Source organism: Silene latifolia, chromosome 1 (assembly GCF_048544455.1).
Source record: "Silene latifolia isolate original U9 population chromosome 1, ASM4854445v1, whole genome shotgun sequence".
Lineage (NCBI taxonomy): Eukaryota > Viridiplantae > Streptophyta > Magnoliopsida > Caryophyllales > Caryophyllaceae > Silene > Silene latifolia.
The window spans coordinates 92166924-92239012 of NC_133526.1; the positions used below are offsets into that span (position 1 = coordinate 92166924).

A 72089-nucleotide genomic window follows, 5' to 3' on the forward strand; every position below is an offset into this window, starting at 1 on the left:
TAGATGAGTTGAATGAATAATAATAATACACTAACAATTAGTAGTGTATAAGGTAAAAAGATGAGAAAACCCCATGGTTTTTCTCCTCTTAAAACCGGGTGGAATGGGAAAGGGAAGGGAGCCAATGCATGCACAAGGTGGTCTTCACAATGACCACTAGGTTTGCATGGCTAGTATATTAGGGAAACGATTATGTTTACCACTAACATAATCAACACAATATCTTCCTAATACTCCCCTTAATTTCGGTTTACATGGATAAAATGGACTCCATTTTATCTTTGTCAAAATGTCAATTTGTCATATGTCACATGTCACATAAAATTGTTATGTATTTTTATCATATTAAAAATCAACGCATTAATAAAAATACGTCATACACAAAATCGACTTAGTAATTCACAATTACTTGTACCAAAATAATTTACCAATTATAAATCACAACATCTTGTATTTATAATAATTTATTCATTCAAATGTAATTGTTTCCTTAAACAATAATTTCATCTAAGTAATAAAACAATTCGATTACTTAGACCGTATCAAATTACAATGAGACACGTAAATATTACTTCCAAAATCGTCCGTCAATTTTAAGTAATTTAATTGACCCGTATCGTCATACGATCAATTAAATGATCAATTAAGTGTGTTACCCTTTAGGTATGACCTAAGGGTATCAACTGATCACCACCGTCGCACGACAGTAATGTCAAACTCTAGTCAGCCAATCATTACCGATATGTGTGGACCAGTTGACAGTAAAATATTACTTCCCAATTGCATTCTTTAAAATGAGACTTAAACATGTGATCATCATGATCAACAGTTGTGATCGCATTATTGTCGGAGGACACATATTCCAACATTTATAATAGGTGGTAATGGTGGTTTCTTGTTGTCATATAGTTTTATGCGGTGTTGTTGCTGATTGCTAAAGGTATGTTTTTCCTACTCAGTACTGTTGATTGTTTGGTAAGTTGGTTGTGTTGTTAGTTGGTTTTGGTTTTGGTTTTTGTTTTGTTTACATTGGTATTGTGGTTGGTTGTTGTTGATTGTCTGTGTTTTGCGAGGTGCATCCTCGGCTGAGTGGAGTCATCTTAGGAATGTCTCCACGCCCTCGATTCGCCTCTTGTGGTTCCCGCTACAAGGGGGGATGTGCACATTAATGGACATGGGTTATGCGCTCGATGGAGATGAGCGGGGCTTAGGTGGGAAAGACTGCGGTCTCCCATTGGCGGTGCGGAATATCTATTGCGATGGATATTCTGGCAGAACTTTACCTTCGGGTAGTCAGATGATTGATGGGCGATTGGAGGTGGAGTTGGGTTTGTGTATGCCGTACTTTGTGTTTTATATTTCTTCAGTTACTGACCTTGTTGTTGGAATATGTGTCCTCCGACAATAATGCGATCACAACTGTTGATCATGATGATCACATGTTTAAATCTCATTTTTAGAATACATGTGGGATGTAATATTTTTACAGTCAACTGGTCCACACATATCGGTAATGATTGGCTGACTAGAGTTTGACATTACTGTCGTGCGACGATGGTGATCAGTTGATCCCCTTAGGTCATACCTATAGGGAAATACTCTTAATTGATTATTTAATTAATCGTATGCCGATACGAGTTAATTAAATTGCTTAAAATTGACGGATGATTTTGTGAGTAAAATTAACGTGTCTCATTGTAATTCGATTATATTAGATACGGTCTAAGTAATTGAATTGTTTTATTACTTAGATAAAATTATTGTTTACGAAACAATTTGGAATTGAAATTGAATGAATAATTTATTATAAATACAAGACGTTGTAATTTATAATTTGATAAACTGTTTTGGTACAAGTAATTAAGAATTACTAGTCGATTTTGTAAATGACATATTTTATGAGTATGTTGATTTTTAATATGTTAAAAATACATTACAAATTCACATGTCAAGTAACATGTCACATTTGTCACAATTTGACAAATGACAAAAATAAAATGGATTCTCCATTTTATGCATGTACCGAAAATAAGGGTGGGAGTATATAGTTTATATTGTGTTGTTTATATTTAAATGGAGACACAATTATAACCTTAGGTTGTAGGCATGCAAGACTAGACATATTGAGAAGAACAAACCTATAACTAGGGTTGCATGCCTAGTCTCTTGTGAAGAGCAAAAATGAAAAATATTGGGCAACCTACCCAAGCCCCTTTTTCGGCCAAAACAAAAGAAAAAAAGAAGGAGTTTTCTCTTTAATTAATTATTCATTCAAAATCTATAATTTCTAGAGTAAGAAAGAATAAGATAAAAACACTCTACTATTTGTGAAAATCCTAGAGAAATAAAACTCACTAATCTCTTCTCCTCTTATCCAAAATAGAGGACAACAAATTAATATTTTTGTGTCAAAATTTTAAGTAAGACTAATCTTAATACTATATCATATTATTTTAGTCTTTAAGAGGTTTCCTTGGGTATATGCTTTTGGGAGAGATTCTAAACTTGAATCTTGTTCATCCATTATTGGAAAGCTCAAGAACTAACAAAAAGAAGATCTTGTTGGTGCCCACAAATGACCGAATTTTAGATGGTGAGAAATCGATTTTCTTATCTCTTCTTATTTAGTTTGCATGCATAAGATCAACAATTTATTTTATGACTAAATAAATTGATTCATATATGAATATGTAAATTAATGAGATTAATCATTTCTAACAAGAGAATTCAAGAGCATTAGGTTGTTTACATGCAAATCGGTTATTGTTTTTCCGAGTTATACGATTAACAAATAAAACTTATAAATTTGTGTTTATTATGATATATCACGAAATTTAGTATGCATGTTAAAGTTTCTGATCCTAAAATGTATTTAGGATATTTTAGTTAATTTATGGATTTTTATTGTTCATTTTATATAATAATGGCATTAAAATGTGATTTTATGATAAAAAAGTAATTTATGGACTAAAAATAGCTAAACTTCTATTTTTCCAGTGGTTTTTGGATATGTTTTCACATATATTATATATTGATGACCTGTAAAGTTTCATAATTTTATGAGTTTTTATGCTCGAAATATGGATTTTTCAAGATAAAATCGAATTTAAAGGGAAAAATAGGTTAATATGAGTTATATTTCGAATCTGGTCATAGAAATTTAGTATATTATCACATGCAATTTTACAAGATGTGCGTAAAATAATTGGCTATAATGAAGTCTTTATGCATGATTTATGAATTTTTGATGAAAAATCACATAAATTGTGACTTTAATTAGTAAAAATTGCTAAAACATACTTCATGACTAAGGAAAAACGTCACATGTTGCATTTTATCACATATTTCAGATCTAAAATTGAAAAGTTGATAAAGATAATTTTTCTCATATTTTTATGGTTATAATTGATAAATCCGATAAACCGCAACATTGTTTTTCTCGATAAATTTTGAAATTTTTAACCTAAGTTTTGAACATTATGAGTGTCATGATATTTTTCCAGAATGTTCATGAGTTTAAAATTTCAAATTTCAAATTTATTTGAAATTTTTTATGATTTATTTGAAGTTTATGGCATTATATTGTAATTTTAAGTCCTTTTATGAACAATATTAAGAAATATAAGTTAATTATTGTCAATATGTTAGTGGAGACTAATTTTAAGTCCTAAGATGGTTAGGGTAATTAACTAGTACATAAATATGATTTTATGTAATTATTGTGATTATAAAAGGTTAAATCACGCAAATCCGTAAAAACCGATTAATATACGATATTGGCTCCTTAAAGGCGATTTAGCATAAAATTGGGCATGTTCATACATATTATAATGCTGCATTTTATTTATGATTGTCATATTTTAAGTTTATGTAATTTTTGAATTATGTAATTTTACTTAGTATGGCCTTAGTTTAATTGGTATTACCTGAAATGTATGGGAATATCGATTTGGTTGTAATTTATTGTGATCTCGTATCACCGTTTTATAATTTAATAGATTTATTTTATTTTAATTACAAATGTATAATAGGAAATTATGTAATTTGTTATGTAATTTATTTATTCCGGAGTTCCTTGAAAACGGTGCCACTCGAGAAGGCGGTCCATTAAAGAATCTGTTGCCTTGAAATGCGTGCCAAGACCAAGTTCAAGGGACCAAAGGAGTTGGTTTCCGAATATGTAATAGTTAATTAGATTTACTATTTTAGGAAGGCCATACTAGAATTTTTATGCTTTGCATTTTATTTATATGTTGCATGCATCGCTAAATCGCAGTAACTAAAACATGCATCATCATTTTATCGAGTTTATCGACCATGTCAATTACAATTATCGTAGTTCACCGCTTTAGTTCACTTAAAACGTGATAGATAATAAATTGACATGACCTCTCGCTAAAAATAAACAATTGAGACTTAGCCTTACCAAAAAGTAGAAACCATGAAAACCTATTTCGTGAGGGAGTGCACTCGGCCACACCGGGGTACAAACCTTGTTACGTAGGAGAAGTGGGTGATAAATGTCTATCCACCGAATTCATGTTGATGAGGGATTTATCGGCCACGCCGTGCCCAAGTTAATGTGGGTTTGGATCATGGACACATTTATTCGAAATTTGGATTGAGCTCAACGGAAGTATTCGTGACCGTAGTCGCATGTGTTCCGGGCTAAAGATAAATATTAATGTAATTTTATCGACCAAGAGTTCTAAAAGTACAATCGATTAAAGAGTTAATCCACCGAGTTATATTGATAAGGGATTCATCGGCCACTCCGTGCCCAAGTTAATATGAATTTGTATCTTGGAATCATTTGTCATAGTTGGGTAGAGGTCACTATGTAAATGCTTTACTTGTTATTTACAAGTATTAATAAAACGATAGATGTTGAATTTTCCACTATTCCGTCATCATATTGTTCTATTTCTTTACCACAATTCATATACGATATCATTTCGATTTTTGATTCAAATCTCCATTAAAACATCGTAACTAAAGACAAAATATGAATTTTTCTTCTAAAACCTCGTATTATCCATTGGAAGGATCTCTTGTGAAGAGTATAGATAAAAGTTATTCAGGAGCAAACTGGTTTTTGATTCTTGACTAACATATCTACTTACAATGAATTGTTTCTCATATGCTTAATTGAGTTAAGTACTTTGAAACGTTAAATCATTTTGGTAACTAGATTTGTTGGAAATTAAAATTGACCAAAATACCGCAACCACTTCAATGAAAGTTTTAAGACTAAACGAACGAATGAAGAGTAGTCTTCATGAAATTAAATTTTGCTTCTCTAAGCAAAGACTCATTGAAATGAGTGGGAGCATTCTCTTAAACCGTTAAGAAAACGATAAGGTTCTAAGAAGTAAAATTAGAATGGAATTGATACAAGGTAATGTTAAAAGTAACGTTATTGAGAATAGCAATGCTAAACCTATCAATCCCGACCGATAAAATTTCCATTGTCTTAATTGTTGGACGCTAGAAAGGAAACTACCCCAAATTATTGAAGAATCAACAAGTTAGTTGTGGGACATCTAATGGGACCTTCTTCTTTAAATGTTTATTTGATTGACAAAAATTTTGCTAATACTACTTCGTCAATATTAGAAACCGATGGCGGTTTTCATCATTGTATTTGATACATAGAATGATTAAAATATGACGACTAGCAACAATGATGTCGAGAGATAGAGTAATTGTGTACTCAATCTAGTTTTTGGATTTAAAGTTGTACTTAATTGTGACTATTAAGTGCATAAACTCTAAATAAGAATATAAACTTGTTAAGATACAAAAGAGGTTTCACTTTTGTGACCCTATACACCATAATTTAATGTATGGCTAGCCCATTATCAAGGTGATTATATTCTAAATCAAACTAGAATGACACATCATGTAGATGATGTAAGACTCAAATTGGTAACCCAGGATTAAACCTTAAATTCTGGAATGATGAACGCAAAGAGTTATCAAGTACTCTTGAAACCATTAGATTGTTAATCTTATGGTATATGCGTATCTTGTATTCAAAACAAGATGTCTCGTGCCTTTTGGTTGAAAAGGAGATCGAGGTTGTAAATCATTGATCCAAAATAGGTTGATCATTTTCTTTTACCAACGATTTAAGTTGACGCTAATATGTTCACTTAATAAGGTAAATAGAGAAATCTTTGAAGAAGTTCAAAGAGTTCAAAGAATCACGATCTAGTCGTGATGGGATTATCAAAGTGAAGACTTTGATACAAGTCAAATGAAATGTGATATAGTATCACAAGTTAATCTCTCTTAGCACGCATTATGGGATAATGTGTGATTGGATAAAGAAATCAAACGCTATTCGATATGGTTTGGACTTCAATCAAGTTACTTTGAGTTACTTGATCCTTTTGGGGATTTATTATTTTTGTCTAAATTATTTTTTCACTAAATCTAAAACAAATCATATGAGATATAAAATGGAAACGTACCATGTTTGTAAGTTTTCAAAAGAAACAAATGCTCATTTTTCCTTATTATAATCACGAGTACAACGAGTTTGTGGCTCGTGAAGCTGTCTTTCTAAAATACAAGTTTATTTCTAGAAGACAGAGTGGGAGAAATTATTCAAAGAGCCACAAAGAATGTTATGTCACAAGAAAGACTCTACATGAGACGTTTTGCGTAAGACGTTGTTTCTTCAAAACCTAGGAGGTTAAAGTCGTCACTTGTTGAAGATGATGAATTCCTGTTAATTTTAAGAAAGAAAAGAGCTTACAACTTACAAAGAAATTGTTCGATTCAAGTTGATTACTTCTGAAAAGTAATGAACATATGACTTACATGAGAGTGTTTAAGTCACAACTCAATACAAGGCTTAGAGCCATGAAAATCCGAAATAAATTCCAAGTGAATTGTTAGATATCAAAGCTTGGTTGGTGGCAAAGGGTTTTACACTAGTTGAAATGCTTAAGTCTATTTAGATCTTCTTAGGGATTGTGTTTCATTATGATGATATACATATAGCAAGTGAATCTAAAACCCACTTCTTCAATTAGAAGGAATGTATTCAATACATGTCTTGAGTTTTGTAGATTCTTGCAATCCTAAGATAATGTGAAACTTAAGAGAGGGTCTTAAGTAGCACATCAATGAGTTGGAATCAATGTTTTGATCATGTTATAAAACTTTTCTCGATAAGTCGAGAAGTTGTGTTTATACATGGAGTTTAGTGGGAGTTACGGAAATTTTAATTAGTCTTATATGTGGATGACATATTGATCATTGGGAATGATTTAAGACTTGGAGAAATATAATACATCTTTAATATCCAGATTTATGGAGATAAATCCACATGATATTAGCGTCAAATAAGAAGTCTTATGTTGATAAGATTCATGACTAGTTCAATCAAGTTGAACATATTTGATTGATTCCATTTGCTTCCGCTGCCAAATTAATTAAATAGGAGATGATGTATAACACTTCATATACTTTGAGTATGATGAATTGTTTCAAAATCGAATTTAAGTAATAGTTACCAAGTAGCCATATTGATTACCCTTAAGTGCTTGTAGAAGCATTAAGGATGTAATGCAAAGTGTTTTTGATGCAATTTTGTGTAAGGGTGTTACACAAGTGACAAATGACAATTGAGATTGCGCATGGTTTCCGACAAAACCATAATCAAAACACATTAGGATGGTTAAGATACCATTGTGGCTATGTTATTTAAGAAATAGATTTTCTAGAATCATTCTAGGCAACTAAGAACAATGATAAATATTTACAACGGAAATTGAGTACACTTGCAATCATGGGATGTGCAAGAAGGATGAGTCCCGTACACTGTGAAAACAGTGGGAGCTATTCTAAGGCTAGAGGGCCTATGTCTTGATTGGATCTCGACACGTACTCAGAAAGTTTTGTAATGCAAATATATACATTACAAAGAAAAACGAATATGTAGTAAGGTTGAGTAAGGTACAAGAAGTTGATAAAACCTACTAACCAAAACCTTCTCATAAGCTTAACATGATGAGTCATGTCATTTCAATTGAATTGAGATGAACAACTACACACAAGATCTAAATTGGATATGAAGTAGTAATCAAGTATTGACTACTCATATGATAATCACATTTGTCGTTCGAGTTTTTGAAAATCTGAAAACTCCTTTTATACTTTGTTACATCCAAACGGGTTGTAGAGACAATATTGAACCCCGTTAAAGTGAACCCGGATTAACATGGTATTCACCCATAGTCACTTGTATGAGGTGACGTCTCGAAGTGACTAGAGTGTGATGCGATTGATGGCAATTTCAAATGTCATAGAGTCATATGAGATGACTAGTCGATCACATAGGCAGACTGTTAGGAACACTTTGTCGGGCCTTATGACCGCTTATAGAGTTCTGGCAAATTTATATAGCCTGGTCGTGGCAAGAGCTACTATAGTATTCTAATGAGTCGATTCTTTTGACTAAAGACTGTTCGCCTAAGGTGGCACAGTTTCAGATTAACTTTGATTTGTGTTACTATGACCTTCGTAAATGGGGTCAAATGGGCATATTTTGGTTTATGATGGTTGTGGCTAATCGAAGGGAATAAGTGCGATAGGAATTGTCCACCCCCTTGTCAGGGTTAAAACAATATCTCAAGGCCACTCGAGGAGTAATGAACTGGAAATCCGTGGCCATGCTCGGAAGGTATCCATGGTGGATAATTCCGGTCAATCAGTTATTCTCCAGATCGAGGAAACCACTCTCGATATGATCACTTGCAAGTACGACCTGAAAGACACCTTGCATTGAGTGGGAGATAGTAATAGGACAAGAGAATTGGAGACGCACACTTGTCGAGGACAAGTGGGAGATTGTTGCAATATGTGTCCTCCGACAATAATGCGATCACAACTGTTGATCATGATAATCACATGTTTAAATCTCATTTTTAGAATACATGTGGGATGTAATATTTTTACAGTCAACTGGTCCACACATATCGGTAATGATTGGCTGACTAGAGTTTGACATTACTGTCGTGCGACGGTGGTGATCAGTTGATCCCCTTAGGTCATACCTATAGGGAAATACTCTTAATTAATTATTTAATTAATCGTATGCCGATACGAGTTAATTAAATTGCTTAAAATTGACGGATGATTTTGTGAGTAAAATTAACGTGTCTCATTGTAATTCGATTATATTAGATACGGTCTAAGTAATTGAATTGTTTTATTACTTAGATAAAATTATTGTTTACGAAATAATTTGGAATTGAAATTGAATGAATAATTTATTATAAATACAAGACGTTGTAATTTATAATTTGATAAACTGTTTTGGTACAAGTAATTACGAATTACTAGTCGATTTTGTAAATGACATATTTTATGAGTATGTTGATTTTTAATATGTTAAAAATACATTACAAATTCACATGTCAAGTAACATGTCACATTTGTCACAATTTGACAAATGACAAAAATAAAATGGATTCTCCATTTTATGCATGTACCGAAAATAAGGGTGAGAGTATATAGTTTATATTGTGTTGTTTATATTTAAATGGAGACACAATCATAACCCTAGGTTGTAGGCATGCAAGACTAGACATATTGAGAAGAACAAACCTATAACTAGGGTTGCATGCCTAGTCTCTTGTGAAGAGCAAAAATGAAAAATATTGGGCAACCTACCCAAGCCCCTTTTTCGGCCAAAACAAAAGAAAAAAAGGAGTTTTCTCTTTAATTAATTATTCATTCAAAATCAATAATTTCTAGAGTAAGAAGAATAAGATAAAAACTCTCTACTATTTGTGAAAATCCTAGAGAAATAAAACTCACTAATCTCTTCTCCTCTTAACCAAAATAGAGGACAACAAATTAATATTTTTGTGTCAAAATTTTAAGTAAGACTAATCCTAATACTAGATCATATTATTTTAGTCTTTAAGAGGTTTCCTTGGGTATATGCTTTTGGGAGAGATTCTAAACTTGAATCTTGTTCATCCATTGTTGGAAAGCTCAAGAACTAACAAAAAGGAGATCTTGTTGGTGCCCACAAATGACCGAATTTTAGATGGTGAGAAATCGATTTTCTTATCTCTTCTTATTTAGTTTGCATGCATAAGATCAACAATTTATTTTATGACTAAATAAATTGATTCATATATGAATATGTAAATTAATGAGATTAATCATTTCTAACACTTGTGTGGTGTTGTCTGTGTTTCTTCTTGTGTTATGTCTGTCGTGATCCATTATGGTGAGCAGTCAGTCTTAGCAGGTATAAATATGTGGAGCTTAGCTGGGTGCTTTGGAGGGACGATTCTATCATTGAGTCATGGCATGGATAGTGTCACCGTAATTGATAGTTGCTGTTATCAGTTGTACCTTTTATTTTATTGAGTTAAATTTGTAATAAACTTAATTATTCTTTTATTGACGTTATGATATTTACTATTCCTCGGGCAACCGAGATGGTAATTCCCTTATCTGCTAGGGAAGGTCTTGCTAAGGCTCCTTGGTAGACGGGGGTGTTACAAAGTGGTATCAGAGCGACAATTTTGGAACCTTTAACAAATGAGCCTAATAAATGTAGTGAGTCTAATAAAATGAACCTGGTGTATGTGTATTGGGAGCCCCTCGAAATTTGCTTGATTTTGGGTGAGAAGGCGCCCTCATTCCAAAATCCTGGCCCCATTATGCTTAAGTCAGCCACTTCGAACGAAAATACCGAATCGGGAATGGTGTGTTGGTGTGTGTGTGTGTGTGTGTGTGTGTGTGTGTGTGTGTGTGTGTGTGTGTGTGTGTGTGTGTGTGTGTGTGTGTGTGTGTGTGTGTGTGTGTGTGTGTGTGTGTGTGTGTGTGTGTGTGTGTGTGTGTGTGTGTGTGTGTGTGTGTGTGTGTGTGTGTAGTGTATGAAATAGATATATGTATATAGATGAGTACGAGATGATGTATGGTCTGTGCAAGTGATAGAATAGGAATGTGCAATTTGCTTGTATAGTTGTGTATGCGTAAGTGTGTGTTGATGAATGGTGAGGTGTGTGGGAAGTATACATGAGGATATGTGGTGACGTAAAAGTTGGTAATGGTTTTCAAGTTTGCCTTATTGATAGATTACATGAACATGCAAGGTAGTGTTGTAAAATTTGATATATGGATAAGTGGAATGCCGTAACTGATATGAACGCATATGTGAATTTAAGAGCTTGTTGTGTGTAGAATTGAAATGAAAAAGTGAGTAGAAAATTGTTATTGTTATAAGTAGATATGTGAGTTAATGTATGTCATGGCCGGATTGAATCTTATGTTGTTTGGAATGTAGTAGAATAGGGGTAGTAGTGTTTGATTGCGGTAATCGTGTTATATGCAAGGTAATGTTAATCGATAGTAATCGTATGGAAATAATTAGTGACGAGTTCTAAGTATACCTTAGACTCCGAACGATTTGTTGCTTTTCAGGAACGGCCAATCAAATTCGTTATATTTTGTTGCTTGTTTTAATCTTACTCGACCGAGTACGAGTGAGTACTCGACCGAGTAGGCCTTACTCGACCTAGTAGGAGTGGCACTTGATCGAATTCGCTGGAAAACGGAATCGTTGTCTATTCTGCCCAGCGGAAACTCGATCTAGTATCCCTAACTCGATCGAGTAGAGGCTACTCGATCGAGTACATCGCTACAGTAAACGGGTTCCGTAAAAGCTTTTCGAGTTATAACTTCCTTTCTCCCTATTCTTTCTTCTCATTACCTCATTCAAAAACATAAAAACCTTCATAAGATTTATCTCCCTATAAAACTTTGGTGAATTTGTGTTTGATTTCCTCCTAAATCCCTCTAGTTCATTCATTCAATCCATTTGCAAACTTATTCAAGGTAAATTTCTACTTCTCTTCTTTGATTTTAAATCAATTTGAGGCATGTTAGTGTTGGAATTTTCTGGAATTTCGGTTTTATACCCAAAGTTTTGCATTATAATTGTTGGATTTTGATAGAAATCACCTTGAATCATTGTTATTGATGTTAGAAATTGCAAAATTGAACCGATTTGTGACTATATGTGAACCTAATTTTCTAGAGTTTACTCTTAAAATTCAATTTTTGTTCATCTTTTGCATCTTTAAAGGTCGAAATAAAGTAGAGAACGCTACTAATATCATGTTTAGTGCTTGATTTTGGTTAATCTCATCCAAAATTTTGTCTTAAAACTCCGTCTTAAAAGTGCCCAAAACTGAAACTTTACCTCAATTTTTGTGATAATAATCAATTTGTGAAGTTTATTTTGAAAGATTAGGGTCCAAGTACTTCTACCACTTGTGAAAACTTGATGTTTTGGAGATTTGAAACCATCCTTTATAAAAATTATAAGAGTAAAGGGGAGTGGAAAATTCCTGTTTTGTTTCAAAAAAAAATAATTACTTGTTTCGGTGAATAAATTCACTTTAATTGTTGTTTTTCCTCCATATGAGTTCTTCGGAAAGTTTACTTTGATAATGTAAAACCCGATGTGTAGCTAAACCATGTTGAAACAGATGCCGAGAGCTGCAGCTGCAACCCACCAAAGCAAGAGGTCACGCGCCACTAAGCCAGAGGTAGGGGAAGGAAGTCATGGGCCTACTGTTCCACCAGTTCCTGACTACCCTACGGTAATTAATGAGTCATAATTATATGCATATTTATGTCTCCCCTTAATTACTTTTGATACGGTTTTCGTGCTAATTTATATTAATTACATGCCTTTTATGCTAGAATGCTGTTACTTCGGCTATTTGATATTTAATGCAGGAATGATGCATTTGAGGAGCAAAGGAATGAAATGGGCATCGCGGAGTGGGCGTGAAAGAATACACGAAGCATGGTACGGAAATCTAGAAGAATAAAGGAAGAGAAGTTAAGAAGACAACACGAAGAAAAGAGCTGAAGCGGAGTGGTTCCTCGACCAATCCCACCTAGGCTCGATCGAGGAAGTAGTGTACTCGATCGAGGATCCTATATGCTCGGGGATTTTCCTCAATTTCCATAAGTCGGTTGTGTTTTACTATAAATACCCAATTCGTACCCTATGTTTATGTACGTCTTATTTTTACCTAGTTACGCATAGCTTCTCTAAAAACTCTCTTAGAATACTCTTAGATTAGTTTACATTAGTATTGCTTCGGATCTATCGCTCTTTAATTAAGGTACCTTGTTAATCTTTCTTTAGTTATTATTAATTCAAGTTCTAATTTATACAATCGCTTTATTAGTATTCATCTTATCATATTCTTAATTATGCTTTCTTATATCGTTATTGTTGTTATTATTATTAGTATAAGTAGCTAATTTCATAATCTAGGGTGAAAGGAGATCTAGGTTGTTTGAAAAGGGTTAACTAATGAATTGATTGATAAATTGCTTTTGATTGTTGTTCAATTGTTGTCTTACATCTAGTTAATTAATTATTGATCAAAATTGGTTAATTAATCTTGCAAACTAGGATTTTCACCGACCGGGTTACGACTAGTGTAGGCCACGATAATTGAATTAGACCGACTTAATAATAGCAATCGCATGTTAAGTATAGATCTAAAAAGACATATTAGAATCGACCGATCGTATGACTTTCAACAATATAAATTGCTCAATCAATGAATTAAACCTTACCCTTGGATGACAACCTAGTGAACCTGGAGTAAAACATCTAAGACTCGAAATTTGAACGATTAAGACTCGAATTTTAACAGTGTAACGGACTGTTTGATTGTGATTAAAATGACTAAAACAAACATAAATAACAATGATTTTTGACAAAAACTCTAAGGACTTAACCTGGACATTTGAATGGACTGTTTTAAGGACCAACAAACAACACAAGGACAGATTTTAAAGCTAACAAAAGACTCAACCCCAACAAGGCACGAAACAGCCTGTTTGGACGAAAATAAGACCTTAAATAACTTGATTAATTTGAATGAAAGCAATGAAAATAAGATTGTAATTTAAATGCTTATGAACTAAACATTCAAATAACAATTTCCACAATTACTTAAAGCAACGAAAACAGAATCTTTGGGACTATTTTGACACGAAAACAAGAATAAGTAACCGGGATATGACTTAAACTAGATCACGAAGCAGGTTTAAACCTTCGAATTAAACTCAAGATCACAAAGCAACAGCTAATTCCGCCTCAAACACTAAGTAATGAGGGGTTTTCTGCACTAAGCAAGAAGAAAGTTGATTGAAAACTTCAGTTTCAAACTCATATTTTTTTCACTCAAATCTGAAGTTATCATGTGCCTAGCTTGGTATATATAGACCAAGGCTTACAATCTTGACCCTTGATTACAAGTTACATCTAAGGGCTACAAAATGTGCAGCTAAAGGACATAAAAACGGCAGCCAAGGTACTTACACAATGCTGAAACAGAAAATGACATAAAGTAAAGAAAAGCTAAAGTAAACTAATAGTCCAATCTTCCTTGTTTGTTAGCTCAACTTCTTATTTATGATCATATGGACTGATTGGAGGCCTTGGAAAACCGTGTAAGGCTCTTTTGCAGCTCCTAAAAGTCTCTTGAGCTTTGTTGGATCAAAAGAGGAAAGATTGATAGCGACATTTTGCTCATTGTTCAAAACCGGGTCCCCTTGTACCTTCGCAAAGATTCTTCAAATAATTTCTGAATGGTAGCTCTAGGAGATAAAAGATCCGACACAAAAACGTCCCAAACTCACCCAAGATAAGAATTAGGACGGTTGGAGCCATGACTTCTTAGACGGTTTTGGAGTTAGACCTCAAATTATGACGAGGTCCAAAACCGTGGAAAATGGATCTTGGTGTTGTTTCCAATTTCACTTCAATCCCTCCCTCTTCAAAAGGACTTGTCCTCAAGTCCTTGAAATCATTATCCTCAATTTCCTCATAGCTTGGACTCAAGTCCCCAACATCAAATGTGACATGAATTCCCAAGAGATCAATCTTGTACTTGTTGAACCCAATTTGCTTGATGACTTTGAAAGGACCTTCTTCACTTGCCATGGACTATTTTTTCCTTTGCTTGGTGACCTTACTCTTGCTCATATTCACCCATACAAGGTCTCCCGGCTTGAATACTTGTGTTTGCTTAAGAACCATGGATATTTCTTTGCATTTGGTGGCCTTAGCATGGATGGGAGGTTCCTTTTCAATTCGTTTCTTGACTCCTTTCCACTCCTCAACAATTGGCTCGAAAATTTATATTTGGGCAGCCTCATTGCCGTGGCCATTGCCACTAGCCTTGCACTCAAATTCAAATGAACTAGTTAAACTTGGAATAGAGAATGTAGTAGGCTCACATTGCAAGCCTTTAAAGAAACCCTCGGTTTGATCTTTCCATTTGAGTAACGCTTGAACCCTTGGCTCCTTAAAGTCATCTTTGGCATGGACAACTTGGACAGTCTCCACGCCATCCTTGTAACACCCCCATACTCCAAGTGCCTTACCAGGACCACTCAGGTATAAGGATACTACCATCTCGGTTGCCCGAGGCAATGAATATCATAAGACAATAAAGAAACGTACTTTAAAAGTAATTATAGTTTAAGTGATTACATGTTCAAAACCAAAACTGATAAAAGGAAATACAAGTTCTCAAAACTATCTACTATCAAAATACTATCAAGCGTCAGACACAGCGGAAGACTTCTAAACTGCAACGTGGTGACTCATCCCAGCTATCCCATACGCATCGTCTCATACCTGCTCAATAACTGCTCACCACCCCCGAATGGATCACCACAGTTTTTAAAACATTTAAACGGGGTCAGTACTAATCACACAACTCAATATACATCAACAATAAGATAAACAGACAGCTGAACTGTCACACACACACACACACCACCAACCAATTCCCATCATCTCAATCTTGATCGTCCACTTTGGACCCCGCCCGATGGGGGACCGCAGCCGTTCCCACCTAAGCCCCGCTCATCGTACGAGCGATAACCCTGTCCCATTAATGTGCACATCCCCTTCCGTGGCGGGTTCCACGAAGGGCGAAACTAGGGCGTGAAGTCACTCCCGCAAGTGACCCCACTCAGCCGAGAACGCATCTCGAGAGCCATAGACAACCAAACACAATCACAATCACAATCACAATCATCATATCAAACAACTAACTACAGCACATCACCAACATCCCATTATGGGACTAATACTGAGTAGGAAATCCTACCTGGAAAGCACAACACGCAGACGGTATCTACAGCTGTATCGAAACGGCTCCTCTACGAATTCTCCTCCTATCATGCAGCACATAAAGACTACACATCACAAACTACACACCAAAACCCCCAATTCCTAAATTAGGGTTTAACCAATCTTAACAAAACATTATGAAAACTATGTTAAAAGCTTACCCTCGACGCAAGGAATCCAACGACACGAAAAACAACAAGAACCGACCGTCTGAACTCCGGGAATTGTTAAGGATGCGATTAGGAAGAAGAACTGACTGCTTTCTCTCTTAAACAGGTTTTAGGTTTTGGTAAAAGTGTTTTAAAACAACGACGATTATGTTTAAATACCTTAATCGCATAATTAACAAAACCCGCGAAAAACACCCCGTAAACCGGACACTCGATCGAGTACCCAAGGCACTCGATCGAGTACCCCCTTACTCGATCGAGTACCCCAGCTACTCGATCGAGTACCCAACAGGTCAGAAACTATTTTACTTCGTAACTTGCCCTTACTCGACAGAGTAAGGGCTACTCGATAGAGTACCCCAAGACTTATAAATACGGAGTATTACAATCCTCACCTTGAGTCACCTTGTCTTAATTGATTAATAATACTTTCTTGGGTGGTTCAAACATGGACTCGGGTGGTAGGGGTGCTAGCACAACTTTCTTTGAACCAAGCATGAAAGTATAGGTGTTGGCTTGACCATTGAGCATTGAATCTTTATCAAACTCCCATGGCCTACCAAGTAGAATATGGCAAGCATCCATAGGTAGAACACCACAAAGGACCTCATCAACATAGCTCTTGCCAATGAAGAAAGACACTAGGCATTGCTTATCCACCTTAATTTCAGCCCCTTTGTTGAGCCACCTCAACTTATAAGGATTAGGATGATCTTGTGTAGGAAAATAGAGCTTCTCAATGAGAGTATTAGAAGCCACATTGGTACAACTTCCTCCATCAATGATAAGGTTACAAACTTTCCCTTGAATGGTGCAGCTAGACCTAAAGAGTTGTTGTCTTTTGTTTACTTCCATAGGTTGGGTACTCAATGCTCTCCAAATGACCAAACTCATTCCCTCATCCGGTTCTACAACCATGGCAGCCTCCTCTTGCTTCTTAGACTCCTCACCATCATCATAAACAAGTATTTCATCCTCACCCCAATGCACTACCTCAAAGCTACTAAGTGCTCTCTTGTTTGGACATTAGTTAGCAAAGTGACCAAAGCCTTGACATTGATAACATTTCTTCAAAGATGTGGTGTTTTTGTGTGAGCTCATGGGTGCTTTGTCTTTGTCAAGAGTGGGGAGTTTATTTTGAGGGGTTGGTTCATCAACCTTGGCCTCCGTTTGGGTATGGTAGGGGGCTGTTTTTGTGGCAGTAGCTCTCCTCTTCCCAATTTTTCAACCCTCAAAGATAGGTTCAGGGCCTCCTTCTAAGGACAATACTTGATGCATTCTTACCTTACTAGAAATCTTAAAATCCAAACACTTAATAAACCTAGCAATCTTTTGTTCGGGTTGTTCATTGACTTCACATTGCAAGGTTAATTGTTCAAAGTCTCTAAGGTAAGACTCAATGGGTTGTTGGTCTTGTTTAAGTTGAGTAAGCCTAATAAACATGTCTTGAGTGTAGTCTCTAGGCACAAACTTATCCTTAAATTTCTTTTTCGACTTAGACCATGACTTAATAGCCTCTTTACCATCTCTTCTTCTCTGATTTTTCAAGTTTTCATACCAAAGAGAAACATAGCCTTTGAGTTTCAAGATTGCAACTTTGAAAGATTTGCTATCCGAATAATCTTTAAACTCAAAAACTCTTTAAACGGTCCTAAGCCAATCTAACAAATCCTCGAGGTTTAGACTACCATAAAAATCAGGGATTTCTACCTTTACATCCTTGTTGTGCTCTTGTTGAAAAACCTCGGCCATGGAGTCCTCCGAATCTGAAAATGGCTCCTCTTCTTGGACACCTCGGCCTCCTCTTGCACCCATGTAAGCACGACCTCTACCTCTGGCCCGTGCTGGTTGTCCTCTTCCTCTTGGTGGTGTTGGAATGTTAGTCATGATAACATTGAAGGAATCTAACAACAAGTCACATTTTTCAGAAAGTTGAGTGACTTGTGTTTCAATTCCGGTAAGCCTCTCTTCACTCATGGTTTTTTTTTTTGTGTTTTTGAAGGTGGTTAAGGTATGTAATGAACTCAAAACCCAAGACCAACACAAGATGGAATTGTGTTATAACCTTGCTCTGATTACCACTTTGGAGTAAAACATCTAAGACTCGAAATTTGAACGATTAAGACTCGAATATTAACAGTGTAGCGGACTGTTTGATTGTGATTAAAATGACTAAAACAAACATAAATAACAATGATTTTTGACAGAAACTCTAAGGACTTAACCTGGACACTTGAATGGACTATTTTAAGGACCAACAAACAACACAAGGACAGATTTTAAAGCTAACAAAAGACTCAGCCCAAACAAGGCACGAAACAACCTGTTTGTACGAAAATAGACCTTAAATAACTTGATTAATTTGAATGAAAGGAATGGAAATAAGATTGTAATTTAAATGCTTATGATCTAAACATTAAAATAACAATTTCTACAATTACTTAAAGCAACGAAAACAGAAACTTTGGGACTGTTTTGACACGAAAACAAGAACAAGTAACCGGGATATGACTTAAACTAGGTCATGAAGCAGGTTTAAACCTTGGAATTAAACTCAAGATCACGAAGCAACAGCTAATTCCGCCTCAAACACTAAGTAATGAGGGGTTTTCTGCACTAAGCAAGAAGAACGTTGATTGAAAACTTCAGTTTCAAACTCATATTTTTTTTCACTCAAATCTGACGTTCTCATGTGCCTAGCTTGGTTTATATAGACCAAGGTTTACAATCTTGACCCTTGATTACAAGTTACATCTAAGGGCTACAAAATGAGCAGCTAAAGGACATAAAAACGGCAGCCAAGGTACTTACACAATGCTGAAACAGAAAATGACATAAAGCAAAGAAAAGCTAAAGTATACTAATAGTCCAATCTTCCTTGTTTGTTAGCTCAACTTCTTATTTATGATTATATAGACTGACTGGAGGCCTTGGAGAACCGTGTAAGGTTCTTTTGCAGCTCCTAAAAGTCTCTTGAGCTTTGTTGGATCAAAAGAGGAAAGATTGATAGCGACATTTTGCTCATTGTTTAAAACCGGGTCCCCTTGTACCTTTGCAAAGATTCTTCAAATAATTTCTGAATGGTAGCTCTAGGAGATAAAAGATACTACACAAAAACGTCCCAAACTCACCCAAGATAAGAATTAGGACGGTTGGAGCCATGACTTCTTAGATGGTTTTGGAGTTAGACTTCAAATTATGACGAGGTCCAAAACCGTGGAAAATGGAGCTTGATGTTGTTTCCAATTTCACTTCAGAACCCGATCCTTAGACTCTTTATTATTATTATTGAATTTGTCTTTATTTACAACACAATTAGTTTAGAAATCAAACAAACAAAACCCCACAAAATTTTTATCTTTAAAGACGAACTTAAATATAAATAAACTAGATTAATTAACTCGCCTCCCTGTGGATTCGGCCCTTTCCTACCACTAGCTACCAGTTAGTAGTAATTTAGGATTTATTTTGATAGGCCAACGACTGAAAATAACCTTATCAAATTTGGCGCCGTTGCCGGGGAGGCAACAATTTTTCTATTTGTTTTTGATTATTTTTGTCTTTTGTCTCAGGGTGCATCAGTTCCTTGAGACAGTTTCATATTTTCTTGTTGTTTTCGTGTATGCCCAGGTCTGACCGGTCGGAGATTGTACCTTTTGATCCCCGAGCCAGAGAAGACTTTTCGTTATAGACAAAAATTTCAAAGAGAAGTAAGTCAGGTGGAAGACTTGTGTACACTTGACTACGAGCGGTTTACTTTCGCAGAACATTCGTCCTTTGAAAAGGACACACTTATTTCTGCGCCCGTTGTTTCTACGACATTGAAGATGCCGACCGTAGCAACTCATTCCGAACCCACCGTTGATTATATTCCTAAAGGATTCAAGCTCCCTACCACTGATAAAGGGACCTTTGAGATCAAAGCATCCTATATAAGCCTGGTTGAACGAAATTTATTTGGAGGAAAAGCTGGAGAGGACCCTGCCAAGTACATGGAGAAATTTGTTACATATTATTGTTATATTCCTTTGACTGCAGAGATGACTCAAGATTAATTCAAACAGACTCTTTTTCCTTTCTCTCTAAGAGATGATGCAGCAGAATGGCTACGTGACTTGGATATGGAGACCGACGCAATCACTAACTGGACTTCATTAGCTCTTGCATTCTACAAGAGGTATTTACCACCACAGAAGACTAATGCTCTTAGAAGCCAGATCACGAGTTTTAAACAAGGTCCTACCGAAGACTTTAATGAGGCCTGGGTTCGTTTCAAAAGGCTAGTTCGATCCGTCCCTCATCATGGCTTCCAGATTTGGTTCCTTTGCAACCAGTTTTACAACGGGTTGTATGACGATCACGGAGCTTTTCTTGATTCCGCTACCAATGGGAGATTCTAGGATAATACTAATGACAGTAATGCTTGGAAGTTGATTGATCAGATAGCTACTCATACTGCTGAGTATGGTAACCCCAGAGGTAGTAAGAGAGGAAGTGGTTCAGACAATGTTATTATGGCACAGTTGGAGGCCTTAACGGCTCAAATAGCTGAATTGAAGACTATCCAATCTTTGGGTAATAAGCAAGAAATGGTTCATATGGTTCAACAAGATGTGTTCATTGAGAGACGTGGGATAGATGGCCATACTGCGGCTAAGTGTATGAGTACCATTGAACAAGTTCATGCTTTCCAGTCTTTCAAGCAAGGTACTCCTTATTCTAACTTCTTCCCTGAAAGGAGTCAGAATGTATTTGCTCAAGCCCCGCCGCTGAATGCTTATATCATCCCTCAAAATCGTGGTAACCAACCACAAGGGAATTTTGTTCTGTAAAATGAAGGAGGTTTTCAACAGATGCAACCTCCTCCTCAAGATCCAAGTAATGAGATGGCATAAATGAAGGCTCTATTGCAACAAAGTTTGATGATTCAACAAAAGCAAACGGCTCAGATTTCCGAACTAATAGCTCACAACAAGATATTGGATACTCAAGTTGCTCAAATGGCGGCTCGAAATCCTTCAAAAAAGTCCGGCAATCTTCCTCCTCAAGGTAAACAAGCACATGAACAAGTTAATGCTATTTCTTTGAGGAGCGGTACCACTTATCAAAGTCCGGACGTGACCATTGATGAAGAGGAAGTCCCTTATATGCATCCTAAGGGATTGTGTAATCTTGAGTGGAGTGATGATGAGAAAGAATTTTGCAAAGATCAAACACGGGATAAGCAAAAAGACGAAAAACACAGAAACGACGTGAGTACTCGATCGAGCCCCAACAGGATTGATCGAGGAACCACATTACTCGATCGAGTACATCACGGGCTCTATCATGGCACCCCCCCCCCTCCCCAGAGCGTGATTTTTCTCGTGTTTCAGCTACGGCATTGGAAGAAAATAGGATCTTTGATCGAGTGACCACTGGACTCGATCGAGTACACCCTGTAACTGACGATGATGCTTCCAAAAGTACTTCTAAAGCAAAATAAGCCGAGCCAATTAAAATTCAACTACCTTTTCCACAACGGTTACAAAATTCTAAGCTCGAACAACAGTTTGGGAGGTTCATGGACGTAGTGAAGAATCTTCAAGTGAGTGTGCCATTTACTGAATAACTCAAGTGCCGGCATATGCTAAGTTTTTGAAAGAGATCTTATCAAAGAAGCGGTCTTTTGAAGAAGTTGAGACGGTGCATTCACTCAGGAGTGCGCGGCCGCATTACAAGCTAACTCACCACCAAAGTTAAAGGATCCAGGGAGTTTTTCTATTCCTTGTCATATTGGTAGTATAGCTATTGATAAAGCCCTTTGTGATTTAGGGGCTAGTGTTAGTGTCATGCCGTATTCCATTTGCAAAAAGTTAAATATGGGTCACTTACGTGTCACTAATAGGACCTTGCAAATGGATGATGGATCTTTAAAGAGGTCTATGGGTGTCTTAGAGGATATGCCAGTTAGAGTAGGGAAGTATTTCATTCCAGTTGACTTTATTGTTATGGATATGGCTGAGGACTCCCAAGTCCCTATTATTTTAGGAAGACCATTCCTACACACAGCGGGGGTGGTCATAGATGTTAGAGATGGCAGTCTTACACTACGAGTTGTGGATGATAAAATTACTTTTATTCTTGATAAACCATTAAAAATCCCAATTTAGAAGCTACTTGTCATACGATTTATGCTCTTGCTCCTACTATTGATTATTCCCTTGCTTATTGTTTGGACAGGAATCCGTCTGACTCCCCTGCAGCTGCATCAGGACCATGGAGCAAGGAGGTGGATGAGATAGAGAAGTTGATTTATGGAGATGAGCCTCATCCTGAGCCAGTTTATAGCTTTGATGACAATGTTGATATAGAAGCTGAATTGGATGCCTTGGAGGCCGAGATTTTCAAAGAGGAGCCCGTCAAAGTTTTTGATGAAGCTCCTATGATGGATGACATGCCCTATCTCCTTCCAAATGATGATGACTTGAAGAGCGATGAACATACTTGCTCATATTTCACATTAGACTTTGAGTTTGATGAGCCAGAACTTTATTCATTGCTTATTTTCTTTGCTTGAACTTTTTATTTGTGCTACTTATTTTTGTGTGTGGCACATGCGCTACTTTTTTATTTACTATTGCGTGCTTTAATTTGTATTGATTGTTACTTGGATGGGCATTTGTTTTAACGTGCACGAAATTGGTCCGTCCACTGGATACTCGATCGAGTGTAGCCAGGCTCGATCGAGTATCTCTGCTTTTTGGGTTTAAAACGTACCCAGATGATTATGTAATTACGCGGTTGGGTATTTTCCTCTATTTTTGCAGCTGGTTTGGGGGAACTCCTACACTCTTACCCGGTATTCTTTTCCCTTATATCTACTTTTATTATATGATCTCTATTTCTTTTCCATTCCTTTTGTTAGATGTGTCCTTTAGGTTGCTGGACATTTTTTTTTTTGTGTGTGATTGCTATGCTGTAGGCGTCACAATGAGGACACTGTGACATTTAGGTTTAGGGGAGGAGTCTTTATTTATGTTGTGTGATTTACTTATTGTTGTGTGCAATTATATCAAAAATCCATAAAAATTAAAAAATTTCAAAATCCAAAAACAGGGTTTTCATTCCTTTTAGGACGAGTCTTGGTGAATTAAATAACAATGATGTTAAATTGCATTGTTTTTGCATTTGAATCCAAATTTAGTTGTCGATGTAAATTGTTTTGACCCGTTATTCATGATAACAAAGTGATGTGAACATTATTTGCGAACATTTAGTCCCCTAATTGAGCCTATTTTGCATACTATTATAACATTTTATGGCCATTTTATCCGTCAAAACCTTCCTATTTGCTTTTCTATCGCATTTCATATGTTTTGTAGAAAAGGAGAGAATAAGGCGGAAATTCCCGTCTTTCGTGCATATTTGGAAGCTTATTGATGATATTATATGGACTAGTATGAAGAGGAGGCAAGAATGATGACCAATGATGTAGGAATAAAGAGTATATAGAAGGGTCATAAGGTTTAAAGCAAGGAGGAAAAGCAAGGAAGCCATTCATGAAGAAAATTGCTCGGAACGCAAACCAAGAGTTGCTCCTTTGGCTCTGAAAATATGCTATATAGAACGGCGTCAAAAAAACAAGCGATCTAGGCTTTTGAATCACTCCAATAGGAGTCCAGATGAGAAAATGACGTCCGTTTTACAATCCGAGCTCAAACAAAGAAGCTGTACAGGAATCCGCGCGTCCCGCGCTGAAGACGCTCGGATTGTCCCAAATCCGCTCGGATTGCTCCAAATCCGCTCGGATTCCTCCCTTGCTACAATCCGAGCGTCTTGCTCCAAATCCGCTCGGATTCCCTTGCTACAATCCTCCCGTCCCGACACCAATCCGCCCGGATTCCTGTCCAGCGCAAATTCGTTCTTCAAGCTTTCAAGAAAGACTCCCTTCCTCCGAAAAATACCGGCTCCTCCCTGCTCTAAACTCAAAAGTGTAATTACTAGTTTATCCCTTAGTTAACCCTAATGCATCCACCTAATTTCCACTATAAATACCCCATTTGTAATAATCAAAAGAAGCAAGTTTTATTAGACAAGCTTTTAGAGTAAAAAATCCTTCTTTAGATTAGATTAGGAGTAGATTAGAATAGATTACTCTTTAATCTTTCCACAAATTACACATTAATCTCTCTTTAATTATTGTTCAAGTTTATTATTCAAGTTTATTATTGGGTAATTGAAGATTATTGGGTTATTATTGGGAGATTGACAACCTTCCATCAATCATCAAGTTCCTTCTATTATTCTTTGCATTATTATTTTGGAATCTCCATAGGTATAATTCTCTTAATCCTTGTTTAATTATTGTTAATCTTTCTTACTTGTTCATCATGTTTGGCTTTGTTAGTATCATTGACAACCTTATTAACATGTTAAACTTGATCATGAGTGAGTAGTTACTTAGCTAGGATTAATGGGTAATTAGGGGAAACCAACATGGGGATTGATTCATGCTTAAATTAATATGCTTCCATGGTTTATTTGCTTGCTTGTTTTGATCTCAACTCATGCACATGTTATGTTTGATGAAATGTTAAGCCTATGAATCCTTGCATTTACTACCATCTCTTATCTTTTCAATGAGACTTGTAAGACATAAACCAACTCGAGTCTCATTAGACCATGCATGTTGTTGAGTAGGGAAGATTAAGTCGACTTGTAGGTGTTGTACAATCTAATCGATTCGGCTCCGGGACCCAAACTTTCCTAGGATTGTAAGATATAACCCAACTCAATCCATCACAACAATAATTGCTTGCTTATAATTTGAGAACATGTTTGTATGATCAATTCCCATGATTCCCCTATGACCCCATGATATCCTAGCATTTTTTTAATTAATTGTTTACATCTTTCCTTTTGTTGCTTGTTTATTGCCTTTATTAGATTAGAATCATCAACCCATTATAATTGTGACAACCCCAAGCACAACCATAATTAGATTGAATAATTTGAGTAACCACCGTCCCATGGATCGACCTCGACTTACCACTAACTAGTTGTTTGTTGAGTATTATAAATGTGTTTGATTGGATGTGACCCGACGACATCACCCACATCAAAATGGCGCCGTTGCCGGGGACGGTGTTGTTTATTTGAATTGTTCTTTTGTCTAGTTTTAGTTGTGCTTCTTCTTGAGGAATTTTGGTTCCTTGGAAATTTATTTCTTGTACTTGTTCTTTTTCACATGCTCAACATGTCTACATTCACTTTTTGGCAATATGAAAATGAATCATTTGATAAATATGTTGCAAGATTTGAAGATTATATGACTCATGCTTGGCATCATGGTTTTACTCTTTCGAATTATGAAGCATGTTGTGTTGTTTATAATGGCATGAACCTTGAAACCCGCAACTTGGCATTTCACTTGAGTGGTGGTAGGATATGTGAGATGAGTTGTGAGAAATTTTGGGAATTTGTTGAGTTCATGACCACCCATTGTCTTAAGCAAACTATACATGACATCTTTGAGAATGCCAAGGAAGGTATGGAAGTGATAAAAGCCACATTTCAAAAATTCATTGAGGAAAACTATGATGAAAATGAGATCTGTGAGGATGAGAAACCTTCCTATAACCTTGAGTCAACCCACTTTGTCCACAAAATTACCCCACCTTGGGAAGATGGAGTGCTAGATGAGGAGAGTGATGATGAGGAGGAGTACATTCTTGATTGTGAAACTAATGCTTGGATGCCGTCATCCTACTCTTCTTGTGTTTCAATGAAATCAACCTCCATGGAATTTGATGTTAATGGGCAAAGTGAGAATGATATGGATGTAAACTTGAGTGAAAACTCACCCTTTGAGGATGATATATTTGAGGGAGACAATTGTGTTGAACTTGGTGAGCCTTGTTACGACAACCCCTTTGATAATGGACCTTGTTGGGATGAGGAATATGATGAGGACATTTGGGAACCTCAATTAGACACTCTTGAAATCACCTTGGATGATAATGAGAGCACTTGCATTGAATGTGGTGATTTTGACTATTTGGAGGATGAGTTGAGTGAATTGCCAACCAACTACCCATTTCATGTTCCTTCCGTCCATTTTTCTTATGATTTTTGTCATAATATTCTTGACATGCTTGTTCGGTCTTTTACTTGGGCATTATTTCATTGCATAATCTTGTGTTGCTATGCATGCCTATTCATGTCTCACTCCCAAGAATTTGACCGACTTCTACGTGCTTTGAGTGCTAGTGATGATTTTCCATGAAATTGTTAATTGATAATCTTTGGTTTGATGGAGTCCCTTAAAAACCATTAATTTGTATATATGCATTTAGTGTAGTTTGAATTGTATTATATCTCACATGATTCATGTAGATAGTTGCATATAGACTAGAATTCATGCATAGGCACTAATGACCAATCCTATTCTTTTCTACACTAAAGATAGTGTTTAAATCGGTTTGGGGAGGTTTGATCATAGGTGACCATAATTTACTAGAAATCATGCATCATATAGTATAGTTTAGATTGCATTCATTTGTTATATATGTCATATAGAATTGCATTTAGTTAGAGCATGCATTCATTCATACCCTATCATTGCATTTGTACTTTATTTCAAAAAAATCAAAAACCCAAAAACATGTATTTTCCTTTTATCCCTACTCCTACATGTACATTGAGGACAATGTCCAAAATAAAGTGGGGGATGGGAATTTATATTCCAAAAATGCATAAAAATTGAAAAATTTCGAAAAATCACAAAAATATGTCTTTTAATTTCATAAAAACAAAACCCATAAAAATTGAAAAATCCAAAAACAAGTTCATTTCCTTTGTAGTGTAGACTTGTATATATTGTTTTGTATATATTGTGTTTGTTCATCCTTTTTCACATTGATTGACTACGCCACATCCGAGACATGAGGATATTGAAGACCGCATGGTATGATCTTTCCAATCTCCTTTTTCCTCTTTATGTTAATGACTATGTGGCTTTATTTTGATTGATGCGGTAAAAACAATGTGAACTTAGGACTTGCATTTAGTTTATATGGCATATTAGTTGGTAGAATCATTTGCATTAGGATGTATATATGTTAGTTGCATCATGGCATGTAGTTTGCATGTTAGAAAAAATTTTGCGAAACCGTCTACTTGGGAAGCTTGACTAGTGTATATAAGGCCCTAGTATATGCTTTTTGTTCTTAAGACTTTGCTTGTTAGAATACTTGTAAAACACCCTAGGATGTGTCATGCTAGTATCCTTTGACCCATGGATTAAGGCCTAGTCAAGAGTACCTTGTGGTGTGATAACTCCTTGGCTACCGTTTATTCCAAGGTGACCCTTGAAACTATGCATCCATCCATCATTCATCCATGTTCTACCACACATTTTGTCATCAAAGGGAATGGGCACAAAAAGAAATCAATTTGAGTTCAATGAAATGAAAAGTGAAAGAAAGTTTGCAAAAATGCATCAAATGAAAAGAGGAGCAAAAATAGAACTCCTAAAGCTTCAAATATAAGCCACCCTCACTACATATGGGGTGACTTTGAAAATGTTCAAAAAGAAATGCAAAGAAAAGTTGAAAGTTGTCAAGTGTTGAAATGCCAAAAATCAAAAAGAAATGGCAAAAAGAAAGTGTTCTCAAATGTTATATGCCACAAGAAATTGAGGGAAAAAAACAACAATGAAAGCAAACTCCCAAAATGAAACTCAAATACTATCGATCCCTTTTCCGTCTTATCCATTTTTGTGCATGGTAGAGAGGGGACGACCCTTCTTCTTGTCTAGGCAAGAGGGGGAATTCCGCGATCCTCCAGTGTTTCTAACGCCATAGGGAGTCTACTTTTGACAAAAGCATTTAACGATTGAGGACAAAGGTACCCTAGCTTGACACAACTTGGAGGTGATTTATTGGTATCCTTCTAGGCTTAGTAGTTTGAAGAAATTGTATCTATGAAGGAGTGTGTACCCTTGAATTTCTTCCCTTGTAGATAATTTCCGCCACTTAGATGAGGAAAGTGGCTATTCTTTTGTAGATGCATCCATTATGTGATTTTGTGTGCTTAATGTTTGAATGTGTCGCCATTTTGGCAAGACCCACCTTGCCTTGCAAGAAGGCATCCTACCTCATGGTTGTCTTGTTGTGAGTTGAAGGGGCGGAGTGAGACCCGCTAATTGTCTCATATCGGTTATATTAGTAGGTTAGTTTAAATAAAGGTCTAGTTTTAGTCACCTCTTTACTCGGGACGAGTAAAAGTTCGGTTTGGGGATATTTGATGTGAACATTATTAGCGCACATTTAGTCCCCTAATTGAGCCTATTTTGCATACTATTATAACATTTTATGGCCATTTTATCCGTCAAAACCTTCCTATTTGCTTTTCTATCGCATTTCATATGTTTTGTAGAAAAGGAGAGAATAAGGCGGAAATTCCCGTCTTTCGTGCATATTTGGAAGCTTATTGATGATATTATACGGACTAGTATGAAGAGGAGGCAAGAATGATGACCAATGATGTAGGAATAAAGAGTATATAGAAGGGTCATAAGGTTTAAAGCAAGGAGGAAAAGCAAGGAAGCCATTCATGAAGAAAATTGCTCGGAACGCAAACCAAGAGTTGCTCCTTTGGCTCTGAAAATATGCTATATGGAACGGCGTTGAAAAAACAAGCGATCTAGGCTTTTGAATCACTCCAATAGGAGTCCGGATGAGAAAATGACGTCCGTTTTACAATCCGAGCTCAAACAAAGAAGCTGTACAGGAATCCGCGCGTCCCGCGCTGAAGACGCTCGGATTGTCCCAAATCCGCTCGGATTGCTCCAAATCCGCTCGGATTCCTCCCTTGCTACAATCCGAGCGTCTTTCTCCAAATCCGCTCGGATTCCCTTGCTACAATCCGCCCGTCCCGACACCAATCCGCCCGGATTCTGTCGTCCCCGCAAATTGTTCTTCAAGCTTTCAAGAAAGACTCCCTTCCTCCGAAAAATACCGGCTCCTCCCTGCTCTAAACTCAAAAGTGTAATTACTAGTTTATCCCTTAGTTAACCCTAATGCATCCACCTAATTTTCACTATAAATACCCCATTTGTAATAATCAAAAGAAGCAAGTTTTATTAGACAAGCTTTTAGAGTAAAAAATCCTTCTTTAGATTAGATTAGGAGTAGATTAGAATAGATTACTCTTTAATCTTTCCACAAATTACACATTAATCTCTCTTTAATTATTGTTCAAGTTTATTATTCAAGTTTATTATTGGGTAATTGAAGATTATTGGGTTATTATTGGGAGATTGACAACCTTCCATCAATCATCAAGTTCCTTCTATTATTCTTTGCATTATTATTTTGGAATCTCCATAGGTATAATTCTCTTAATCCTTGTTTAATTATTGTTAATCTTTCTTACTTGTTCATCATGTTTGGCTTTGTTAGTATGATTGACAACCTTATTAACATGTTAAACTTGATCATGAGTGAGTAGTTACTTAGCTAGGATTAATGGGTAATTAGGGGAAACCAACATGGGGATTGATTCATGCTTAAATTAATATGCTTCCATGGTTTATTTGCTTGCTTGTTTTGATCTCAACTCATACACATGTTATGTTTGATGAAATGCTAAGCCTATGAATCCTTGCATTTACTACCATCTCTTATCTTTTCAATGAGACTTGTAAGACATAAACCAACTCGAGTCTCATTAGACCATGCATGTTGTTGAGTAGGGAAGATTAAGTCGACTTGTAGGTGTTGTACAATCTAATCGATTCGGCTCCGGGACCCAAACTTTCCTAGGATTGTAAGATATAACCCAACTCAATCCATCACAACAATAATTGCTTGCTTATAATTTGAGAACATGTTTGTATGATCAATTCCCATGATTCCCCTATGACCCCATGATATCCTAGCATTTTTTTAATTAATTGTTTACATCTTTCCTTTTGTTGCTTGTTTATTGCCTTTATTAGATTAGAATCATCAACCCATTATAATTGTGACAACCCCAAGCACAACCATAATTAGATTGAATAATTTGAGTAACCACCGTCCCATGGATCGACCTCGACTTACCACTAACTAGTTGTTTGTTGAGTATTATAAATGTGTTTGATTGGATGTGACCCGACGACATCACCCACATCACAAAGCTCAGAACTCGAGTCTTGACCGTATTGACATTCCTTATGCTAATTAGATTTGACAAATTTATGTTGGTAAACTACTTAAATTCTGAGGTCTATAGAGCTTCCTAGGCCAGGAACATCAATAAACTGGTCTCTTTGTCAATTAGGCTTGAGCGTGGTTTCTCCTTGTGGAATATGTAATATCAAACTGCATAAGTGTGACATTGATTTCTTGATACTTTTATTGCTTTCATTTGACTAAGTACATGTGGATAGGCGATTCTTACCGTTCAAATAAGCCATATATTATTCTTTTTTGTTAGCCCGTTTGAACCCTTGTAGCCATTTCATATCTTAATTTCATAGCTACAATCTAAGAATTTGCCTACCTTATCGCGACAGTCGCAATTGCTTGTTTATCATATCTGTTTTGCTATTATGGTTGGGTTGGGACTTATTGTCACGTGGGTATGGCAAAGTACTTTTTAGAAATTATGTTGTATCCTTGTGTTGGAAAAAGGAAAAAATATGAAGCAAAAGAAAAAGAAAGAGAAGAAAAAATCGAAGAAAGAAAAGAAAAAAGAAGAGAATTGAAAAGAAAAGAGAAAAGAAATTGATTGCTTCATTTTGGTTTTGTCAAGGATTGAAAGGTTGTTACTAGAGTCTAATGTATATTTGGAGAGTACTTCATAAGCTCTCATGTGTTGTATAGTTGAGATGATTTCTCTAGTTGGGTTGTATTCATGCTTACTTTTGTCTAGAATTGGTTTTGGTTTAGCGCTGCGACTACCGTCTTAGCTCCACATATCCATAATAACGTGCCTTGTCACAAACCATTTATACCTTTGCCCATTTACCATCTTTATTGTCCTTAATACATGTACTTTTGTCTACATATTAGATGCATACTAGTTGGGGAAATCTCTATCACATTAGATTGCATGCATGTTTCATAAGTTGAGTGAGTGTTTCTAATTCTTTATATCTTTACATATAAATCATCCATACTTATGAGTGCATGAGTGAATCCGCGAGAATCCGACTAATTTGTCTTGCAAGATCGAAAGGTATTTGGCATTTGTCTATAGTATGGTGACATGAGACTTGAGCTGCGTTTTCTATTACCCGTACCTTTGAATTTGTTTTATTGGTACACTTTGGTCATTGCTTTGTTACAGTTATGGATAGCTCGGGATTTGTATGCATTAAACATTAGCACTGAGTTATTTATTTGCCATTTGTATGATTGCCTTCTGTATTGTGTGATGCTTTGCTTGAGGACAAGCAAAGAGATGGTTTGGAGGAGTTTGATGAGTCATAATTATATGCATATTTATGCCTCCCCTTAATTACTTTTGATACAGTTTTCGTGCTAATTTATATTAATTACATGCCTTTTATGTTAGAATGTTGTTACTTCTGGTATTTGATGTTTAATGCAGGAATGATGCATTTGAGGAGCAAAGGAATGAAATGGGCATCGCGGAGTGGGCACGAAGGAATACACGAAGCATGGCACAGGAATCTAGAAGAATAAAGGAAGAGAAGTTAAGAAGACAGCACGAAGAAAAGAGCTTAAACGGAGTGGTTCCTCGATCAATCCCACCTAGGCTCGATCGAGGAAGTAGTGTACTCGATCGAGTTCACCTAGGCTCTATCGAGGATCCTATATTCTCAGGGATTTTCCGCAATTTCCATGAGTTGGTTTTGTTTTACTATAAATACCCAATTCGTATGCTATGTTTATGTACGTCTTATTTTTACCTAGTTACACATAGCTTCTCTAAAAACTCTCTTAGAATACTCTTAGATTAGTTTACAATAGTATTGCTTCGGATCTATCACTCTTTAATTTAGGTACCTTGTTAACCTTTCTTTAGTTATTATTAATTCGAGTTCTAATTTATACAATTGCTTTATTAGTATTCATCTTATTATGTTCTTAATTATGCTTTCTTATATCGTTATTGTTGTTGTTGTTGTTGTTGTTGTTGTTGTTATTATTATTATTATTATTATTATTATTATTATTATTATTATTATTATTATTATGAGTAGCTAATTTCATAATCTAGGGTGAAAGGGGATCTAGGTTGTTAGAAAAGGGTTAACTAATGAATTGATTATTAAATTGCTTTTGATTGTTGTTCAATTGTTGTCTTACATCTAGTTAATTAATTACTGATTAGAATTGGTTAATTAGTCTTGCAAACTAGGATTTTCACCGACCGGGTTAAGACTAGTATAGGCCACGATAATTGAATTAGACCGACTTAATAATAGCAATCGCATGTTAAGTTTAGATCTAAAAAGACATATTAGAATCGACCAATCGTATGACTTTCAACAATATGAATTGCTCAATCAATGAATTAAAAACCTTACCCTTGGATGACTACCTAGTGAACCTAATCCCTAGATTCTTTATTATTATTGAATTTATCTTTATTTACATCACAATTAGTTTAGAAATCAAACAAACAAAACCCCACAAAATTGTCACCTTTAAAGACGAACTTAAATATAAACAAACTAGATTAATTAACTAGCCTCCCTGTGGATTCAATCCTTTCTTGCTACTAGCTACCAGTTAGTAGTAATTTAGGATTTATTTTGATACGTCAACGACTAAAAATTACCTTATCAGTAATCTTTGCTGATTTTAAGCAAAGAGATGCTTTTATAGAATTGATGAGTCGTCGCATGAGACCCACTAGGTGCATCGACACGGGTATTTTGGAGGATCTGAAAATAGAAGTAGATGTCCGACATATCTTTGAGACTCTGGGTTTGGAGGGGTTGTATTACCTAAGGAAACACTCTTATGCCTTTCTGACCTTAGAGTTCTTGAGCTCCTTCACTTATGAGGTGGCGGAGAAAATGGTAGGTTTCCGGTTGATGAACACTAGTCTTTACCTTACCCTGGACCAGTTCGCTGATCATCTGAGGCTTTCACTAGCCAAGACGGGATATCTTAGAGATGTCCCGACTGAGTGTGGTGCCAGTGGCTACATGCCTTCGTTCACTGGTAGACTTGCCCCTACTTCGAGTAACATGTTGATTAATGACGTTCAGCATATGACTTTGAAGATCTTTCTCCGAGCCTTGACCTGTTTGCTCTATAATAGGAAAGATGTGAGTAAGCTCAACTCACACGAGGTCATGTTGTTGGTTGCTTACCTGAACCCCACCCGAGTGGAGCACGTTGCATACAGTGCCCCAGTCATCATGTGTGCCAGTTTGGCCTTGATGGCCAAGTCTTCGACCCGTTAGCTCAGTTATGGTGATGTTGCCACCCGCCTAGCAGAGAGGTTGACTAGTTTTAAGGCCTCTTCGGCTCTCAAACCTTTGGTTCTGGTTGTTCCTACTTTGAGCAGGGCTTACTTCATCTCTTAGAAGTGGATGAGGGTATTGGATGATGGTGGGTTAGCTTGGAGGGTGAGTGGTATGAGTTGAATGAGAGTACCCGACCCGGACCATCTTCCAGTGACTGAGTCGTTGACTGCGACTGCGGTTACATCGGACTAGGATGATGATGAGCCCGCCCCTACCCGCCAGACATACCTGATCATGGATGACCTTTTGGAGGAGATGCCTGAGCCGGTCGGGGGAGACCATGCTAGGCCAGAGGACTAGGTAACCAGAGTGGGGAGAGGCCCCAGGAGAGTGAGAGAGTTGGTAAGAGAGTCCCAGCCAGTGCAGCCCGGTCAACCCCGATATCAGTATCCCAGCTACCCGTCTTCTTTTAGTCCCCAGATGCAGGTGAGTGAGCTCACGGAGAGGGTGTCCAATGCCTCAGTGCTCCGGAACCTCCATGAGATGGCCTACATACAGGGTGTGGGAACCAACTTGGCCCAACCTGTTTGGTGGCGAGGCGTGGGGAACGATAGTGGAGTCTTTCACTCCTACGGAGTGTACCCGGCTACGTGGGGAGTTCCTGAGAGCTATCCTTACGGATGTCTAGCGCCATGGAGAGTAGGAGAAGACCCTGGCACGGGAGCGACCACCGGAGGAGGCACGTCAGGAGCCGGCACATCAGGAGGAGGAGGAGATGAGGAGATGGAGGAGGATCGAGGTGGCGACCTCAAGTGATTTTCTTGTCGTCTTGTTTTAGCGGGCTTGTGGTTACTTGATACATTTGTTTTGATTACACTTGAATTTATTCCGATTTATATTTGGCCATAAGGTCGTATTTCGTTAGATTTTATAGACGTCTTATGCAAGTATGTGATGTCGGGGATGAAACCCCGGGGATTGTTATATTTTCTTTGCTTAATGTTGCATTTGGATCGGAGGGCATTCTGACCTGTAGTTACTCGATCGAGTGCCCTCAACACGATCGAGTACCTGCCGATGACACCGTAGGGATCCTTCTGTTCTCTATGTACACGATCGAGTACGCTTAACTCGATCGAGTAGCCTGACCCGAACTTGATCGAGTATTTCTAACTCGATCGAGTGCCCCTGTTTACCCTAGTAATCCATTTTAGTGTATTACTTGGAATCATGGGAGTACTTGTTGATATTATATATCGTTCCTATGGCTATTAGTCACGTTCGTATGCTTTATATTTCAATACATGTGATATCTAGACGGTATGCACTACTTTACGTCCTACATGGTTACTAATTTCCTTAAGTGTCGTTCTAAATGGTTGTTACGTTTATATAGTTGTTGGTCATAATTTCAAGATAGTGATGTTGAGTAATCATGTGTTAGTAATGTCATATAAATAGTTAAGTTAATTTCCGCATTTATTGGCTTGGTATCGTTGCGCATAATTTAATCATTTTGTGTGTTATTTTCTTATTCAATATACCCACATGCATACATGTTATGAAAGTAATGTCAAGAAAGGTTAGATCGTAATTGTTGGCTTTATAATGTGTTGCTTCATCCCGTAATGTCAAGATTAAGTGATAGTATCCATTTTCTTGTCAAATTCGACTATCTCGTCGTGAAGGTGAACTTCGGGGACGAAGTTTATTTTAAGAGGGGAAGAGTAATGTCGCGCGTGAAAAATGCCTAAAATGTCGTCTTATAGATACTTCTTTGGTAGTTAATTGCTATTTCTGCTATAAAATTTTAATTATTGTCCAAGTAATTTAAGGTTTTTTTTTTTGTATGCCTTGGGTTTTCCTAATCATATGGTGGAGCTTGTGATGCAATGTGTGACTACCACCACATACTCTATTTCCCTTAATGGTAATTTGTTTGGATTCTTTCAGGGCTTGAGGCAGGGTGACCTCCTTTCACCATTGTTGTTCACTCTATGCCTTGAGTACTTGAGCAGACTGATTGAATGGGTCCAGAACAAGCCTGAGTTTAGATTTCATCCCTTCTGCAAGAGGGTTCAATTAAGTCATCTGTGCTTTGCAGATGATTTGATCATGTTTTGCAGAGGGGATAGACAGTCTGTTGTTCTTTTATTGAGAGCTTTTAAAATGTTTTCTCACGCTTCTGGTTTGAACATGAACCCTAGTAAGTCTAATATTTATAGCAATGGAGTTAAGGAGAGTACTATGATGATGCTTGAAATAATTTCTGGAATAAGAAGGGGAAGGTTCCTTTTCGGTATTTGGGTGTGAATATTACTCCTAAGAGACTTGGGGTGGATGACTGTCATTGCCTCATTGAGAGAATCAGTGATAGAATTCAGGGTTTGGGAGCTAGGAAGCTTTCCTATGCTGGTAGAGTGATCCTTATAAAATCTGTTTTGAGCACTTTGCACAACTACTGGGCACGCATCTTTATTCTCCCAAAGTCAATTATTAATAGAATTGAAGTACTGTGCATGAAGTTTTTATGGCATGGCGCTGACAGTAGAGGAAGCCCAGCTTTGGTTGCTTGGAATCAGGTCTGCCAATCTGCTAGAAAAGGAGGGCTAGGTCTGAAGCATTTGCATTGGTGGAATGTGGCAGCAGTTGCTAAGTACGTTTGGTGGATTGCTATTAAAGGTGACCACCTGTGGGTTAGATGGATACATGTTGTGTACATCAAGCATCAGAACTAGTTTGCTTATTCACCTGGTATTACTGCTAGTTGGGCTTGGAAAAAAATATGTTGGGTAAAGGAGATCATTAAACCATTCCTCCTCAGTCAGAGGACAGGTGCCTATACCATCAAACAGGGGTATCAGTGGCTTGTTGAGGAGGGTACTGATAAGGAGTGGCATCCTTGGATGAGTAATTCCTTGCTTATTCCTAGGCATAAGTTCAATATTTGGTTGGTTGCCCATAGGAGACTATTAACAATGGACAGGCTTATGAGGATGGGAATTGTGCAGGATAATATATGTTACCTTTGTGCTGCTGCTGAAGAATCATTGGATCACCTGTTCTTCCAGTGTCCATTCAGTGGTAGATGTGTGTGTTTGATGCAGGATTGGTTACAGATAAAACTTCCCCAACAAGGTATTATTGAGTGGTGGATTCAGTTTCGTTCTCAATCTCTTGTGATGAAGCAGGAGATGGCTATGGCTTTGGCAAGTCTTTGCTATCAGATCTGGATTAGCAGGAATAAGTGCCGAGTTGATGGACTAGTACCCATTCCCCGAGTGCTAGTACACAAATGCAAAGCAAAGATTATATTGAGACTTCGTGGGAGGAAGATTAGGCCCAGCAATAGTCGAGTACACGGATGGTTAAACATGATTTGTATGGGATAATTGTAGATAGTTGAGCAAAATAGTATATGATCTTTTTGTATGGGTGATTTTGATTAATATATAATACTTACTCTTTCCCAAAAAAAAAAAAAAAAAAAAAAAAAAAAAAAAATTAAGGTTTTGTAAGTAATCTAATTGTTGTGTGGGTGATTTAAACGAACAGTGAATAATGTAGTTGGTAATTTATGCATGGGATGTTTAATGAGTTAATTTGCTATGAATAGTATGTTGATGGTGATAAATGGTATGACGTTGTATGGTGTTAGAGTCGCCTGGTAAAGTGGAAGTGATAGTTTGTGTTTGTGTATCTTTTAACTGTTAACATGCGAGTGATGGCTCGGAATAAAGTTGTGTTTTATGGTCATACTCGTGAAGGTAGACGATGATGGTGAGTAGTCGGCATGAGCAGTTGGGTGGTGTGTTGGAATGGTTATAATAGTTCTTGTCGAGCTGAGTGGTGGTCAGTTACCTTAGTTTATGTTACACCTTGAGTTGTGGGAGACGATGAGTTGAACTTCGGGGGACGAAATTCTTTTTAAGGGGGGAAGATCCGTTAGGGACCCGTTGACCGTCGTTGACTAACCTTAGACGCATGTCTAGACCTCTGGAAACCTTATTAGTTCGATCTTACGTTATGATAACCTTTGGGATTAGGAACCTCGATCTAACGTAGGCTACTCGATCGAGTAACCCAGTGACTCGATTGAGTAAGTCCCATACTCGATCGAGTAAGTCGAGTTCAGCGGTAAAATATAAATCCTGAAGTCGTGAACCTAAAATCAGTTTTCATTTCATTTCTTCCTAAACCTGATTGTTAATACCATTCTCTCCTTCACCAACCTTCATCTTTGGACCCCTTTTATGATTGGAGACACCATAGGATTGGAGTCGGATAGCGCTCTTGTCGCCGGAACGCCGAGCATGGGTAAGTCATCATCATCATCGTCTTCCTTAGTTTTGGTTGTGGTTGTGTTTGTTAGTAATAGGGTTTGCCATACTGTTTGTAATAGGTGGTAATGGTGATTGCTTGTCGTCATATGGTTGTATGCGGTGTTGCTGGTGATTGCTAAAGGCAAGTTTTTCCTACTCAGTACTATTGATTGTTTGGTATGTTGGTTATGTTGTTAGTTGGTATTGGTTTTGTTTACATTGGTATTGTGGTTTGTTTTGTTAGTTGGGAATGGCTTCACGCCCTTGATTTGCCCTTTGTGGTTCCCGCCACAAGGGGGATGTGCACATTAATGGACATGGGTTATGCGCTCGATGGAGATGAGCGGGGCTTAGGTGGTAAAGACTGCGGTCCCCCACTGGCGGTGTAGAATATCTGTTGCGATGGATATTCTGGTAGGACTTTACCTTCGGGTAGTCAGATGATTGATGGGTGATTGGAGGTGGAGTTGGGTTTGTGTATGCCGTACTTTGTGTTTTGTATTTCTTCAGTTACTGACCTTGTGTGGTGTTGTTTGTGTTTCTTCTTGTGTTGTGTCTGCCGTGATCCATTATGGTGAGCAGTCAGTCTTAGCAGGTGTTGATATGTGGAGCTTAGTTGGGTGCTTTGGAGGGACGAGTCTATCACTGAGTCATGGCATGGATAGTGTCACCGTAGTTGATAGTTGTTGTTATCAGTTGTACCTTTTATTTTATTAAGTTAAACTTGTAATAAACTTAATTGTTCTTTTATTAACGTTATGATATTTACTAGTCCTCGGGCAACCGAGATGGTAATGCCCTTATCTGCTAAGGAAGGTCTTGCTAAGGCTCCTTGGTATAAATGGAGGTGTTACAGTTACAACTTAACTATTTGAGTTTAATGCTAAACACTTCTTTACTTGATTGTTCGCACTACAAGCTTGGGAAACTAAGTCTTGTAATGCCTACATGTGTTGGGAATGCCTAGAGGATAGGGTCCCGACTTATGGGGATGTTACAGACACTTTTTACTTAGTCAGCAATGCGCTAGGGGCGCTCAATCCTCTACAAAAGAGATAGCAGTCTTTCCTGTGACTTGGAAAGGGTTGAGACTCCCTTGTTTTTAGAAGATGGAGGGGTCAATAGGACAATAATTGGGCAGGCGGGGAAGTAAGGGACTCCCCTTGGTAGCAGAACTAGCAGCAGGAAGATTCGATTTGCTTCCACCACGGGAATTTGACATAGCTTCCGACTGTAATCGCCTTAAGATTAAAAGGTCAAAGTAAGAAGTGTAAGAAAAAAGTGTAAGGACAGAAGAAGATCAAAAGGCTATTTATAGGCAAATCAAGAACCTACAAATACCCTTTATTTAATAGTCTTAGAAACCAAAGACACACCTTGCTACTGACATCCTGATAGAATAAAGGTGTTTGGTCACATCAGCCATAACTATAATTGTTAGACGGCCACGTGCCACGAGCGCGCGCTATGAACCAAAGCTTGAGCCAAGATCTATGAAGGTGCATCAGAGTGTTTGCCAAGTAAAACCAAAGACCATCTAATGAAGTCTTCAGCCTTCGATTGGGGTAATTGATAGAGCATGCAAAATCAGCCCGTGCCAACCAAAGCCATGGTACCGACTAGAACACAAACTTGATCCGACTGAACACCCCCCCCCCCCCCGGCGAAACCTGACCTAATAGAAACCGAAAAATTAACAACTCAAAATTGACCCGTTCGCGACCCGATATGACGCGATGATCAGTGACCCGAACCCGAACCGATATTGCCATGATTAAATGGATACCCCAAGAATTATTAAGCTCAATATTGATAAAAATGAAATAGATTTTTTTGTTTAGTTTAATACATTTGCCTTATTAATAATGAAGTAATTAACCAAATAATGGTCGAAAAGTAAACGTAAAAAATTGAAGTAATGCGATAAAGTAAATAAATCTGATAATGACCCAACCCAAACCTAACCCGAACAAGTAAACGAATCAACTCGAATGTCTTGCCTGATAACGAATCGACTCGGCCCGAATGGTTAGGCTAACTCGACCCGACTTGACCATACCTAGACCCGATCCAACTAACCCAATTGCCACCTCTATTAATACCGACTGATTGTAACACCTCCATTTACTTAAGAGCCTTTAACAAGACATTCCCGAGCAAATAAGAGGGTTATCATCTCGGTTGTCCGAGATAGTACATATCAAACTAACCACACTAGAACGCTTTAAAAACTTTATTAAAGACAAAGCGGAAATACTGATTACAATATCCAAATTCCAAAACCAAATAACAATCTGTCAAAGACCATTATGGAACATCCTGACACAAATCGCCCCACTCGGTACATGCCACTCGACCGAGTGGTAATACAGAGTATTACAGTGAGTGACATTCTGACGAAAAATGAGCATAAACACCTTCCCTATGAGTTCGGTCATGCGGACATAGGGGCCCTCTGGAAAAGACATGTCCGGAACCAGAAGCATCGCTAGATTGACCATGCAGAGCAACATGTGTCAGATCACGTGGACCTGACACATGTGCACCTTTACTCGTACATAAGTAGGTGACACTATTCACCAAAGGAGGTAACTAGTCTTCCACTCTCAAAGATATTGTATTAATCTCTCCACAAAATGTTAAACTATTAGCACTGACATCTCCTCAAGAGAAATTCGGTCGATCTGAAAGGATAATTAAAGGGCATCAGAGGGGCTTTCAACGAAACCCCCGAAACTAAGTTTCTTGTGCGCTTTCAGGGCATAAGAAAAGGAAGCGAAAGACAGTCAAGACATGCAAGTCAAGTGTCCCATCTTAGGATAATTTTACCAATATTAATCTCGTGTAATTTACATTAGCCTTGTGTAATTTTTACATGAAACAATAAGATTAAATATATTTTGTGTATAGATAACTTGATGTGATATTGTCCTAAACCAAACATGGCCCAACATGTCACCTGAATACTTATTATGAACAAGAACCAACCCGGAAAATCTCAAACCTTTTATGTCCCACCCTGGCAAACCAAAACCCTACCGTAACAGACACAAATAACCCGACTACCACCTTTAATTATAAATAAATATAAAAATATAGCGTAAAACGGGCAATGAAGTCATCCTAGACTCAATGTTCGAAATTTAAGTGAAAACATTGGCAATGTGAACTTGTTTGTATTAGTTTATGTATACAATATGCATGCTAAATGCACCTACTTGTTAGTACCAAAAAAGGAGCAAAGACACATTTAGACACTAATAGGACAGTAACACATAGTCTTAGTCTATATAAAAATATAAAATGAGAAGAGTCAAAAATATCCACTTTTATCTTCTCATGCTCTCTTTCCAGCCCCCATTTAAGGATTCTACTCTCTTTCCCTTTCCTTCTTCCCTCCCTCTGTAAACTTACTTTAAGCACCTACTTAAGTACTCCCTTCATCGTTTCTTCATTCCATCTTCTCTTATCTCACATAAACCCTCTACTAAATTTCTATTCACTTTACTAATAACTCTTCATAATTCACTTCGATAATTTTCTCATAATTCATCACGGGTATGTATACAACTTTCTGTTTAACAAGACTAGCTTATACCAGTCATCACAGGTGACGTTATCTCATTTAATTGTATACGTCTTTGCTAGGTACAAGTGTTTGAGATGCAAGGTTCAAAGGAAAAGGCCGATCAACAAGTAGTAGTAGTGACTGCTACTGTCCCTAGTAATGGTGTAATAGTGTCACCTACTAATCCAAACGTCGTTGTTGATGAGGTTAGTTTTTCAATTTTTGTCACTCACGTTTTTCATCATCTTGCATTATTTCGCATAATTGAAGTTTGTTTGATAAGCACACTGATTATCATACACTTAATTGTTCTATAGTTCTCGTAATTTGTGGAAACATAGTTGTCACTTTTCTTAATTTTTCAATTAATGTAAAAATGCTAGCTAGATACGTTATTAAAGATGTTACTTCAGTTGGTAGTGTAAATTAGTCATAAACTCGTTAATTAAGTTCAAAACCCGTCGTTATCAAGATTACTCAAATTAAACAAAATCTAAGTTAGTTCAAATGTCACATTTTATAATCTCTTAAAACAAAACATTTTATTAATTCACTAATGAATGACGTACAGACGACTTCAAATTAACAATGTGCAATGAAAAACCTTCGTTGATGTTAATAAGACTTATTATGAAATATGAATATTGGCGGAAAAAAATTCGAGCAATCAGGGAGTTAAAATAGTTTCTCCATATTAAATAGACAACATAAAATAGTAAATACTCATGTTGTGAGAAGTATCGTATTAAAATTATTTAGAAAACGTCAAACACATAAGTATGATAGAATTTCGAAGTCACATCTATCACAAGAGCCCACCAACGTACTCCGTACCATACATTTTTGTCACACATTTGTACAAAAATGTCACATTGAAAGCACCCCCAGATAAGAGAGTATCTTCTTAGAGCCGTATCATACACAATTCTTATTTAAAATGGACTTTTTTTTTGGAGTAAGCATGGTCGAATACATCTCATTTAACAAGACAAATGGTCTTGAAAATGTACATGGATTTGTCCTTATTATAATTTATAACTATGTTATATCTCCCTCTTAAGCATGACCAATTGCGTATCTTATTGTTTGTGTACATTTTAATTTATCAAACAACATGGAGTTAAGTAGTTAACCAAGTTCTCGTAAACTCGTAATCTAGGAGAGAAAATTTAAGCTTATTACAGCCTATATAGACCATAAAATGTCCATTATAAAATTGGACGTTTTCTTGTATCATAAATTTTATGGATAACAACATATTAATATAACGATTATATAAAACACAAAAAACTTCAGAGAGACGGTCTCTTAATAGCGTTATTGAGAGACCTCTTACATGATGGACTGAGAAAGTTAGTTGTTTTCTTTTTTCTCTGTTATGTCTCCCACTGATTTAGTGGAAGACGATCTCTCATGAAACCGGTCTCTCATGATACTTATACGGGTAAAGATTGATCGTTCTACGCAAAACATTGCAATATGTCACATGGCCAAATCCTCTAAAAAATAAATTTAATATTATGAGCAGCTTTAATTTCTAGTATGTTTCTTGAATCAGAGGTTTTCAGACTCATAATTTGAAGATTTTCATCAACACAGATTCTTATTTAAGATAGTACTATGACTATCTATCTTATGTTTAAGACGAGACAAGTATCATACTACTTGTATATATACTCCATATAAGACAAATATATTACTTTTCTTTATACATTCTTATATACAAAAGTGACATGTACTTAACTCATACTCCCTCCCAGTCAAAATAAACTTCCCTATTTCCTTTTCCGTCTATTCACAATAACCTCCCTATTTCCTTTTTTGGTAAGTGTTTGTGTGGTCCAAATTTAATTGTATGGTGGGGTAGTGTATTTGTGTGGTTGAAATTTAATTATATGGTGGGGTAGTGTGTTTCCTTAATATTTGTGCCAAAATGAAATGGGAGGTTTATTGTGAATGAGAGGGAGTATTAAGTTTAAGACGGATATATAGTGTCGTCTTAGGAGAAACTTAGAATCATCTAATAATTAAAGGAATGTAACAGTTGATCTGATCGCAATTGTTGAATTGGTTTGATCATATTATTAATTTTATTAAAGAAAAATGGAGCCCACAAAACGCACGCTTGTTGTTGCACAAAAAGCCATCATAATAAGTTGTTAGTAGCAGTTTAATTATTCACACTCCATGAAAAATAAAAACATGGAAACATCTTTAATCTTTTAGCAACCATGCGTTGATTTTATCCCTCCTTTCATTCTTTTGCTATAATTCAACTCTACTCATGCACCATAATTCCCTCTTTTCTTCTTATGCTTATTTCATATATGTTCCTTTCTTAAAAGTAAAGTTGTTCTTCTATCACAAGGAGAGAATAAAGTTAAGATGAATATTGTGGAATATTATTATTATCACCAATGTTTGTGTAAGACGTGGATAGACTATTTTAATGACCAACTAGTCTTGCTTGTGACGGGCTAATCCCGTCACAAGCTTGTTACCTCTCATAAAAAGGGAGAGGGGACAAGATGGGGCACCCCCATGTGCTTCCCATTCACCTCTCAATGGGCATTTTGTGAGAGAAAACGGTATCCGTCGATATGCGATATTGGCTAAGAATGTGACCAAATACAAACAAAGATAATAACAGAAAAGTTGTTAGTTCAAGTTAGTTACTTTTGGCGGGAAATAACCAACTCGAGTATAAATAGCTATACTCTGATATTCATCAGTAGCTTTTATCAGATTGTAATCTCATTTTCTCTTTCTTTAATCTTTCTCTCTCTACTGTAATCTTCAACAGAATTATCAATGAAATTGCACATTCGATTTCCTTTCTTCTTTTAGGAATCCTATTGTAATTTCTGAGTTTCTCGATTAATTCCTGAGCTCATATATCAGTGGTATCAGAGATCCTTCCTGGATTCTCTTGATTAAAATGCCGCCAAAAAACGCAAAAACTCGATAACACGATGATCAAGTTACACCATCAATGGAGGATAAGGTGAAGAATCTGGGTGAATCTATGGTGAACATTGAGGCAAATTTGGGGGAATTGGTGAGAATTCACAATCAAGACAAAGCAGAATTAAATGCCGCAATACAATTACAACAACAAGGGTTAACTGATAAAATGGATCGCATGAACTCAAGAATTGAGCAAGTTTTGGGGCAATTGATTGCAATGAGTTCTAGGGTTGTTAATTTGGAGAAAAATTAAATTCTCGTCAAATTGGTTCTTCAAATTCGTATTCTTCAAAACCCTAATTCTGCGCAATTTCCCCAATTCTCGTAATTTCAATTCCAATTTCGATCGCTTTTCTAGGGTAGAATTCCCTAAATTCAGTGGTGATAATGTGTTAGGCTGGATTTATAAATGTGATCAATTCTTTGAGGTTGATTCCACTTCTGAAAACATTAAAGTTAAAATGGTTTCAATTCATCTTGAAGGCAAAGCTTTATTGTGGCATCAATCTTTGATGAAAACTAGGGAATTTGGTAATTGGCCGAGTTGGGAAGAGTATAAAAAGGCTATAATTGCTAGATTTGGAAATAATTCTTTTGATGACCCTATGGTTTAAAATTATGAACCCAAACAAAAAGACTCGTTGTTCAATATCGAACAATTTGATGGTTTGTTGAATAGAATCGACTTGTCCGAGAAACAGGCTTTAAGTTGCTTTCTTAAGGGTTTAAGTGATGACATACGAACAATCGTTAGAATGCATAAACCCCAATCCCTAATGGATGCTTTTGCATTAGCCAAGTTGCAGGAAGCTACTTTGTCTTCTTTTCATAAGAAAAGTAAACCAATTTTGGACAAACCAAATCACAAAACCTTTTGTGGCACTCCGTATCAAAAGACCACTATCGTCTTCCATGGCTTATCGAATTCCGGACCTCCCGCCAATCAAAGGTTAAACACTTCTAGATTGAGTGAAAAGGAAGTGGCTGAAAGGAGGGCTAAGCAATTGTGTTTTACCTGCAATGAGAAATGGACACCTACTCATAAGTGTAGAGCCCAATTGCATAGCATTGAATTTGTGACAATAGTAGAGGAGGAGTCGAATCTCCACCGGAAGAAGAGTGGCGGTCTAGTCGGCGGATGTGGAACTACCCCTCTCATTTCTCTGAATGCTATAACAGGAAACACTACTTATCAGACCATGAGAGTCACTGGTAAGGTTAGGGGCAATCCAATCAACATTTTGATAGACTCAGGAAGCACACATAACTTCTTGGATGTCAACACTGCAAAAAAATTAGGGTGTAGACTTAAAACCACCTGTCCATTAGTGGTGTCTGTTGCTAATGGAGATACAATTATGAGTAAATCTATGTGTCAGCAATTTAAATGGGAGCTGCAAGGTCATGAATTCTCTTCTGATGTGATGCTTGTTCCCTTGGGAGGATGTGAGATGGTGTTGGGTATCCAATGGTTGACTTCTTTAGGTCCTGTCTTATGGGATTTTAGTCAATTGAGAATGGAGTTTAAGGTCCAGGGAAAGAAACACATATTGAGGGGAGCCAAGGCAGCTACTACCTTGAAGTGGATGGAGGGAAAACAATTACATAACACTCTCTTTAAATTGACAAATTGCTCACTCCAACTATGGACAATGCTTTGCCATTAAGGCATGTTCTATCACGACATACTTACTAACAAGAATCGCAGAATTAAATCCTGAAATGCAGAATTACTAGTCGTTTATGAGGATCTTTTTGTCAACCCACCGACTTACCTCCTCGGAGTGCATGACCACAAGATTCATTTGAAGGAGGGAGTATCACCTATAAATGTGAGACCTTATAGATACCCAGTGGTGCAAAAGGATGCCATAGAGAAAATAGTACAAGAAATGCTGGAAAATGGGGTGGTTAGGCCAAGCCAAAGTCCTTACTCATCACCTATTGTGCTAGTCAAGAAAAAGATGGAACTTGGAGGTTGTGTGTTGATTACGAGAGAATTAAATAAGAATACTCACAAAGACAAATTTCCCATTCCCATTATTGAGGAATTGTTGGATGAGTTGCATGGGGCTATCATATTTTCCAAAATTGATCTCAGGTCTGGGTATTGGCAGATTAGAATGCACCCCCCTGATGTGGAGAAAACAGCCTTTAGGACTCATGAAGGCCACTATGAGTTCTTAGTCATGCCTTTTGGACTCACAAATGCCCCATCCACCTTTCAACACTTGATGAATACTATTTTTAAGGAGCATTTAAGGAAGTTTATTCTCGGTATTTTTGATGACATACGATATACAAAGAGAACACCAAGATCATTTGGAACATCTCAGGCAGACTTTTGAGATATTAAGGGAACACACTTTGTTTGCTAAAATGTCAAAATGTATTTTTGGCACATCGAAGTAGAATACTTGGGACACATTATTTCTGCAGAGGGGTAGCCACCGACCCGGTAAAATTGAGGCCATGGTCAATCGGCCGAACCTACTAATATCAAGGAATTAAGAGGATTCCTAGGGTTTGATCAAGTTATTATAGGAAGTTCATAAGATGATATGGAATTCTAAGTAAGCCCCTTACCAATTTGCTTAAAAAGAATGCATTCAATTGGAATCCCGAAGCTTCAAGGTCTTTTCAAGCTCAAGCAAGCTATGGTCAATGCTCCCTGTTCGACCCTTCCCGATTTTTCTAAAGAGTTCACTTTGTGGAGACAGATGCATGTGATACGAGCATGGGAGCCGTGTCTTTGTCACGGGAGGGCCATCCTATTGCCTACATCGGAAGGCTTTCTCTTCAAGGTCCTTAGCATTTTCAACTTATGAAAAGGAGTTGCTAGTCAATGTGATTTTTGTTGTGGAAAAATGGAAACCCTATCTAATTGGTAGGCATTTTGTGATCAAAACCGATCATTTCAATCAAATATCTCATGGAGCAAAAGATTACTACAACCTTCCAAAGTAAATGTTTGCCTAAATTCTTTGGACTTGATTATGAAATTAAGTACGGAAGGGGGGGTTGACAATGATGTCTGCGATGCTTTATCAAGGGTGACTGGTCAACAACTTATGACAATGCTAGTGTCCCATATTCACACCGACTTGGTAAGCATGGTTCACAAAAGTCGGGAGCAGGACATCCAACTACAAGAAATGATCCAACAGTTGAAGGATGGAAATTCTCAGGGCAAATATAAATGGGAAAATGAGGAATTAAGGAGGAAAGAAAGTCCGGTTGAGGTTCCGATGAGGCTTTAAAGACAAAAATAATCACTCTTTTACATGATTCACCCGTTGGGGGCACTGGAGTGCAGGCTACCCTCAAAAGGATTAAGCCTCTTTTCTATCGGAAGCACATGCAAAGGGATGTCGAAATTATGTGAGAAAGTGTGGGGTTTGCCGAGATCTAAGCCTATACTACAACAACCAAAGGGGCTTATTGCAACCCTTACCCATACCAGGAGCTATTTGGGTGGATATCTCAATGGATTTCATAGAAGGTCTTCCAAAGTCACATGGGAAGGACACTATTTTGGTGGTAGTAGACAAAGCTAAGCAAGTATGCTCATTTTATCCTTTTGAGTCATCCATTCACTCGCTACTTCGATTGCTCAAGCATTCTGGATCGGATATTCGGACTTCATGGGATGCCTAAATCAATTGTTAGTGATAGAGATAAGGTATTCATAAGTCATTTCGGCAGAGCTCTTTAGGTCGCAACAAGTTGATCTATTAATGTCATCTCGCATATCACCCTCGGGGATCGATGGATGACGAGGTAGTTAACAGGTGCCTGGAAAATTACCTCAGATGCATGACTGGTGAACATCCCAAACAGTGGGCCAAATGGATTCCCCTAGCAGAGTGGTGGTACAATTCTTCCTTTCACTCACCACCACGAAAAACCCCATATGAGATTGTCTATGGTCGACCCTGCTTCATATTCCATATGTGTTGGGGGATAGTAAGGTGGAGGCTATTGACAGGGGTTTGAGTGCTAGAGAAGAGTGCCTTAAAATGCTTAAATTTCATTTAACTCGAGCACAAGACAGGATGAAGAAGCAAGCTGATAGAGGAAGAGTTGAAAGAGAACTGATGGTGGGAGATCTAGCTTATGTCAAGCTCCAACCGTATAGGCAGCAGTCTGTAGTGCACAGGACATGTGCCAAATTGGCTCCAAGGTACTATGGTCCTTTTCCCCGTAATAAACTAGAGTAGGGCAAGTGTCTTACAAACCGGAGTTGCTGCTCAAGCTAAAGTACATCCGCTTTTTCACATCTCTTTGCTTAAAAACATGAGGGTCCAGCTCCTGCTAGCGTTTTACACCGAGATGGATGAATCTCAAAAAATCGTGAACCGTGAACCAAAGAGTCGTGTTGGATAGGAAGCTAGCAAAAAGAGGAATTTCTGGTGTGGTGTACGTTCTGGTTCAATGGTCAAATTCATCTCCTAATGATGCTACCTGGGAACTCTATGATGATATGCAGAGAAGATTTCCTGGTTTCAATTTAGATCCACTTGAGGACAAGTCGTTTGTTAAGGGGATGGATTGATATGTCTTGGCTGTACAAATACAAATACAAAGATAATAATGAAAAAGTTGTTAGTTCAAGTTAGTTACTTTTGGGAAATAACCAACTCGAGTATAAATAGCTATACTCGATATTCATCAAGAGTTTTATCGATTGTAATCTCATTTTCTCTTTCTTTAATATTTCTCTCTCTACTGTAATCTTCAACAGAATTATCAATGAAATTGCACATTCGATTTCCTTTCTTCTTTTAGGAATCCTATTGTAATTTCTGAGTTTCTCGATTAATTCCTGAGCTCATATATCACCGTCACAAGCTTGTAACGGATATCGCTCGTCTTCAATGAAATTTTGTGTTTAATGACAACTTATAAAACAGGTCATGATCTTCTAATGAATAAATAAATTTTACATAATATCATACTCGTATAAAACAGTTAAAAATTCGGTCAATCCTTCAACAAATTGTAATGCATGCATGTAATATAGTAGCTAAGAAGCGATTTAGTTACGTGTTAAAAATTTGCCATTTTCTAGTTGTATATTTGCTATATATTTTTGTAGACCTTTTGATTCGAAAATGTATTATGTGGTTTTGCTTTGGTGTCGAATGAGTCATAAAATCAGTACAATACTTAGATAGAGATGAGATGTGAATATGCAATCTAATGTTCGCATTACCCCTATAAATCTTAACTAGATGTTATGAGTGACTTTTGACGTTTTTAACAGGGTGAGTTATATAAAAATAAATGTAAAATGATGTGTTAGTGTGTTACCAAATATTTTTCTTGCAATAAAGAGGCATGTGGGACATTAAACTTTACTTTCGAAAAAAAGACAAGAACTATTTTTTGAATGATGAAACTCATGCTTAATCACACTATATCATTCCGGCCTTCTTAAAAGGTTATTAAAATCCTGGCTTCCCATGCTTTTCTATGCAACAACCTACCAAAATTTACTGAAAATAATAAAGGAAGAAAATGCGTGATTGAAAGCTAAAGTAACCAACCTTTTCATGATGGGATAATATTGGTGGTTAAATACTCTTTTAGTAAATTAGCATTGTGTGTATTAACTTAAGATGTCCCAAAAAAGAAAGTGACAAAATTTCCGAGGGTTAGTTAGGCATGCATATAGGTAATAGGTTATGTACTCTTACACGTATGAAATAATTTGGTATCCAAGCTTAACAAATTTCTTGAAAAGCAATATCTAGATAAATTATCCCATAACCCCTTTATTATAATTAAAGATAATATTTGTGTAAAACAGTCTTATTTAAATTTCTTGTAAAATGAACTTTTTAATGACTACTTATTTCAATTTTGGTATATAGCAATATGATACTTTATAATGATGAGTGATGACATGTTTAATATGTCTCGTCTATATAAAATATCGAACTATCACATTCAAATTAAAACACAAGTACTCCCTTCTATCCACTTCAAAGGTAACATGGACCCACTTGTTAGCTTTGGAGTGGATGGGAGAGAGTATATATTAGTATTCACAATTGAGATTCATATTGTTGAACACGTCTTACTCATAAAAATGTTTTATAAATTTTTTTTTTATGGCAAGACGAATTTAATAAGAGGTTACCTAACATATAGTAATAGCTATAGGTTATGTTATATTACGTAGTCATTACCACCAAAAATATTATGTAGTCATTTATTTTTAGAAATTAATGACATTTTATGATGTCGACCTAATTATTTAAAAATGAGTTGTCATCACAAAGTATGGAATAACAAGGTAAGTACAGTAAAATTATAAACTTATTAATAACTACTCTATTTTTTTTCCTGATTAAAAAGGGAACTTGCAACCGATACCTTTAATACACACTGAATAAATTCCAAAATATATGTGATAGCCCGTAAATCACGTATTTCTGGTTAACATACTCTAATTTTTACATTTCAATCCAATAAATCCCCGAGAATTCCGGGGTGTTAGTGAAAGTGGGCCTCTAAAAAAGGCCTACAGAGTTTCGAGAAGGACTTTTAGGTTAGGACTTTGTGAAACATATGATGGGCCATAATGTTTACGATCATAAGTCTCTCTTTTCTCAATCACTTGCTTCTTTGGGCCCATTTGTTCATTCTAATCACGCATGCGCAGCGCCCACTCCCACCCCTACTACAACTTCTCATTTCTTTCACTCTTACGGAGTGTACCTTTTAGTTGTCCCTCTCTTTTCAAGCCTTTTTCCACACGGGATCGATCATCTTTGGAGCAATAATGCTAGATTACAGACATTTATCCTTCGGATAAAAAACGTGAGTTGAAGTAACCAACTTTCAAACCATCCGGAGAGATTTAGACAAGAATGTTCAAATAACAAGCTATAAAGTCGGCAATATTATTGGCCTCGCGAAAACAATGTCTAATAATCCCTTTGAAATAGTGATTAACTGATCATAAAATAAGATGATTTTCATTCTAAATATATTATAAAATTCGATGTTTATTAACCTAAATAATCTAATATTGTATAAGTTAGTTACCAACTACGAAATAGTTTTCTAAAATTATTTACATTTCAAAATTTGCACATATACTTTTTGCAGAATTGTCTTACACAAATATAACAAGGAAAACTTATTTGACATGAGAATAATGTGTATTAGATAATTGATTAAAGACATAAACACGTATAAGACTATACGAGGTAACAATCAGTTCTGTGGGATCCATGATGGGTGGGGTCAATTAGGGATTAGTTATATTGTGGTCAGGTAGTGCTGAGTCAATAGTGAGTTTGGATATTTATCGAGTCATTGTGAGGTTATAGCATATCTAGGAGGTCAAGTGGATTTCAGTTTGGGTCATTATCGAACTAGGTTATCAACATATTATGTATTTATTCTTTATATTGTCATGTTTGGATTTAATTTCATGTTAAAGATATTCTCAGGTGATTTATTTAGTTTTAAGTTAAAATAGTAAAGAACAATATTGAAACAATCTTATTTGGATAACTATAATTACTAAGCTAGTACGTTCATCTCGATCAATTCCTTACGTTTGTTTTTGCTAAAAAAATAAAATATGAAAGATGACATGCTTTAAATAAAGAAATCGAAAAAACAATTACTAATGGCTCAGACATCCAAATAAGAAAACATAAATAAAAGACTTGACCTCAACAAAGACTTGATGCGGTTCTGTGTTGGGTTCCTCGAATCGGGTTCAGTTTCCGCAATGAGTAGCAATGATAAAATTGTTTACCAAACACTTCCATCTGCAATCTTGCCCGATTATGCATACCAACATCTTTATCTTAGAAATAGAAATCAATTCCGAGATTGAAATTGCAACCTATTACTTTATCAGTAAAGTATCAAAGTTGGAAGATTAAATTTGGAAGTATCCGTCGAAAAATAAAACCTGGTAATCGTAGAATTCGTGATACAACATTTGTCAAAAACTTTATTGCAACAACAAAATCAAACACCCATATGACATATGGCATCATTTCCTTCTAATGGTTCGTGCTTCTTTTTCAACTTTATACTGCATCACTCTACTGTTATTCTTGCTGCTAATAATTTCCTAAGGTTACTATCTCAATGAAATTGATTGATTGATTGATTGATTATGCGCATTGTACTGTTTTTTGTTCCAATTGGTGTGTTTCTTCATGGGTATGTGTTTGTTTCACAATTACATGTCAAAGTTTTGTGATTTGATTCCCTTTTTCAGTGTAATTAGTGGGATAATTGTGTTTATTTATGTGGGCATCTGTTTATTTAGCAAATTATGGATTAGTTTTAGTGTCTGGACTTCATTGTTGCAATTTGATGAACTTCTTCATCTGGGTTTAGAAAGTTACAGTTATGATGTGAATTGGGTATATTATTGCAATTGGGGTGTGTTTAATTAGCTGAGAATTGACTCATGGGCTAGAATTTGGCTTTATTGTAGCGGATTTTCTAACGCGTGTCCTAAGGGCACACATTAATAACCCAATGATATTTAATTCATTGAAAGCGGTAACATTTAAATATTGCTTCATTTGCATTCTTAATGTATGCTCTTGATGCACACGTTAGAAAATCCTTAATTTTAGTGATTGTTCATCTAGTTGTAAGCTTGATGAGCTGAAAATGTTGTTTGTTAGTAATTTTTGCTTCTTTAAGGTGTATTTTACAATGTTGTTCTGCCCTTATTAGTGGTTTATGGGAACAGTTGAAGAAGCTAATTATTAATGTTGTTGGACCTTTGTTGATGAATGGTGCAGAAACTTAGGCATACAGCTAATACTAGGCAAGCTTCAGTTGAGATGGGTCAACTCAATGGAGCTGGGTATGTCACTATCGACGATCTACCGTCTTCACCTAGGGCTAATAAATTCAAAAAGGTATCGGTACTACCACTTGTTTTCCTCATCTTTTATGAGGTTTCTGGTGGGCCGTTTGGAGTTGAGGATAGTGTTGGGGCAGCAGGACCTCTGCTCGCCCTTGCGGGGTTCTTAGTATTTCCCTTCATATGGAGTGTGCCTGAAGCACTTATTACTGCAGAAATGGGGACAATGTTCCCTGAAAATGGGGGTTATGTGGTTTGGGTGTCGGCTGCATTAGGGGAATACTGGGGTTTTCAGCAAGGTTGGATGAAATGGCTTAGTGGAGTGATTGATAATGCATTATACCCAGTTCTTTTCCTTGATTACTTGAAGTCAGTAGTTCCTCTGGTTGGTCAAGGCTATCCGCGGATTTTATCAGTGCTGGTCTTGACTTTTGCCCTCACGTATATGAATTATAGGGGTATGACTATTGTCGGATGGGTTGCAGTTCTGTTGGGTGTAGTTTCCATCCTTCCTTTTATTGTTATGGGATTGCTTGCTATACCAAAGTTGGAACCCGCAAGATGGCTAGTTGTAGATCTTCATAATGTCAAATGGGGTTTATATCTAAACACGCTCTTCTGGAATCTGAATTACTGGGATTCAATAAGTACACTTGCTGGAGAAGTGGAAAACCCGAAAAAGAACCTTCCAAAGGCTTTGTTTTACGCCCTTATTTTTGTCGTTTGTGCCTATTTCTTTCCCCTTTTAGCTGGCACTGGGGCTGTTCCTCTTAATCGGGAACTTTGGGAGGACGGTTACTTTGCTGACGTTGCCAAAATTATCGGCGGGACATGGTTATGTTGGTGGATCCAAGGGGCTGCCGCAATGTCCAACATGGGCATGTTTGTTGCTGAAATGAGCAGCGACTCCTTTCAGCTTTTGGGTATGGCAGAGCGAGGAATGATTCCTGAAATGTTTGCTAAAAGATCTCGTCATGGAACTCCAATACTCGGGATTCTTTTCTCTGCCTCGGGTGTGCTTTTGCTGTCTTGGTTGAGTTTTGATGAGATAGTGGCTGCCGAAAACTTCTTGTACTGTTTTGGAATGATTCTGGAATTTATAGCATTTGTGCTGTTGAGGATTAAACAACCATCTGTCTCTCGGCCTTACAAGATTCCGTTGGGGACTATCGGGTCTATTTTGATGTGTGTTCCTCCGACCATATTGATATGTTTAGTTCTGGCTCTAGCATCCGTCAAAGTTATGGTGGTCAGCCTCATCGCTGTATCCATTGGGCTCGTGCTCCAACCTGGTCTCAAGTATTCGGAGAGAAAGAGATTGCTCAAGTTTTCAGTGACTTCTGGTTTAGCTGACCTCCAAGCGGATGTCCATGAGAACAATCGGTCTTTGGTTCCTTAGCAAGCGGATACTAGAAATGTGGAAATCTAATTTATCTAGTTTGGGACGCGTTCTACAGGTGACATGTATGTTTTAGCTTCTTGGTTCCACTTATTGGGCTTCGTTTTGCTATTAAGCTTTTAGTTTCTGGCTATTAGTTGTAAATTATCTTGTTTTTATGGTGATGATCAATGCGAATATTGGAAATGGGATTTTTCAAGTTACCGAACTTGTCACATAAACTCCTGTACTATGCTAACTGTTGAAGGCTCGATATAGCAAAATATATTCGATTTATGATGGAACATCATCTGTCTGTTTTTGCTTAAAAACTCCTGCGCAGAATTTTGATTTATAGATCCCAAACTTGTAATGCATTGAATGAAATTCAGCATTTTGGCCTTCTGGCTTTTCATACTTTTTTTGGTACCATATTTCTCCATTATCTACTTTCTCCGTTCATTGCATTTTAACTCCGTTCCTTATCTAGATAGGGGAATGAATGTACGATTCCCATGATGCCAAGTCCATACACTATTGCCCATGACAAAAAATAAAGGAGGTGAGTCTTGTCACAACGAAACATGCCATTTTGTAAGGATCATGAAGGTTACCAGGATAACTGTGAGCTGTATTTAGAGAGATTAGACTGTGATACTCGATATCTGTATAATGACCAAAACCGAGATATGATACTATGCCACTGTGGCTGCGTTGGGTTCTTAGCAGCCCTCATAATATCTTTTTCGAATATGGTCCCTAAAAGACACCGTCCGTCATAACCTCATGTCATGCCATAAATTTGGTGTCTTCATTAATACTCGGTATTTGTTTGTATGTAAGTCATTGATAGGTGTCGGTTGAGTGGTTGGTTGGACCAAGATGAGTCAAAGATCTTGAAAGCGTGCGCTGTTGTTTTGAATGCTATTTCCCTATTCTCATTTGCTTCTACCAAATGTCTCCCATCTCTTCCAACAATTATTAGTGTCTCATTTTGGATTCTAAGGCACTGCTCAATTCCCCTTTCTAAAGTTTATGTCAGCTTCTGGTTGACAGTCATGATGGTGCATTACTGCTCACTACTTTGTTCTAAGGCAATGTAGGAGTTGAAAACTCCCCCATTTTATAATCTTTGGGGTAATCAAACAAGTTCCAAAATATGCAATTCATGTGATTTTGAAATTTATGAGATTTTAGTGGGCAAACAAACAATAAAGTTGATGGCATAGTCTAATTTGACAGTACAATAACAAGCAAGAATGTTGGACTCTAATCCAATTTTTGCATGTGTTAATCATTTATGAACAATCTACAGATGATTATACTGCTCCAAAATTACTTGTAAATTCTAAATAAGAAACGTGTGATTTTACTTGATATTGAATCCAGTAACATAGTGATATCAATCATAGTTTCTGACATTTTAGGTGGACTCATGTAGTCTTGATGTGAATCACATTGCTGTATAATTACTTGCTGTTGAATTAGTCTTACAGTGGCCCATTTCTTGAGGGGTTGCCTTCCTTATCTTTTAAGCCTTCCAGCTACTTCAAACTTGATACCCATTATGTCTAACTTACTGCTTTTACACCATCCAACATCAACCCACCAATACCATGTACAAAGTCAAGGATATCATAAGTCCGAATGTACACAGTCTTACCTTTAACGTTGAGAATTATAGCGAATATTGTCTAAAATGAGTGCTAACGAAAACTAGAGGATGTTAACAAAAATTAGTTTTTCATCATACAATTTGTATTTTCCATGCCTATGTGGTCATTGTCAACTTTTGTTTTAGTTGCTTCGTCACTGGTTCAATGATTATGTTTAGTAGCTCGTTGCTTTGTGCAATCTTCAACTTTATCCCTGCTATAATGTCTTAAAACAGCTATTTTACTGTTTTCTTTTTATGCAATAAGCCTTTTTACTTTTTTTTTTTTTTTTTTTTTTTTTTTTTTTAATTCTTTTTTAGGACGAGCCGCACCGTGTTGCCTTCGGTACATGCGGAGTAAACTCTCGGGTATACGTAATAGCCTGCAAACCACGTATACTAGGTAAGCCGTCCAAAGATAACAGGTTCGAAATCTAGTTGGCATAATTCAGGCCATAAATACACCACAAGAACGCACTAGGGGAGGCTTGAACCTGAAACCCGGACATACACCTAAGTTTTAACCACTAGCTAGATTCCACAGTTGCGGCATATTTTTTACTTGTATATAGTACCTTTGTATTTTGTAAATAGAGATCATAGGATGTACACATGTATATTTTAGTTACATACTCCCTCCATTCAACTCCACTTTGCAAGTTTCTCTTTTGCGCACTATTCACAAGCGGACATTCAACTTCAATTTTCTCTCGATACATAAGTGAAAATATATTCATGTGGGATCTTATTTGATTCGTCTTTAAGAGTACATTAAAAATATCTAACTTTTATAATTTTTGTAAATACACAGCTAATGATATTTATCGCCTAAAAACTGCGTTGGCAAACGTGATAAAGCAAACTTGCAAAGTGGAGTTGAATGGAGGGAGTATAAGTTTACAATTGTTTTACTGAGAGCAAAGAGCGAGGGTGTACCAATTGCATCCGTTATTATTGGATGACAAGTGATGGGGCATATTCTGCACCGCTGACCAAGTCAACACATTGAGCAAGGTCAAAGATATCCACAGCAAAGTCAACAACTTAGACAGTCTAGCCGATGCAACCCATCGGCCTGTCACTTGGGTCTCGGCAAGGCAACCAGCCAGCCGGGACACATATCCGCGTACTCATATCCAAGACCCTCGGCCAGCCTGCCATAGGTCCATCGGCCGAGGGTACAACGGTCTTTCCACCTGATAGCCACTTGGCAACTTGGCCACTACGTGACAAAAGGTGAAAGTCTATAAATACTCCTCAACCTTCATTGAGGAAAGGATCCAACTAATCCACAACTTGACCTAATATCACACATAAACTGGTATTATCTTCCTCATCTCTCTACAATATATCGCTCTAAATAACATACAACTTAATCCTTTAAGTTTACTGACTTGAGCGTCGGAGTGAGTACGCTTGGCGCAAAGCCAAGCCCTCAGTTTGTCCATTGTTGCAGGAGAAGCCGAGAGGAACGATAAAGACAAGAAGAATCAAACCAAAGACATTATTCTACAAGCCAAGGGTGGTAACGAATATCTGCTCCGGAATTACGCCCGGAACAATTGGCGCCGTCTGTGGGAAAAGACACTAGAAGCTAGTCACATTCATTCCCAAACAAAAAAAAAAAACAACAAAAACCCGCCCAAAAAGCTAAGAAAATGTCAAAACAACAAGACGCAATCAGAATCCGACGAAACCGCATTTTACCAAGATGACACTTTCAACAACTCGAGTCATACACTCTCCACCGGCGGTGTAATCCAACCGGAGTTCGGGATGCCATCAATACCCGACACGCGCCCCGAAACCCAACCAGGTCACCATCATGGGACACGTGGTTGACGTAGCAAAGCTGAAAATGCTCCTAGACCTAATTAGTAGTACGCCCGCTCACACTTCACGCCGACAAGAGCGGCGGAAACCGTCCCAGAGACCAGGGGCCCAAAATGTGACTCCGAGAAATTTGAACGGAGCGCTAGGAGAAGCCGATCCACCAAGTCGCTGGGAGCCCAAAGTGGGCGCGGTAGACCTAAGTCCTTCCCGTACTCATGGGAGGACAGCGTCCCCGCCGCACGAACGAGGCTTACCCCAAAGGAGCCGAGGAGTCCGACTCGGCGAGTTGGAGGAGAAGTCCGAGTCGAAGAAGGAGTCCTTCCCGCAACGAGGGGAGGAGCCGGATTAGGAATGCGAGGAGCCGGTCGCCGCGTATAGTTCGACACGTGGTCGACACGCCCCCTCGGCGCCTCGTCCTAGAGATCCAGGTGCCAACCAAGCTCAAGCTACCACCTCTATCATACAAAGGAGATAGTGATCCGGCCCGACCACGCCGAGGCTTTCGAGTCTTACATGTCGGTATGGGAGCAGCCCGATGAGGTCTGGTGCCGAGTTTTCCCAACAACTCTGCATGGGATGGCTCAAAGTTGGTACAAGGGGCTCCCCGACGGCTCGGTATACTATTACGCCGATCTAAGGGACGCCTTCCTGGCCCAGTACTCTTGCAATAAGAGGAGGGCCGTGGAGACGTCAGACCTCCTAACTATCAAACAGGAGGGGGGAGAGACCCTACGAAGCTATGTAAAGAGGTTCGACGGAAAGGTCCAGCAGATTCGAGAAATTAATCCCAAATTGGCGGCTTTCGCGCTGATGAAAGGCCTCCCAAGGGGAGAGTTAAAAAATGAGCTCATCAAGTGCGGAGGCCTGGGTCTGGACGCCGCCAGAAAGTTGGCTGACCAAGCCATCAAGGTAGAAGACTATCACAAAACCTGGGTAGGCCCCAGCGAGGCCGAGCACTCAGAAAAGAAGAGTCACCGGGAGGACAACCCGGATGAAAGACGCCGTGATAACAACGGGTCACGGTCCGATGAAAGACGCCGTGAGAACAATAGGTCACGGTCGGACAAATCTTCCAGGAAACAGGACTCGGCGGGCGCCGGGTGGAGTTCAGAACGTACCACCGAGGCGGTATAGTGAAAAAACCCCTCTCGTCGTGTCGGCGCCGAGGTCTTCGCCCGAGCAAAGACGAGGGCCGAAATGGGAGAGACCCCCAAGCCAAAAAGCGACGGTGACACGAGCCATCTTTGTGAGTACCACGCCACACCGGCCATTTAACCAACGGCTATCGCGGCATCGAAGAATGCCATTGAAGAGCTGATCCGGAAGGGGAGCCTCGGCAAGTACGTTGCCAAAAGCCAAAAGGCTGACACCGACAGTTCAGGTAAGAAATCCGTCTTCGAACGGATAGGAGTGATCCATGTTGTCATCGGGGGCAACGAGAATGGAGGGTCCGCTCATGGGCATAAACGGCACCTGAACGAGCTATATCAGGCCATCAACTTTGTGCCCAACACAAATGACCCCTCGCTTCAAACATCCCCGATATAACCATTGGAAGGAAGGACTACGAAGGAGTCATCGCTCCTCACAAATGACCCACTTGTAGTCAATTTGGACATATCAAACCACCTGGTCAAGAGGTGCCGATCGACACAAAGCGCGTACACGAACATCATGTTCGGGAGTGCTTCCTCGGCCTCGGCTGAAAGTCAAGGACTTGAGCCCCTGCACGAATCCACTGTACAGCTTCTCTGGGGCCGGCCTGGTACCACTGGGATCAATCGGACTCCCGGTAACATTCGGCGAAAAGAATGCGGCCAAGAACGTCCTAGCTGAGTTCGTGGTCATCGACGGCTCGTCCGCCTACAATGTCCTCATAGGCCGAATCACCTTGAGCGAGGCTGACGCAGTAATGTCCATCCGGGCCCTAACACTGATGTATGTCTCGGACCGGGGGGAAGCGCATAAGCTCGTCTCCAAAGACGAGAATGACGAGGTGGTCAACGTCCAGATAGCCGCCAGAGGATGCAACATGCAATCCCTCAAAGTGGCAAAGAAATCAGAAAAAGGGAAGAGTCTATCCTTACAACAGGACGACCCCATGGATGTAACTAACGGCTGACTAGGACGTGGTGCCTTTGATAGGCCATTAGGGCGCTGGTAATCTTGGGAATACTCTATGTAGCGACGGAGGTGTCCAAAACAGCTGTGGGCACCCCGACGCGTGTTTTTACCTAAATGAAAAGTCATCCAAGTTCCATCGAAATGTCCGTTCTTCCCGCGGTGACTAGGAAGCAGCAGACGCCGACTCACACTGTCATACCGACAAGAGCGGCATTCTTTATCAGAAAGCAGACGTCGGCTCACACTGTCATACCGACAAGAGCGACAGTCTCCATGAAGAAGCAGGCGCCGTCGCAGTCACCCCAAGTAGTAGACGCCACGGCAGTCACCCCAAGAGGTTTGACGCCGTCGCAGTCACTCCAAGTGGTAGACGCCACGGCAGTCTCCATGAAGAATCAGGCGCCGTCGCAGTCACCCCAAGTAGTAGACGCCACGGCAGTCACCCCCAGAGGTTTGGCGCCGTCGCAGTCACCCCAAGTAGTAGACGCCACGGCAGTCACCCCCAGAGGTTTGACGCCGTCGCAGTCACTCCAAGTGGTAGACGCCACGTAACACGCTATCAAGCAGCAGACGCCGACTCACACTGTCATACCGACAAGAGCGGCAGTCTTTATCAGAAAGCAGACGTCGGCTCACTCTGTCATACCGACAAGAGCGACAGTCTCCATGAAGAAGCAGGCGCCGTCGCAGTCACCCCAAGTAGTAGACGCCACGGCGATCACCCCAAGAGGTTTGACGCCGCGCAGTCACTCCAAGTGGTAGACGCCACGGCGATCTCCATGAAGAATCAGCGCCGTCGCAGTCACCCCAAGTAGTAGACGCCACGGCGATCACCCCCCGAGGTTTGACGCCGTCGCAGTCACTCCAAGTGGTAGACGCCACGGCGCTCCATGAAGAATCGGCGCCGTCGCGATCACCCCAAGTAGTAGACGCCACGGCGCCACCCCCCAGGTTTGACGCCGTCGCAGTCACTCCAAGTGGTAGACGCCACGTAACACGCTATCAAGAAATGACGCCGCTCACACTTTGTCATACCGACAAGAGCGGCAATCTCTACCAAGCAACGGTAACGGCCAGCGCGATTTACACACGCAAAAACAATCGAAGTGCCTTGGAAGGGTTGAAACACAGTTGAGAGATGCACTCTAAAACTGCCCTGGCCAAGCCAAGGCGGGAACAAAAGAGGCGCTCAATTAGTAATATAGGAAGACAACTCGGACGAAGATGAGATAAAGGCCTCGGCCAGGTCGAAGGCGAAAGAAACGAACTCTTATTAAAAGCTAAGTTACAAGTAAGATTACAAGTAAAAAGAATACAGACGACGGCCGTCCCCACAGGGATAAGCCGAAACACAACCTACCAAAGTTGTACAAAATACGGAAAGAAAAGCAAAAGCTACAATTATGTCATTTGAAGCACCCAAAAGGTAGCGGGGAGGAAGGGCTTAATAATTGGCCCCCGAACAGCTGAAGCGGATCTGCTGTAAACTTGTTCTCATCAAGCAGCACACGGTAGTATGTGAGGAGCTGAAGCAGATCTGCTGCAAACTTGCTCTCCTATGCCTGCTGCTGCCTGCCATTAGCAGCGGTAGCCGCATCTTCTTCAGTAGGCAGCCCAGCAGCTTTTCTAGCAGCCTCAGCTTTGGCCTCGGCAGCATCAGCCGCTCTCATCCTTTCGGCTTCCTCCTTGGCCGCCTTAGCCTTCTCAGCAAGAGCTGCTTTCTCCGCGGCCGCCTCCTTCTTCAACTTCGCCCTCACCGCCTCTTTGGCCTCCTCCACCACGGCTCTCTCCTTAGCCTCGAGCTTGTCATCAAGCAGCTCGTCAAATCTGCCCCACGGGAAGGAACCATCAAGAGGGAAAAGCTCCCCGATCACTTCCCTAGCAGCTCCTTCGGACAGGTCCCGGAACTCAGCGCACAGGTTGGGGAGCATGACGGTTTGGAGCATCTCAATGTCCTCCTCCTTCTGCTTGATGATGGCCTCTTTGCTCCGAATCACCTCCGCCTGGGCCTTAAACAGGCCCCTGGACTCGTTCCTCTGCTGGAGATAGAGGTCGGCACGCCTCTGAACAAGGTCACACTTCCCCAGCAGCTTCGCAGTTTCGGCCGCCGCAGCCTCGGCCTTGGCTCTCTCAGCAAGGACCTCCTTTTCGGCGTCCTCCCTAAGTTTTCTCTCAGCCAAGAGCGCCTTCTCGGCATCTCCCCTAAGCCTCTGCTCGTTGAGGAGATCCATCTTCGCCGACGCAGCCACCTTCTTAGTGGCATTACGCTCGTAAACAGCTCGAGCCACGGCCTTCTCCTGCTCCATGAGACGAGCACCGGTAACCACGTTCCACCTCGCCAGTTCCCTAATTAGCTTCGTGCCTTCCTCTATAAGCTGGGAGACGGAAGCCTTCTGGGATGAAGGGACGGTGGTTACAATTTGACCACCGACTGCGGGCCGGGAGACTAAGCCTTCGGGATGAAGGGTTGACGGTGGCGCCTTGATCACCAACCTGCGCAGAGGAGCCCTCCACCCGCCGCCCAACGAGAGCAAAAGCCGATCGCGGTTGGTCCGCAAAAATTTAATAAGGACATCGTATCAACGCGTATCGGCATATCGAAAGCCTGGCTAAATTTGAGCCACGAATAGATAGGTACCATGCTTGGCCTTCTTGGCGGAGGAGGCACTTCTCTTGCCAGCGAGAGAGGTCTCTCTTTCCTCTTGCGGATGAGGGGAGATCCCTCCGCATCAGAGTCCCCCTCATCGGGAATATCAACAATCTCCACCTCCTTAGGGGGGGGGGGGATAGGAGGTGGAACTAGGGTCGACGCCGTCGCCGCCGAAGACTGTATTTTCCGCGTCCGACGCACTACACCGCTAACAACCCTCGCCTGGGCCTCCTCCCTGCTCAAGCTCTTCAACCGCTGCTCCATGAGATCATTCGGCGACGTCCTGCGGTCATGAACTAGGGCCTTGGGATGCAAGTTAGCAACGGTTTTATCTTTGTGCAGCCCCATTCTCCGGAGGATATCCTCAGACAAGTCCGGTCCGAAGTAGTCTGCGAAAAAAACAAAGCAAGAGTTAAATAGAAGAATAAATCGAAGTTCGAAAAACAGGAACATTGAGAGCGGTGACGAGCCTCACACCGACCCCACTCACCCTGCGCTAGGGCCGGTATGAGGCCGACATAGCAGAGCGGCTCATCCTGAAGAATGATCTCGCGTCGGGGAATCCATCTCTTCGGCACCCCACTCTTGTCCACCTCAAAAGCCTCATCGCCAGACTTCTCATCCTCCGTAAGAAGGACCTTGGCTGGCATCCATCTTAAGCTTCTTCCTACTGACCCATCCGTCATGCTCCGCCTTAGTCTCGCACCGCAAATTAACTTGGTGCTGGAAGGCGCAGGCCAGCGGATAGTCACCCGGCACCTTAACGTACACCCACCGACCTTGCCAATCCTTGCAAGAAGAAAGTTTGTCAACAGAGACATAACCCCGCTCCGTTTGCACACTTTGTACCATCCGACGCGCGAAAAATGGTTTGAGATGGTGAAGCCGTGGAATAAATTCACCGTTGGAGCCTCTCCCTTGAAGAGACAAAGCCAGACGAAGCCGACTATGGTCCTCATAGCCAACGGGTGTAGTTGGGCAACAAAGAACGTTCATGGCTTTAATGATGGCCATAACGTATCCATTTAGCGGAAATCGGAGCCCGTACTCCAAATGTCGCATATACACGCCGGTGTAGCCCGGTGGAGGGCAACAGACGGCCGACCCTCCTCGGGGATAACAATCTTGTATCCCCTACCAAAGAAAAAATGGCCCTCGAAGAATGTCTCGCCGGAACAATCAAGAGCTTATGAGTCCAAGTACGGTCAAGACGGACCTTACAAGCATCACCATGGTCCATAACGTACTGCCTCCCCTCATTAGGGCAAGGCCTTTCCACATCATCACCAAAATCATCACCAAGATCACCAAAGGAATCATCATCTTCCCATTCCTCCAAAACTTGGGGATCAACTTCAGGAGAAGGAGACCTAGGGCCCCCGACGCAGTTTACTAGGTCCAAGATCGCAGCGAGAAGACATGATTCACAACAAATTATTAGCAAGAAAAATAAAAAGTTTGCTTGTTTACCTTAAAGAAAAAACACTCGCCGGATCAAATCCTCCAAAAATTAAGAAGACAAAGGCAGCCCTTGAAAGTTTGGAGAGATGAAGATTTTGGAGAAAATTTTCGAAAATGAAATTGGTGGCCAAAATCACAGAATAACTGCCCTATTTATAGAGAAAAGCCCATGAAGAAGGACCAATCAGGGCACAGCCCATGAAGCGTCAACCAATCAGCGAGCATACACGTGTCAGACATGCAACCGCGGAATGTCAATCGTTGCAACAGTTGAGTGTCAATCAATACAACAGTGACCAAGCGTCTTCAACACGCCCTTTCACATCTCCTCGCCTGTTCATCTTCCTCAACAAATTCCTAGATACCGCTCTCCGCCGCCACATGATCAACCAAGCTAGGAAGCAGCACCTACTGGGGCAATCAAAAACAACCGACTCTCTCAACCCCGGTCTCGGCCGGCGTCACTTTCTTTTCCACATCGGATGCCCTTTACGCATCCATGTGGAGGGGGATATGGTACGGCCTACGAATGATCGGTAAGCCGACGTAGAAATAGCCGATGCATCGAAAGAAGCCGACACGAAAAAATTTTACAAAATGCTTGCGCAGAATATACGCTCAACATACATCGGAGCCCATACCACGGCATAGACTACGCCGAGGCAAATTGATGGGGCATATTCGCGCACCGAATGACCAAGTCAACACATCGAGCAAGGTCAAAGATATCCACAAAGAAAGTCAACAACTTAGATAGGGGCCTAGCCGATGCAACCCATCTACTGTCACTTGGTCTCGGCAAGGCAACCAAACCAAATGGGACACATATCCGCGTACTCATATCCAAGACCCTCGGCCACCGCCATAGGTCCATCTACGAGGGTACAAATCTGGCTCTTTCCACCGATAGCCACTTGGCAACTTGCTACCACGTGACAAAAGGTGAAAGTCTATAAATACTCCTCAACCTTCATTGAGGAAAGGATCCAACTAATCCACAACTTGACCTAATATCACACATAAACTGGTATTATCTTCCTCATCTCTCTACAATATATCGCTCTAAATAACATACAACTTAATCCTTTAAGTTTCTCGACTTGAGCGTCGGAGTGAAATCGCTTGGCGCAAAGCCAAGCCCTCGGTTGTCCATTGTTGCGGGAGAAGCGAGAGAACAATAAAGACAAGAAGAATCAAACCAAAGACATTATTCTACTGCAATGCCAGGGTGGTAAGAATATATCTCGTCCTAATTACGCCCTAACAACAAGGAAACTAAAATCCAAGATCAATATACATGGTAAAAACTCATAAAATAGATAAATAATTAGATAACCGAGATATTATAAAATAAAATAGGTAATAAATAACGAAAACATAGGCTAGTGACTAGACCAATTGTCGAGTAGTCTAGAATAGATGAGGTCCGATTGATATAATACAACCAAGTGTCCTACTACGTATGAAATAGTAAGTAGCAATAAATGAAATCTTTTTGAAATGATTGTATGATTTTTTAAGAGATGAAAATGACAAGATGACAAACTTAAAAAAAGACGTGGTTTGCTTTTGGCATCATTATGTGGTTTGACAATCACAATCTTATTGCTATAAACTTGGAGGTTTCAATTTTCATTAAGAGCTTGTTTGAATTAGTCCTTCTAAGCTCTCCAAATGTTTTTCCACATATGGCTGCCTATCACTTAGGACGGTCACATATTAAGAGTACAAGAACTGGTGAGTGGTCATACGATAAGATTATCATAAAACCCTTTCATATACGAATTGGTGTTTCGTTTAATGCTTAAAAAGCTGCCGGTTTATTTGCAAGGATTTAATTTTGTTAGAAATTCAACTTTAATTTCAACTCTGTTAGAAAATTTGGACAATCATGGTTGAAATGAAGGGTTCCAGGGTGACATGCGATCTACACATCGCATATTTTTAAATATTTCTCATTTTCTTGCAAATATTAGCTATGGAAAATTGGAAACATGTGTTTCAGGGTGTGGCTGCAATGTTCTTTGCTTTACAGCCAAGTATAGAGACTGATATCAACAAGATTCTAATTGTTTATTATTCCATATTTTCAATGGAGCCAAAGATTCATTACTCTTTGGTTCTGGATTATGAAGGAATAAAGCAAAATGGCTCACTAAGGTGGGCTGTTTTTTCTCTCAAAGTAGTAGTGGTCCTTCGATGCGCTTCTCGACGCAATTGCCATCTTCGGGTCATTCGAAAAATTTTTTTGTTGCTAACACAAGTAAAGAAGCGCACAGACATCCGACTTCCCCTTACCCCGCACTTTACTTTGATTGCGGGGCGGGTGAGACCTGACTGGGTAATGTTGTTGTACTCATGGAATTAAATCTCGGTTTAAACTTGGTCTAAGAACCACTCGTCTGGACTTGGTTGTTGCATTACTCTATTTAGGTCAATACCGCCTGTAAATTTAGGTGCACTAACCGCTAAAACATTCGCAACTCCACGGCCAAATTTAATACCAAGAACTGTAATCAGACTATGACATTCGAGATAACAATGATACAAGTAAAATCAAAAGACTTTACTTTTCCTTCTTTATATCTCCATCATTTCTTCACTTTGTTTTTTTACTGGGGTGCAAATGAATTAACGCAGCCTCCATCAAACAACATGTCAAATTAACTCAAGCTTTTTACAAACAAACAAAATACAGTAAAAAAAAAAAAAAAAAAAAAAAAAAAAAAAAAAAATGAGCTGCATTTTGACTGCAACTGATCAGATTTTTTCTCTAATCCTAGAAATCCACTAATCTAATTAATGTTCCTGTTGTTTAACTACTAAAAATTAAGGTTTGTCAGAGGTCACCAACATTTCAGGTAAAGAACAGAGTTTTTCCTGCATTATTTTGCAGATTTCTGAAGAAGAAAGCCTTAAACTTGGCAAATGATGCAGACAACGTGCTGCAATATTACTCATAACCTTCACTTCCTCCTTGTTAACACACTCGTCTCGACTAATCCTCGGATCAATCATCTTAACCACTTTCTCAACGTCGAAATTCTCCTTATTCCGGACAAGTGAGGTTAGCAAGACCTGCCTTTCTCCTGAGCAAATGAAGGCCTCTAACCCTGTGATGAGCTCCAAAAGTATAACTCCGAAACTGTAAACATCACTTTTCTTAGACGCGATTCCTGTCATTAGGAAATGCGGGTCTATGTACCCCGGTGAACCCATCATTTTAATTCGAGACGAGGAAGGTGGTTTGATCATTGAGGAGAATCCCATTTTAGCAAAGCCAAAGTCACATAATAAAGAATTGTGGTTCTCATCTAAGAGTATGTTTGACGCTTTTATATCGCCGTGGACGATTTGGAGGTCACAACTTTCATGGAGGTATTCCAGTGCTTTTGCTAGTTGGTATGCTATTTTCATTCTTTGTTTCCATGTAAGTTGGTTCTTCAATTTGCTTTCATCATTGTGTAGCTTCTCTTGTAGGTTTCCCTTTGGAATGTACTCAAAAATTAGCACCCCTTCATCTGTCATGTAAACATTTATGTTAGAAATAGATTTCAAATTTTCAATGTTACATGTTACAATGATCCAAATTTTGAATAAGACGGTCTTATAAATAATACTGTAGAATAAGTCTGGGAGGATTTCGGGTAAAACCCATGTCACAATTTTATTATACAACCGTCTTACACAAAAATAAATGAGATTGTTACGATGGTTGTACCTTTGTCGTCACAATAGCCAAGGAGTTTGACAATATTAGCATGATGAAGCTTTTGAGAGATTTCTAGCTCACTCTTGAAAATTTGATTAAGCCTCTCACTATTGTTATATACCTTGACAGCACCTAATGTTGAATTAGGAAACTTAGCAAGGTACACTGTGCTATATCCTCCTATACCAATCACTTCCTTAAAATTCTGTGTATATCTCTCAATTTCTTCCCACTTATACCTCTTCACCATGTTTGGTGATGACTCCTCGCCATCGACTGGTACCACGTCTTGGCATACCCGGTCCTCATTCTTAGCTCGAGAGCCCCGTTCACGCTTCGTCGTCGGTCCAAAACACCCTAAGAAGAATCCCATGTTGTTGTACAAAGAAAGTGATGAAGGAAAAGAAAAGAAAAGAAGTGCTAGTTAGTAACCAATAGCACTAAGGATAGGTGCATATATATATATATTGCATAAAGAAAAGTTGTTTAAAGGTATATATAATATTATATGAATGTAATTGATATGTGGGGAAATAGATAGATTTTGTAGGAGTGGTGTGGTAAGAAGGAAAGGGAGTAGAAGGTGAGTGTGGAGGTGGTAATGAATAAATTCTTAACAAGACATACTAACAACCTTACAAATAAACATGTTGACTTGTGTTAATAACTAACAAGGGGGCATATGAGTAAAATTAAGATTTTCTTTTGTGCAAGGACCATGAACACAGATTTGTAATATATTTGCAAATTTATTATATTAATTTATATTCCGTATTATTTCTTCTGTCTTAATGTTTTATTTACCTTTACTTAAAATAACCACTATAAACAGTAAAAAAAAAAAGTGAAGTATTTTCTTTTGGCATGACTAAATGATGCACAAGGCCATTAAGCCAATACGATATATGCGGGGAGGGATTTGAACTTATGGCGGGCTGCATATTATCATGATATATCCATGTTAACTATCTAATATACTAAGACCCCGTTTTTTAGAGTGAAGTTGATTGAACTGTATTAAATTTATAAGAATTGAAATTAAGTTCAAAAGAATAGGTCCTCAGACTGAGGGAGTATTTGATATCCGTGTGATTGACTAGTATTTTGTGCTTATGAGATTTGATTGGAATTTGGGTATGGAATTGAAGGCATGGGGCATTATAATATAGGAGTAATGTTGTTATTATAAGAATTCCTTTTTACTTTATTGAGTTTATTCTACCAACCATCACACGGACATCTCCTCCACACCGTTTGCTAACTTGGACTATTTTCTTTTTGTTGTTTTCTGGAAGCAAAGTTGGCGTATAGTGTAATCTGTATATGGGAAGGAACATAAAGGGATCAATCACTTTAATCACATCTTTTTTATTCCTTTTACTTTTTGGATAGTAAGAAAAGAGAGGGAAAAGGAGGGGAGAGTGAAGAAGGGAAGAGAAAGGGAGGGAAGGAAACGGAAAATGGAGGTCATTTTTTCACTAAAATTTTCTTATATTGGAGGGGAAATAATTTGGCTTAGATGAGCCCTCCAAATCTATTTACCACCATTTTGCAAACCAAACAATGAATTTTTCATCCTTTCAAATGTCTTCCCTCCATTTCCCTCCAAATCGTCCTATCTAAACACACCCGACTCTTGAAAAATTTGTTTTTTAGGAGTTTGCATGAGTAAACACAATTAAAGAACCTAAAGTATTATAAAATGTAACTATAAAGACCTCAACTTACATTGGGTAGCTTTAAGGACCTCAAATCATTATTTTGACCAAAATGCCCTTGCTTATATACATGTGCTTATTTGTTAGTTTAGGAGAGGTATTTAATCGAATCCCACACATTTACGTCAATAAGTACATATTGATTATTTTCAAACCAAATTTCCAAAATGCCATGCACAAATTCTTATTTAAGACGAAAGTAATAACTTACTTGTATTGATAGGACAAACATTTTGTTATTTTTCTAAAAATTTCAGTTTTGTCTTGATTAACGTATTTGACCCGTTTTTAACTTTAAGACGAGTATATCCGTTGTTTTATGTTTTTAACCTATTTAGGCTTTAAACTTGGGTACGTAGATGAAATATATCGAAGATTGAAATAACTTTGTTAAATTGATTTGATCTAAATTAGATGATCATTTAATTGCGTTGTACCGCCTGTACGTAGACAACTTTGTTCACTCCATTTGGTCAAAATTGGGTTCTACGTAGACGAAGTACCTTTTTAGATCCAAATTAAAATATATTTTCATCCGTTAAAAATAAATCATACGGGAAGGTTATTATCGTGAAAAAAATGTTTTGTATCCTCACATCTACATTATGTGATAGTTCGGGTGTTTATTAGTGTTTACTCCCAAATTCACACTAAACTTTTTTAGGACTCATAATAACATTTTGGAAATTTAGGTCGAAACTAATCAACATGTATTTATGGACGGAAATTTACAAATTATTTCTTTAATTTGATATTCAAATATATAGGATAAATGTGTGACTGAAATTTACCTACTAACACTACAAAGTAAGTATATGTCCATACACAAGGATATTTTAGTCAAAAGAATGATTTGAGGTTCTTAAAGTTACACAATGTAAGTTGAGGTACTTATAGCTTCATTTTATGATAATTGAAGTCCTTCTAATGATGTTTACTCGGGTTTGCATTGTAAGCTATATTTCTGATGTTTGAAAGTCCACAAATTCATATAAGCTTGATCAGCTTACTCATTCAAATTCATTTGTTCCTTTTGTACATACTCATGGAGTCAGGGCCAAGACTCCAATTCAAGAGCCATAAAATATAAACTCACTGTATTCTTGTTTCTTTATTTTAGTGTACTCCGTATTACTTATTAGTTAAACTTAGACGTATCCTATACAATCACAAAGAAATGAAAGAATTTAGGACAATTTGCAATTATGAAATCCAGGGGCGTTTAATACCCCGGGTGATCACGAGGCGCCGGAATCAGGCCTCCAGTTTTGGCCACCGAATTTATAAGCTTTACTAATAAAATTCAATACAAACTTCGACGTGTACTATACGTATACATTCATATTTGGGACCTCATTTTGTGGTGCACAAGACCTTCATTTACTTTAAGACGTCCCTGATGAAATCCCAAATTCACGACTTCAATTATACTTATAGTAATATAGTTAATTCAAGTAGGGCTTGCTAGTGACGTACTCCGTACAAGACAATAATACCTTCACAGGGACGCGCCCCCCTCCCCCGTGTGGGACTTCTATTTCTAATAAAAAATAATATTAACATAAATAAAACAGGAGGATTAAGAGATAATTAAAAAAAAAGTTATGCGATTATATGAAAAACACAGTTGAACCACTAAATATTGTTCACAATTGACTAATACGGAGTACATACATAATAAAATGCATGAACCCGTCCTAATTCTATTATCAATTGGTCTCCCTTGTGACGGGTTACCATTTGTGGCGGATATTTTGTGAGTAAAAATGGTAACAAAATGGGTTAGTGGAGAAAGGGGACCACATGAATAGTGTTGCAGAGAGAGAAAAAGTGGGTACTTTGTGAGGTAAAATGGTATCCGTCACTCAAGAGTGACGGATATGTGCCGTCACAAACAAGAATTTGTGTTCTATTATTGTCTTATATTTCTTATTTGTTCTTATAGCATGGCGTCACCAACCAACCAAGTAAAGTATATGATATTATATTTGGGACAAAATGTCCTTGCAAATTTGGGAATGTACCTAGAAAAACTAGGTACTGTTT

At 38.4% G+C, this 72089-nt stretch overlaps 3 protein-coding genes and 1 non-coding gene across 5 annotated transcripts; 2 read left to right on the forward strand and 2 right to left on the reverse strand.

The window, feature by feature from the left end:
* Positions 1–20585: 20585 nt before the first annotated feature.
* Positions 20586–20692, reverse strand: LOC141621658 (small nucleolar RNA R71). The gene has a single exon (XR_012532552.1). It is a non-coding gene; the product is annotated as a small nucleolar RNA R71 (small nucleolar RNA).
* Positions 20693–34279: 13587 nt separating this feature from the next.
* Positions 34280–37191, forward strand: LOC141650737 (uncharacterized). The gene is made up of 4 exons (XM_074458687.1): positions 34280–34285; positions 35753–35944; positions 36082–36455; positions 36567–37191. The coding sequence occupies exons 1-4, from the start codon at positions 34280–34282 to the stop codon at positions 37189–37191; spliced, it is 1197 nt and encodes a 398-aa protein (XP_074314788.1).
* A 4246-nt stretch (positions 37192–41437) lies between these two features.
* On the forward strand, positions 41438–55306 carry LOC141607765 (putative polyamine transporter At1g31830). 2 transcript variants are annotated; one of them, XM_074427115.1, is made up of 3 exons: positions 41438–41679; positions 41770–41895; positions 53449–55306. In XM_074427115.1, the coding sequence occupies exons 2-3, from the start codon at positions 41785–41787 to the stop codon at positions 54910–54912; spliced, it is 1575 nt and encodes a 524-aa protein (XP_074283216.1). In that variant the 5' UTR covers positions 41438–41679; positions 41770–41784; the 3' UTR covers positions 54913–55306. The 2 variants fall into 2 exon arrangements, with proteins under 2 accessions (XP_074283216.1, XP_074283221.1); XM_074427120.1 differs by lacking the exons at positions 41438–41679; positions 41770–41895 and adding an exon at positions 52364–52695.
* Positions 55307–67183: 11877 nt separating this feature from the next.
* On the reverse strand, positions 67184–68797 carry LOC141607774 (putative receptor-like protein kinase At1g33260). The gene is made up of 2 exons (XM_074427127.1): positions 68335–68797; positions 67184–68134 (listed from the first exon to the last, which is right to left on the reverse strand). The coding sequence occupies exons 1-2, from the start codon at positions 68696–68698 to the stop codon at positions 67443–67445; spliced, it is 1056 nt and encodes a 351-aa protein (XP_074283228.1). The 5' UTR covers positions 68699–68797; the 3' UTR covers positions 67184–67442.
* Between the last annotated feature and the right edge of the window lie 3292 nt (positions 68798–72089).

Bases quoted from the DNA above. Each gene is read 5' to 3' on its own strand.
- LOC141650737 (XM_074458687.1), top strand. The intron at 35,945-36,081 runs GTTCTTTTATTG...TGGAATAAGAAG, and splicing joins GAGGGGATAGACAGTCTGTT to GGGAAGGTTCCTTTTCGGTA. The intron at 36,456-36,566 runs GTACGTTTGGTG...TATTACTGCTAG, and splicing joins AATGTGGCAGCAGTTGCTAA to TTGGGCTTGGAAAAAAATAT.
- LOC141607765 (XM_074427115.1), top strand. From the start codon at position 41,785: ATGCAAGGTTCAAAGGAAAAGGCCGATCAACAAGTAGTAGTAGTGACT. The intron at 41,896-53,448 runs GTTAGTTTTTCA...TGAATGGTGCAG, and splicing joins CAAACGTCGTTGTTGATGAG to AAACTTAGGCATACAGCTAA.
- LOC141607774 (XM_074427127.1), bottom strand. From the start codon at position 68,698: ATGGGATTCTTCTTAGGGTGTTTTGGACCGACGACGAAGCGTGAACGG. The intron at 68,135-68,334 runs GTACAACCATCG...TTTACATGACAG, and splicing joins TGGCTATTGTGACGACAAAG to ATGAAGGGGTGCTAATTTTT.